Source organism: Rattus norvegicus, chromosome 4 (assembly GCF_021556685.1).
Source record: "Rattus norvegicus strain SHRSP/BbbUtx chromosome 4, alternate assembly SHRSP_T2T, whole genome shotgun sequence".
NCBI classification, from domain to species: Eukaryota; Metazoa; Chordata; class Mammalia; order Rodentia; family Muridae; genus Rattus; species Rattus norvegicus.
In genome coordinates, this window is record NC_141537.1 from 85,274,875 (window position 1) to 85,344,382 (window position 69,508).

The 69,508-nt window shown below is 46.2% G+C and overlaps 1 protein-coding gene and 1 long non-coding RNA gene across 6 annotated transcripts; both read right to left on the reverse strand.

The window, feature by feature from the left end:
* Positions 1 to 7,861: 7,861 nt before the first annotated feature.
* LOC102550746 (uncharacterized) lies at positions 7,862 to 29,454 on the reverse strand. 5 transcript variants are annotated; one of them, XR_015686620.1, is made up of 6 exons: positions 29,092 to 29,454; positions 27,081 to 27,223; positions 18,790 to 19,409; positions 14,396 to 14,546; positions 13,814 to 13,941; positions 7,862 to 9,062 (listed from the first exon to the last, which is right to left on the reverse strand). It is a non-coding gene; the product is annotated as an uncharacterized LOC102550746 (long non-coding RNA). The 5 variants fall into 5 exon arrangements; XR_015686619.1 differs by having other exon boundaries at positions 8,567 to 9,062; positions 14,248 to 14,418; positions 29,254 to 29,454; XR_015686621.1 differs by lacking the exons at positions 14,396 to 14,546; positions 18,790 to 19,409 and having other exon boundaries at positions 29,254 to 29,454.
* A 7,809-nt stretch (positions 29,455 to 37,263) lies between these two features.
* On the reverse strand, positions 37,264 to 41,560 carry Inmt (indolethylamine N-methyltransferase). The gene is made up of 3 exons (NM_001109022.1): positions 41,349 to 41,560; positions 39,930 to 40,137; positions 37,264 to 37,905 (listed from the first exon to the last, which is right to left on the reverse strand). The coding sequence occupies exons 1-3, from the start codon at positions 41,503 to 41,505 to the stop codon at positions 37,476 to 37,478; spliced, it is 795 nt and encodes a 264-aa protein (NP_001102492.1). The 5' UTR covers positions 41,506 to 41,560; the 3' UTR covers positions 37,264 to 37,475.
* Positions 41,561 to 69,508: the final 27,948 nt, after the last annotated feature.

The following is a 69,508-nucleotide window of genomic DNA, read 5'->3' on the forward strand; positions in this document are numbered from 1 at the left end:
AGCAGATCACAGCAAAAGCAAACAAACAACCATGCACCTTCAGGGTTCCCCTGACTCGTCTTAGCCACATTTTTTTCAACTTTCTTAATAAAGCAAAGCAACAAAAATGACCAGACTGGGGGAGGAGGAGTGGAAGGCTGGACTGAGGTCTGCTCTAGAGAGAAAAATGTTAGAATAGGGGGCAGTACTAAAGTCATATGTAAGGTGCAAGGAGGAGCAGGTGGAGAGATGCCATGGTCAGTGCCTGTGAGTGAGCGATGAGTGAGCCCTCATTTTTAAAGAAGACTTCTTGATACTCAGTAGCTCGCACTGGGAGAGCTTGGGGAAGCAGGAAGAAGCACTACACTGTGGACACAGGGTTGGGGGAGGTCAACAGAGGAAGGAAGTAGGAGGCTGGACTCCATACTGTTTTGTCCCAGAGTGGTGCCTTCCTGAAGTTCTCCACAGCAACTCTTCTGGAGATTATTCTTATAAAGATCCTGCTCCAATTTGACTGTAGCCCCATCCCAGCTTCATGTGTGGAGCTTGGTACTAAAGGTGGCGTTGTGGAGACTAGGAGGTGATTGGGTCAGGAAGGCATAGGCCTGTGAATTTGTGGGATGGGATTCCTGGTTAGAGGTGGCTTCATTGTTATGAACTTTCTGACCCGCTTGCAGTCTCACATCGTGTGATGCCCTCTGCCATGTAATGGTGCATCAGGAAGGCCTCACCCGATGTCACTGCCCAGCCCCAGGACTTCCCAGACTCAGGAACTGTTAGTTTTAATAGAGAATGGACCAAGACAGGGCCTTTTTTGGTTTTCCTTTTGTCTTCATCTTCTTTCTTTTCCTCCTCTTTCCCTCTTCCTCCTCACTTTTTCTCCTCCTCCATTTCTCTTCCTCCTCCTCCTCTTCCTCTTCCTCTTCCTCCTTCTTCTCCTCCTCTTCCTCTTGAGACCAAACCTTTCTGCATAAACAACTCAGACTGACCTCAATGTCACAGTCCTCCTCTCTAGGCTTCCAAATGCTGTCTGGTTGCACACTATGCCCAGCTCAGACAGTTGTTTCATTCCTTTTCCCCTGTGATATTTTAACACCACAGACAACACCGTGTATCTGACATGCAGTTGGGTTTTGGAGGAGCATGGCCATTACAAATTCTAAGGGCGTCCCCACCTCCCATGCTCCTCATTGGGAATGTAAATTCTTTTCCAGACATCATCTGACTGTCAGAGGGCTTGCTGTGGTTCTCTCAGAGCACTCACTGGCCAGGATCATCGAGATGGCTTTACTCCACCATCCACAATTGATGAGTAAGAGGATGGACAGCTGATCTGAATTAGCCCAGTAAGGTCCTGCCTTGGGATTCCAAAGAGTGTGCACTTCCCTCCCCTCCCCTCCCACATAGAACCAGAGGCTGTGTTGCTAAGTCAATTCATCAGTGTGGATCTCCACACAGGGTAATAGAGAAGATTGTGAAAGGCAATGTGGCTTTTGAGCCTCTGGTTTCCTGCTTCGCCCCCAGTGAAGAAGCTTTCCAATGAGTTTTCCTGTCTCTTGGGATAGTTTTGTGTATGTTTTAGCTACTTACCCTCCAGGGAATTCTGAGAAATGCAGAGGAATGCTTGGAGAATCCGGTGTAAATGGTTTCCAGGAAGATGCTAAGATACACTGTCCCAAACCAAGCCTTGGAACCTGCACTTTTAGGATATCGTGGGCTTTCTGTTAAGAAGACAGGGACATAGCTTAGTCATTGTATGTGGCTATGAAAGAAAAAGATGGCTTTGAAAACTGGGGGCTTCTGGACTTTGGGTTTCACACATCTTGGAGCAGGGGGTGGGGTGGGGGACAGTATTCAGGACATCTCCTTCGGCTGCAGGGTGGCCTTGGGTTGAACGTAAAGCCTGAATTGAAGGAGGGAGAATGGGCTGGTTGGCATCTCTGGCAAGACATCAGACAGTCTTCCCCATTCAGTGATGAGGCTTAGGAAAGGCAGGACCCGAGATAGTCAGAAGCCCCGACTGCCCTTAAAACACTACACTGGTTCATTCTTCTCTAAGACCAGGCATCAGAGAAGGGGAAGAACCTGAGTTACACAGAAGGAGTCCTCCTCACGTTGCCCCTGCCTGCTGCCAGGTGGCATGCACGACTCTATGAAGTGGTCATGCTAGGAGGAGTGACACAAATTTAACTTCACATGGAGGGGTTTTGCTGTGAAATTTCAGACATACTTCTATAGCACTGGTGACAGAACGGGTGCTGGCTTTGCTCATTTTTATTTTTATCCCCCCTCCCAATATTCCATGGACTATTACTCTCTCTTTCCCCGGACTCTGGTTCGGGAACACTGGCTCTAAACATGATTTATGGTGCAATTCTGCCAACATCTGTCTTTAAGGTAAACCAATCACTGTCTGATTAACAGCAATCGATTCAGCCTTGGCAGAGGTTTTTACCAGCTTACAAAGATGCTTTGGACTTCAGGCCTGGGAACAGCTGCAAAGGCTTGTGTTTTCTGGACTGGTTTGGACTCTAGTCCTAGAGTGGCACTCAAGCCTGACTCCAGTTGTCATGTTTGTGGTTTCACAGTTGTCCCCTTGGCCCATGTGTAGGCTCCTCCCAGGAGCAGTGCCCAAAGGCAGGACTTGGCAGAAGCCTTGGAAGGGATCCCAAGGGCAGTGCAGGACAGGTCATTACTGGCCTCTGGGAGGAGGTGGCCTGTCCAGGGCCTTCAGGATCCTCTCTGTGGGGTCTGCCACTGTCCCTGCTCCACTGGTTGTTGTGGGATACTCAATTTGTTCCTTCCCTCTTTTCTACATCAGTCCCTTCACCTATGCAGTAAGAAAGGAATATGTCTCGTGGAGGGTACCAAGAGGAGCAAGGTGGAACCTGTGCTAAGAAATGTGAAGGAATATAGTTATTCATGCTCACGAGTTACTTCATGGTGGGAGCATACTCAGAGATGCGTGACAAGGTGACTTTATTGTTGTGCAAACCCGATGAGGTATACTAAATTGGCTTCAGTGCTAATAGGGATACATTGGCACGTGGTCCCTTCCTGACTGGAACATTAATATGTGTGTAGGGCTGTCCCTTTCTTTCTTTTCATGACAATAAATACACTCAAGACCTCAAAGGAAGTATGGCCATGGGCACCTAGAACAGAGCATGTATTTAGCACGTGTTTGATGAGTCCTGAATGTACCAGAGTTTCAAGGCAAGAGGCATGGGGTAGTGAGGGACGGCAGGAGCACATCACACAGTAAGCCTCTGGAGGCTCCTACCTTTTCTGAATTCCTGCAGGAGCTTGGACAGTGGGAGACAGCAACCATTCGAATTTTTTTTAAAGATTTATTTATTTTATGTATATGAGCACACACACACACACACACACACACACACACAAATATGTATGTAAGATGTCTTCATGCACTCCAGAAGAGGGCATCAGATCCCATTACAGATGGTTGTGAGCCACCATATGATTGCCAGGAATTGAACTCAGGACCTCTGGAAGAGCAGCCAGTGCTCTTAACTGCTGAACCATCTCTCCAGCCCCTAGCATTGGAATTTAATGCTGGTTTATTTATTGATAACTCTTAAGTGCAGGGTGCAGGGAGAGCAAGAAAATACTGACTGCTGCAGCGTGGTAGGGACAAGTTACCAGACTAAGACCACAAGACAGGGTGAGAGTGATCACCAGGCAGTGGATCAAAAATGGGGAGCAGCTGCATGGATTCTCTCCTGGAAGGTGAGGAAGGGCAGGTGGAGGATGTTGTGATGGAAGAATGGGTCCCTGTGGTCAGTGGGACAGGCCAAGACTGATTTGCCTGAGAAGGTCTCTCCTAGATGGGTGAGTGTAGTTGCCTTTGTCAGTTTGGTTCACTAAATCAAAATGCCACTGTGTGAACCACAGATATTTAGTTTTAGAGCTAAGAAGGTCAAGATGAAGGTTCATACATCTTGATTTGTAGACTGTTTCTCTTGTGTCTTCACATATAGACAAGTCATAAATGCCCATTAAAGGAAGTGAACCTCTCGCGAAGATGCCATCTATGTGATATATTTACCTTCTAGAGAATCTACCTGTAATTCCATTGTGTTGGTAGTTAGGACTTCTAGATGAAGACTGGGGGTGGGGGATGGCACACATCCAATTCAAAATATGGATGAAGTGGGCAGTGGGCAGAGCCAAGTCCATGAGGCATGTAGGTGTGTAAGGCAATCTTGCTCAGGTCTTGGATTTGAAAGGACATGGCCAAACTGGAATCGTAGGAACATGGTGGAGTGTGGCCAGGATGAGATCAGCCAGAGGCATGGAGACTCTTGTGAACCTTGCAAATTAGTATTGCTGGTACCCTGAATCCTTATCCAGATGCAACTCCCCGGGGGGAACGAGCTGGAAGGGGCCTCCACAGCAGTGCAGTCCACTCCCTGGCTTAGGCTCTTGAGCATTTGCAAGCCAGGCCATTTTTGCTGTGTGGTCACTTACTGGGCCTTGGACTTGGGGTCCCCAGAGATCAGGAACCTGGGACATCAGATCAGCAGAAGTGGGAGTTCTGTGTGGCTGCCAGGGCCTCAGTTTAGTCTTCGTTGGGCAAATACCAGGCCCAGTGGCTTGGGAGCACTTCTGAAAGCTGTTGATTAAAAGACTAGAGGCAGGTGGGATCCTCTTGGCAAGGCAGCAGGCTGCCTTTTCTAAAAAAAGTTGCCTGTGTTTAGAAAGCTGCACTCTCCTTGGACTATGGGAAGACAAGAAGAGAGTCATAGGAAACCATGCTGTGGGTTGACTGTACCCCAAAGTTCATGCATTGGAAACTTAATTGTCCTGGCTAGTTTTCATGTCAGCTTGACACAAGCTAGGGTCATCTGGGAACAAGGGATCTTAATTGGGGAAAATGCCTTCATAGGATTGGCCTGCAGGCAAGTCTGCAGGGCATTTTCTTGACCAATGATTGATGTGGGAAGGCTCCGCTCACTGAGAGCGCTACCAGCCCTTGGCAGGGAGGGCTGGTTCTATATGGAAGCAGACTTAGGAAGCCATGATGGACAAGCCAGGAAGTAGCTTTTTCTAAGGCCTTTGGATCAGTTTCTGCCTCCAGGTTCCTTCTTTGACTTGTCGGGATGATGGATATACAAGCTGTAAGGTGAAATAAACCCTTCAGGTGCTTTTGGTCATAGTGTTCTATCACAGATAGAAATACCCACTAAGACAATACACGGATGTATGTGCTAATGTATCTGGAGGGCAGTCTTTGGGAAGTCATTAGACTTAGAGGTCATTAGAGGTCATGAAGATAAGCCTCCATATTGGGACTGGAGGCTTTATGAGAAGAGAGATCTGAGCTTACAAGTTCCCTCACTTTCTCCCATGTAATGCTCTCTGAATGTGAATACAGGAGAAAGTCCCTTAACCTTGGATGTTACCAGTGCCAAGAAATGTCAGTGAACGTCATAAATTGCCCAATCTGATGTTGAGATGATACGAGCTGGCGCAGCACATCAGTGTGCTGTTCTGGTAGCCAGCAAGACTAAGTAGGGGCGGAGCCATAAGGCCAGCAGCTTGGGAGGTTTGTCCCCTGCCCATTCCACTAGGCCTAGAGCTTGGGCATGAACGGAGGATTCCAATTCATTGAATAGCTTATTTTCTGGGAGCCCTTGGAAAAAGATTCCACCCACGAGGGCTTCAAGTTTCTCATCTGTCCAATGCCTGCCTTGTAGTATCCTGGGTCCTGAAGATACTGAAGAATGTGGGGTTCTCAAGACTCCGACCTTCATTCCCAGTGTCCCTGGTTTTCACTTGGCCATGCTGTGGCTAGGGGCAGGCTGATAGTCTCTTAGGTACATGAAGCATCACCGTGCTCCACTGACTGCAGGAAGTCGCACTTCGTTCCCTTGACCTGAGCCACCTGCCAGTAAAGAGGGGAATACCCTTCCTTGCACTCTGCTCCCTCTTCTCCTAGCCCTTAGAACTCTTGAAATGAGACACAGTCCTTAAAAGTACATTTAGGGGATAGGGAGGTTATGAGTGGTGGAGCTAATGTGTCCTGACACACCTTGCCTACCTTCCCAAGACAGGCAAAGGCGTCAACAATACTGAATTCAGCCAAGGACAGAGATCAAAGACAGGTCTGAGCAGACAGAGTACCATGCCTACACTACATCCAGCCATCCAAGAGGTGGCTCATTCAAGGGGACTGTCATTCTTGCTTTATGAAATTTCTTTCTCATGGCTGCTCCCATGTGGATCTCCTGGAATGTAGTAGTAGCTGTCTTTCAGGATTTAACTCACGTTGTTGTGAGCATGCTATCCTGCCTCCCAGGGGACGTCAGACTATCACATATTCCAGGAAGTCTGTGTTCTCATGGTCACCTCTGAGCAGTTTCAGCTTCTTGATCCCACGTGTATCTCTTCTCTGTGGCTTATATAAGCCTGCACATGGAACCCCCACAACCCCTCAGCTCAAACAGGGTGTAGTCACTCCTGCTATGAGAAAACTTAGCCATAAGACTGTCCTCTTCCTGTTGTCTCAGTGTCCCATTTCACTTCACAGGCTGCTCCTGCCTTTGCTGTCTATGGCCTTGCCTCTGCCAGGCACAGGGCTTACTTGCTTTGGCTGGGGGACTGATGCTATATAGGACCAGCCCATTACCCACTATGCAAGTCACAGAGGGCTCTGCAATGTGTTCCGCTGTTAGGGGAGTGCTACAAGGTATGTTTGGTGAGACAGCTATTGCAGTAGAAAGGGGTGCCCCAAAATGATCAGAGTCACTGTGGCACTGGGACAACATGGCCACTTTGTCTTTTCTTTTGACCTTTGCTTCCTCAAAGGATCTCAGAGCAGCCCTGACATTTTGTCTACACAGATTTAGTTTTCCACATTGAATGTTACAGGAGGTTTCCACAGTCCAGAGTTTGTTGATAGACACGTGAGCTTCAGCCACACTTAAAGAAATTAGCCATCCACTTCCAGCTCCAGCTGGTAACACTCAATGTGGAGTCTCGACTCGTAATTCAGATACATAGGTCTATGACGTGGACAGGCACAGAACCTGGACATGGGAAACATTATGTGTCAACTGGGTAAGGATGTGGCATCCTGTTGTTTGTCCAAATACCCGATGAGATGCTGTAGGCCTAGGTGGTTCCTCACCCCAGCTGGAAACTCTGGAGAGTGAGGGTTTCCAGGGAAATTAAGACCAGTGTGTTAATTCTGAACTTGGAGTAGGGAATACCTGGCTTCTCACAAGGCCCAGTGCCTGGCGGGAGAGGGCAGAGCAGGAGCAGGAGGAGGGCTCACACAGGAGTTATGTGCCTGTGGAACCCTGGCAGGTGTCTGACAATGGAGGGGGCCAAGCCTGGGAGCTGGTGTAACCACATGCACCCTAGCGTGTGGGCCCAGCTCAGCCCAGGGGAAGAAGGGGTCATGTAGGATAATGTGCTGGGACAGAAGGACGAGCAAAAGGAGCCAGGCTCTGTTCTCAGAGACGCTGGCTTCCCTGTCATCAGAGAAGCTGGGCCAACTGACAGAGGTTATGGAACACTCAGCCATGGATCCCAGGGGATCCTTAGGATGAATGTGATTGGGAGGAGAGAAGGGAACGTCATCTTGCTGCTTTGTGTCCCCAAAGGCCATCACAACACCATTTTTAGAAACTGGTATATTCAGTGGGGAAGTGAAATCCCACACTGCTCCCTGACTTCTGCATTTGGAACATCCGGCTTTGTGAGTTATCTGAAGTTGGAGTAGTAATGGCTGGTGTTCACAAACCCTTGGCTCTTGCTGGGTATCGTGTCAGTCCCTGTAGCCATGAAGCCACCCATGTCTGTGGGTCCTACCTCCATGGCCTCAACCAGCCTTAGGTCAGTAATATTCACAAAGGGAGCCTCAGCACCAGAAAAACAAAATGACAAAAACTGCATCTGTCCTGAATGTGCACGGACTTCTATTTTTGTTATCATTCCCTCAGAGAACAGCGTGTCAGCTACTTATAGAACATGCAGTGCCCTTCATAAATAATCCGAGGATGAACTGGAGTATACAGCAGGATGTGCACGGGTTATATGTAAATATTATGCCATTTTACGTGAGGCCCCTGGAATCCCATGGAATTTGGCATTCACAGGGATCCTGGATCCAGTCATCCTTGGCACTGGAGGGTAACTGGGCTGAGTGAATTTCTATATTTCTCATACCACCCAGGGAAGAAAGCACAGAGAGATTGGGTGATGGACCTAAGGTCGCAGAGCCCATGTGTAGTGGTCCTAGGAGTTGAACCCCAGAAGTTCTGGGCCAGGAATCGGTGTTCTAAAATAGCATGCTTTGGTGCCCTTAGAAGCAGCAATGTTGCCTCCCAGGGCTTACTTACAAATCAGAGCATAAGCCCTCCCTGTACAGCACTCCTGCTGACCTAACACCACCCCACGCCCCCACCCAACACTGCTTTTACCAAACACTGTGGGTGGAAAATCAGAACCTCATAGCTTTGTCTCTTTTCACTGAGTCCACGGCAGCCGGGTAATGTGCAGGTTTGTAATGGGGCAGGAGGAACCACACCTCACAATAGACCAAAAACCCAATCAGCATGCTTAGGAATCTCAAAGGATCTTTCTTTCTTTCTTTCCTTAAGAAAGACACAATGCTCTTGCCCCAAGCCTGGAGCCATTGATTCAAGCGATAATAGGAGGTATTGTGCCGAGAACAGCTTCTTCTTGTGTGATCGCAGAATGTTCTCTTTGGCAGGTAAAAAGAATATTGACAAAAGAGATTCAAATAGTCCTGTTGCCATTCCCCCCACCCACAACGGCTTCTGAGGAAAAAGAGGAAATTGGCTTTGAAAGTAGCATAAATACCCATCACCCATGGTCCCAAATATTGATTCTATGTGGTGATTTTCGTTGCAAGCACATAGTAGGTCTAAATAGAAGTTCATTGGAACCAAATTGCCCGTGAGCATCCTGGTTGCTTTTTAAAAAGTTCAATCTCAAGTGAGCGACTTCAGTTCTCTGGGTCACAATTCCCCTGTGTAGAGTGGAGTGGGTAATATTGTCTGTCGCAAAACAGTGATCATGTCCAAATAAACCTGTTGCAAGACAAAACGCAAAATCAGTGTGCCTGACCTCGCAGACCTTTCTCAGCAACATGTGCTGTGGTGTAGCTAGTTCCCCGTGTGACTGTGGAGATGGCCGCAACTGCAGTTCCTGCTTCTGCCCGGTGTCCCAATAGCTAGGCTGTGAAAGAGCTTCCCTCAAACATCAAGCCAAGATGTCTGATTACATGTGTGTTTCTTTTGTCATTATGAAGCCTTAGAAGGAGCAGGGACATCCACCGTTGGGTAGGGACTTTGTCGGTTGGCATCGGGGATCCCATGGGTGATTCGGGGTCAGATTGATGCCTGGCCCAGGTATAGCCTCTAACTCTGCTGCCGCAATGGCAGGCTGTCAGTGGGAAAGTGAAGGGAAATGCCTCGGATAGAGGGGGTCACTCTGGGAGGCTGCTCCTGATGGTCTGAGCTACAAAAGGCATTTCCTTAGTGTTTACACAAGTAATGGAAGCCTAGCGATACTTGGCAGAGTACCAGCGTGTGCATGTGGAAATCAGAAGACAACTTCTGGGAGTCATTTCTTTCCTTCCAACATGAGGGCCCTAGGGAGAGAACTCAGACTGTCAGGCATGGCAGTGAGCTCTTTTCCCTGTGGAATCCTCTTGCTAGCCCGTGAGTACCTATTGAAGGCCAGCTTAGGTGTGTCTGACTGGGCAGCCGCACTGCTGTGGTCATTTCTGTAGATTCATTTCTTTCTGCAAGGCTGTGACCTGGGTGCTTCTGGGAAAATCACTTCCATCCCAAGTTAGCAAGCTTGGCTCAGAGGTGCCAGGGTGTGCTGTAAGCGAGAGATGGCAGCCGTCTATATACTAATTAGGCTTCCAACTGGTGCCTGCTTAACCTGGGAGGGGCCTCGAGTTCTCATTATGTCCCCTGACCTACTCATTAGCGCCCCAAGTCCAAGGTCTCATGCATTTGCAGATCTTCAGAAAAGCAATGACGACTCTGTGGGAACGAGGGAGCCTTTCTGCCCTCTTCCCAGAGTGGGAAAGTGGTTTCCAAGAGAAATATTTGCCTCTTGGCTAGTTAGATGTAGATCTAAAATGAGACTACATGCTGACTCACCTCAGAGTCTCTAGTCGGAAACTCGAAGTGATACTTTAAATGTCCCTAATGTCATCTGAGGAGTGCAAGTTTAGGAACTCTTGTCCTAGACAAGTTTTATAAGTCCTGTTTCCTCTCCCAGCATTGGTGTCCTGACCCATTGCTGGTCAGTGCTGGTCAATGCTGGTCAGTGCTGGTCAGTGCTGGTCACTACTGGTCAATCCAGTGAGCATCTAGCAATACACACAACCCCCCAACTGCCTCAATTCTTTGCCCTCTGCATCCTCCCTCCCTTCTCCAGGCAACTGAGCTATCATCAGAGAGACTCTTCCCCTTTCATCCCTGAGAAGACTGCTTCTCCTTTCTTTCTCTGTGAGAGACTCACAAAAGCCTCTAAACTCTAGAGTCTAAAGGTTTGTCCCTACTCACTGCTCATCCATTTTTCCATTATCAGTTGAACTTGGAACACAAAGATGAAGAGAAGGTGCAGATAAAGATGTTGCGGGGAGGGGCACCAGCATCTTCCACATCTCACGCCTGGCTTTGCCTCCTAGCTGGACTCCAGAATAAGTCATGTCTCCACTCCTTTCTCTACAATGGGCAAGGCTTAAACTAGACGAGCTTTTTAGAGCCTTCTAGCCAGAACGACTTTGGCTTGCAAAGAAGAGCTGGTGCTGAGAACCTTAGTGAGCTTAAGTTGTTAGTGGCTGAATACGATGAGTTCTGAAGACAGAATACACACCATGCATCAGATGGATAGGAAGTCTTTTTGTGTGACCAGGAGGGATGAGTGCATGAGCGCGTATAATAACAGACACTCCCCAAGTCCTATATCTCTCATGCCCCATACCTTGACTATCCAGCCTCTTGGGCACAACAAATAGGACATTTCAGCAATTCCAGCCAATAAAGCTTGGGGAGGCCAGCCAGGCCAGAAAGCTCTCTGAAGTCACCTGATCTGTCAGGGCCAGAAGCTCTTGATGCAGCTCCCTAGCTGCTGGACACCCGGCTGGTACTTGTCTGGCTTCTCCTCTTCAGGCAGTCGTGTTCCACAGGCCCTAGGAGGGAGGATGGCTCTTCCACACAGCCTCCTCTAAGGACTGGCGCCCTACAGACCCGCTCACTCCTAAATTGTTCCTGTGTTCTCTTAGTAAGCACGCTCTTCATCTGTCTCCACCAACTTAGAAGACCACAGTGCCTTTTGTAAAAGTATTTTTAACAACACAAGAAACACACACATACACTGTTATTACTAAGAAGTCAAAATAAAAGAAACAAATGTTTCCCTTGGTCCAAACACCCGCTGGCTTACTAGAGAACACTTCCCCTGCCCAAGAAATACACTCTATCACTCTCTGAGGTTGTTTTTTCCCACCATAACATTTGCACTTTCATCTTCCCTTTTGTATTTTCACTTTTGTGGAGCTGTTTACCCAGATAACATACTTTGAAGATGCCCCTTTCACTTAGCAGCACACCTTAGAGACTTCATGGTCTTGTTATGTGTGTCATCTGTGTACACATCCATGTTCTGGACTTAGGACAGCATAGGTGCTGGCTATTCTATCAGCTGTCTTGAACAGCAGGCAGGGAGGTACTGGCTATTCAGGAATTTCTGTGTGACTTATTCATTAAGACAGGCTCTCCCTACTTAGCCCAGGCTAATCCCGAACACTCTATGTAGTTGATGCTGATCTCAAACTTGAGATCTCCTAGTTCATCCTCCAAAGAAACAGAATTAAGGCCTGAGCCACTGAGTCTGGCTTGATTGCTCCTCTTGGGAGATCCGTCGAAAACTTCCTGTGCTATAGGGATTCCACAGAGAATACTTTTGCACACATCTTTTCCTGTATGTACCATGTCTAAATATTTCCTTAGAGCATGCACTCAGAAGTAGAATTGCAGCGTTGATGGACACGCACATTTTCTATTTTCATAGATACTGCTAGTCTTCCTTTCGAATTGCTTGTTGTCTGGCTTCTGAGACCTCAGTGTACCCCGCCCTTGTCTAGGGCCATTGTTATTCACCTTCACTTCCCAATCCGGTGAGCAGGAAGGTGGGTCTGACTCTTGATGATTTTCATTTCCCTGATTACTGGGGAAGTGGAGCGTGTTTTCATGGTTATTAGCCGTTTCGAGGTGAATGTTCACTGCTTAGTAAAGGTACTGACAAGAGGAGAAGAGTAGTGTGTGTCTGTGCAGGTTGTTCCACGAAGTCCCAGTGCTGAGCTAGTTTGTGGGTACAGATGGGGTACAGTTGGGGGGGTTAGTTATAATGCATGGAATGATACAGCGTTCCCAGTAAGAGAGACAAGGTTGGGCCTTGCACCCTGGGTATTTCCTTCACTATCCTACAACTCAGTGGCCGTGTGTAGAGAGGATTGGCCCTCCTTTTGGATTCAGTTTGTTTCACTTATTTACTGTTGCCTAACAAGGTATCCGGGACATAGTGACAAACACAACAGCTCCCTGTTGGTCAGTGTGTCAGCACCCTGCAGTGGGGACAGCTCAACTGCCAATGGGCAACTCTATGAGCTGTCTTCCAGGCTGAGACATTCGAGAAAGAGTGTTATTTCGCATGTTTGGAGCATGGGCTGGGATGCCTGGGCCAGCTGAGGCCTCCAGTAATTCTCCACCTGACTCAGCTCATGCTTTCTCAGAACATGGAAGTCTCAGGGCAGTGACCCTTCTTACATAGCAGCTAGATCCCTTAGAACACAAAGTGAAGTGTATTAGGTCTTCCTGATGTTCAAGCAGAAATCCCACCATGCCTCATGTCACTCTCAGGACCAGTAGAGGGGAAGCAGATTCCATTTTTGGGGGGAAGCGGTTGGGAGGCACTTTTGCAAAAAAAGCCTATGGGGGCTGGAGCTGTAGTCTACATACAGTGGAAATCCCTCCACAAGCAATGGAGCAAAAGAAGAGTGTATTATAAGAATGTGGGTATCTTAGAGAACCATAGGCCAGGAAATGCAGCCATGGAAAGGTCTGGGATAGGAAGATCCATCAGTTGCCCAGTTTGCATCTCACTGGGCCTCTCTTGGTCTTCCTCCTTCTCTCCTTGTTTGATAACAGAAACATTTGGGAGAGCAAAATCTTGAACTGCATTCTGGGAAGTATGTTGAGGGGGGCAGAGACAGAGACAAGGACAGAAACAAAGATAGAGAAAGATAGAGAGACAGACAGACAGACAGACAGACACATGGTTCCCAGAACACTCCAAATACCCAGTATGCTTCCCATAAACCCCACCTGTCTTAGTGGTTCCGCTGCCTCCCAGCGGCATGGTTTGCTGATTTGCTTTTCCAAGAATTCAATGAGTTTGCCCCAGAGAAACACCTTAACTCTCAAACTCTCAACCACTGCAAGTTTTTCTGAATCTAAATTCCAACCCCAGATGGATGCAGGCCCGGACCCAGATGGACCCAGTTGTTCTCCTAGAGAAGAAAAAGAGGCTCAGAGATGTGGAAGGTCTTGCCTAAAGCCCTGCACAGCTGGGGAAGAGAGCCCAGTCTCAAGCTGAGGTGCTCATCAGACTCCAGAGCCAACTTTCTCTCTAGGCTTCCCTAGAGCAGTGACAGGCTCTGCCTTTCTGCCCCAGCTGCTGTCCAGTGCTGATCTGCAGATGCCTTGTCCTGACAAACAGCTTCTTCTACCCAGTGCTGGGAGAAGCAGCGTCATCTCACCTGTGGACTGCGGGTGCACCTGGGAAGATTCCAGCTACCGTCAAGGGCCTCCGTGATGCCCGCTGACTTTCTGTCTCGGAGCTGAGCTCGAGTCGCAGCACATGATGCGAAACTGGGGGTTGTAAGACCTGATATGGAACCAAGCAGGCAGGAACACTTACTTCTGTGCCCCACGATGTGGAACATCGGCCTCACCGTGGCTCTAATACACCCAGTTACACTTGACAGGGCTATGCTGAGTGGCTGGGATGGGTATACCCTGGACTGTCTTTCCATGGGATCCCAGACCTTTTCTCTTCTAAAAGGGCCTTGGGTGACGTCAGCTACAGCCTTGGGTATCCTCTTCCCTCAGTTATACCTAAGAACATCCTCACTCTGTAGGGCTATATTTCTATGACACCATCTTGGAGGGCAGGCCTGCGGACAGGTTTTACCTTTAGTTAGATGCCTTTATTTTGGAGCCAGGGAAGCATGGTCTGGCAGATCACCCAATGCACCATTTATTCATCGCTGATTCTTTGTGGTAGGTCTGCCCTGCTCAGATGCTGTCATAGCACAGAGACCAGAAGCTGTGAAACTCACTGCTGTCCTAGACCGAGGCTTTGCTGTGGGAGGCAGGCAATAAGCAAGACGAGTCAGTCGAGTACACAATGAGTCATTAAAGGCAGGTGCTGCTGGGTGAAAGGATCCAAGGAAGCGAGGTTAGAGTCTGAGGATGTTGTGCTGAAATGTCCTGGCGAAAAGCAACAGGAGAGAATGGGTTTACTTTATTTTATAATTCCATGCCATCATTATGGGGAAGTCAGTGTAAGGAGCTTGAAGCAGCTAATCTCATCATTTCCATAGTCAAGAGCAGCGCAGAACGAGCTCATACACACTCACTTGCTTGTTTGTCTGTGCTCAGATCAGTTTCTCTATTCTAACACAGTCCAGGACCCCTTTCCCAGGGAACAGTGCTGCTTATAGTGGGCTGGATCTTCTCACATCAATTAACTTAATCAAGACCATACCCCACAGACATGCCCTCATGTAAATGCAATGTAGATCTTATTAAGACTACTTTCTCAGGTGATTACAGATTGCATCAGTTTGACAATTAAAGCTAGCTATTACATATTGGATGGTGCAATTTCAGAATTTTAGAGGGGAAGAAGGCCTTTCTTTCTTGAAGGAGACATTCAAGCAAAGATTAACAAATCTTTGTGATAAAGTAAAATGAGGTGTGAAAATGAGATTCTCTGGGGAGAAGCCTGCCAGGGAGTGGGCTCCAAGGGTCCAAGGGCGTGGGTCAAAACAATGTATATCACGTTCAGGCAGAGAGAGACAGAGAGACAGAGAGACAGAGACAGAGACAGACAGAGAGACAGACAGACAGGAAGAGGAGGAGGAGGAGAAAAGGCAGAAGATGGAGGAATAAAGAAACGAGGCCTTAAGGGCCACTATAAGAGCACTGGCTTTTATATTGAGTTGTGGCAACTTAAGAGGAGGAAGTTAACATTGTTATATTACTATTATTAACAAAGAAAACTGTATAGGGAACAACCATGAGATGAAGTTATTACTAGTAACTTTCAATCTTTCTGGTTACTAAGCACTTGCAATTCTATAGCCACCTCTTGAGTTGGTACCTTATTCTCATGAGGATGGTTTAGTAACTTTTACAAGGTCACACAGCTATAGAGTAATTGTGGCAATTTGAATGGAAAATCTCCTCCATAGACTCTGGTGTTTAATACTTGGTCCCCAGTTGGTAGTGCTGTTCAGTGAGCTTACAAAGCCTCTAGAAGAAGCACATCACTGGGCACTGGTGTGTGTGTGTGTGTGTGTGTGTGTGTGTGTGTGTGTGTGTGTGTGTGTGTATTAAGAATTCATAGCCTCACCCTGCTTTTTTCTGTGATTTCTCTGCCTCCTGACTGAAGACTGCCTTCATGCTCCTGCCACCATGCTGTTCTTCCCTGCCTTGCTGGACTCTGTTTCTCTGGAACAGTAAGCCAAAATAAACCCTTTCTTCACAAGGTTTCCTATGGCCATGATATTTTACCACAGCAACAGAAAAATAATGAATAGTGTGATGGTTTATACATTCTTAGCCCAGGGAGTGGCACCATAAGCAGGTGTGGCCTTGTTGGAGTAGCTGTGTCACTGTGAGTGTGGGCTTTAAGACTCTCATTCTAGCTGCTTAGAAGCCAGTCTTCCACTAGCAGCCTTCAGATGAGGATGCAGAACTCTGAGCTCTGCCTGCACCATGCCTGCCTGCCATGTTCCCACCTTGATGATAATGGGCTGAACCTCTGAACCTGTAAGCCAGCCCCAATTAAATGTCCTTTCTAAGATTTAACTTGGTCATGGTGTTTGCTCACAGCAGTAAAACCCTAACTAAGACAAATAGTCATAAAACAAGAATTTGAATAGGAATTCAGCTAGTCTGAATTCTAAGATTGTACTCTAGACCTCCTCTTATGCTATCTTGAATTACTGAATAAGTATTCTCAGTATTCTCATTTAGTCAAAGATATGACAGTATACTGCATGGCCTAGCTTCACTCAGAGATGAGTGCTATACATCTATCCATTTATCCATACTACCTAGTCATCCACCTACCCATCCACTTTTCTCCTAACTATCTAACCACCCATTCACCCATCTTCCTTGTACCCTTCTACTAGTCTTTCATATATCCACCCACCCAACTACCCACACATCCCTCTATTCATGTACCTAAATATCTCCCATGCATCTACCCACTTACCCTTCCATCCATTTTTTTTCCCAGAAATATCAGAAGAGGGCATCAGATCTCATTACAGATGGTTGTGAGCCACCATGTGGTTGCTGAGATTTGAACTCAGGACCTCTGGAAGAGCAGTCAGTTCTCTTAACCGCTGAGCCATCTCTCCAGCCCTTCCATCCACCTACCAAGACACCCACTCTTCATTCCTTCCCTCGTGTCTCTCAGCAACCCATTCACCCACATTCAGCGTTCATGGAGGCCTGCACACTCAGCTATGCGGAGTAAAATATTCAGCTGATTCTGACATTCCTTTCCATTTCTTTCCCATGGCAACAGAAGCCAGAGCAGCCTCTGATTCCAAAGCTCTGCTCTGTCCAGCCCTGCAACTTCTCTGGGCCTCAGTGTCTGTGCTGTCTCTTAGCTTAGTAGCTGCCAGTCTCCTCTGAAGTACCTGGCTCATAAGTTGTCTTGCTGCTTGTAAGTGGGAAAGGTTCCAGCCTCTTGGAAGCTTAGAAAGGAGGTGGCCATCTGTAGTGGTGAATTGTTAATCTGCTCTGAGCTCCTGGCAGGTGATCTCACCTCTTGACACCCGCCAGAGTGCCCTGGATTCTAGAATGAGAAGACATGTACATGCAGCCTTTATATTTTGCTATGCCTTGACTAGCTCAATGGTTGGGCACTTTTAAACCTCCCTGAGGCTAGCACACACTCCCCTCTGATATTCCTGAGTTATGTTTTCTAAATCTGTCTTTTATCTTTGCTGCCCTGTTTCCTTCTGGGCAGCCCTCCCATGGGGCCACTTTCCCTTTGCACCGCCATTGGATCATTTCTCTCCTGCAGCTCTTCAACCTGATCTCTCTGCTTCTACATCATGGTGATTCTGTTCCTTCTGTCCTCTGCAGTTTTTGCCTGGGAATCCTAAAAGTCCTGCCTCTTTCACCCATTGGCTATTGGCTCTTTATTGATTAATCAAAAACCAATTGGGGACACAGATCCTCAGCATCTGGACATGCAGATTCACATGTGATTTTGGGAGCCAAATTGAGACAAAGCATTAGAACCAATCCCCAACAGCCATTTATGTTCAATGAAGAACTCTTGTCCTGCCTTTTGTGTGGGGAACATACTCCTCTTTCTTGCTTAGGGTCCTTGTTTGTGTGACCCTAGATGGGAACTGAGGCCAATACATAAAATTCAGTCCTGGTGAGGAGTCTCCTCAACATTCACTACTTTTTCCCCTCCTGGAGGAAGTTGAGCCTAGCCCGGGCCCATGTGAATGCTGTTTAACTATGCCTGAAAGGGGCAAAATTTATTCCTGGGCCCTCATCTCAGGCCAAACAAGCCCAAGGAAGCTGGCTCTGGGGCAGGAGGTGTTTGCCATGTTCTTTGGGTTCTACTCAATTTTTTTTTTAAAGATTTATTTTATTTATATACGTACACTGGAGCTGTCTTCAGACACACCAGAAGAGGGCATCGGATCTCATTACAGATGGTTGTGAGCCACCATGTGGTTGCTGGGAATTGAACTCAGGACCTGTGGAAGAGTAGTCAGTGCTCTTAACCACTGAGCCATCTCTCCAGCCCAGGGTTCTACTCAATCTTGACACTGCCCTCTGCCCCTTCCCTACTGCTCTCCTGGGTGATAGACTGAGGAAGACTTTGGACAAAAGGAGAAGAAAGAACAAGAGAATACCAAGGAGATGCAAAAGCCAGGCACCAAGGGTTACCTTGGAGTGTCTAAGGCTCATGCTTGTTTTACTGTAGTGCTGGCCCTGAACAACACACAAGGCAAGTATTCTACCACTGAACTACATCCCAACCTCTCTTCTACGTTTTGAATTTTGTTACATATTCACACGCAGCTTATTTAAATTTACTATAATTTAAAAATAATTTCAAGTAGTAGAAAAGCTGGCTCTCACTCAGGCTAATCAATCATTATCATTTTGCCATATTTAAAGTATCAATCATTCTCTCTGTGTATCTCACACTCATATACATTTATATGTCATATATTTTACACCTTGGATACTTTAGTGCTTAAAATAGTTTCTAAAATGTGTGTTTGTGTGTGTGTATGTACGTGCGTATGCAATTTTTAGACAGCTGTTGCTATGTAGCCCAAGTTGTCCTTGAACTCTTATGCTCCTGCCTCTGCCTGCAGAGAGCTGTGCTAACAGGCTTGGCAAGGCTGTTTGCGGCAGTGACTGAAGCCAGTAACTGCAACTACAACATCGACATTACCATTGACTCATCTGTGTGTCCTGTATTCAGCAGTTGTCCCAAGAGTGCACTTTCTGTCCGTTTGTCTCTTGTCTGTGGTCATTTAGTTGTCATGCCATTTTAATCAGGGCTGTTGTCACGTGGCATTCTCTGTTCTGCCATGACCAATGTTCTCGTTCAGCTGCAGGGGTTATTCTGGAGAGAGTCCCACCATTTGGAGCAGTCTGGTACTTCCTTGTCACTGGACTGAGCAAGAATATTATAAGGCCGAGCAAGGTGATGGTGGTGGTGCAGGCCTTTAATTCCAGCACTTTAATTCCAAGCAGGTCTCTGTGAGTTCAAGGCCAGTCTAGTCTTCAGAACAAGCTCTAGGGTGGCCAAGGCTATGTAGAGAAATCCTGTCTCGAACACCTCCCCTCCCCAAAAGAAAGACTATTACAAGGCCCATGTACTCTTGAGGGCAAGGGCTTTAGGAAATGGAGGAGGCTCACACACGAGGACTCGGGTTTGCTGTCTAGTATTGGATCCACTCCATACTCATCTACTCATCCATCTATCCAGGATGTGCTTGTTGGCTGGAGGTGTATTCAGTGGCCAAACATTTGCTTAGCATGGAAGATACCCTAAGTTCAATCTGAATCCTGAAAAAAAGAAAAGTATGTGTTGGGCATTGGCTGTGAATCACACAGTGTTGGTAATTCCTGGTACATGTCCGTGAGATATGAGGAAATCAGACACCCCATCCCTCTTTCCCTGGGCCCTCAGAGGATGGCATTATTTGTCAGTGGGATTTTTTATAAGGCAGAGATATTCTTGCATTATTAGGGTGGATCATGTTAGAGACAGAATATAAGACGGCCGGGGTGGGGCATGTAGGGAGGGCAGGGAAAGTCATGTAGAGGTGGCAAAGAGGCTGAGATAATGACCCTGCCAGCTGGTAGGAGGTGGGCATGTGCCTTCTTAAAATAGGCAGAAAGTGATTATTGCCAGCTGAAATCACTTAAATGTTGATCTTCAGAAATGGCCACTTGCTTGGCTTTCCCATGTGCCGTATGATTCTTCAAGGGGCATTACCTTCATATGCTAATGCCGAAATAACCTTCATTACCAGAACCTGAGAAGTGTGGCTGCCACCATCCCCAACGACAGCCTCTGACATGAACCTTGCCCTCCATCGGCTTCTACAGTCCCCACCATGTCTCAGAAAGTTACTCATGATCCAAGAGCAGATAGCAATCCTTTCTGCCATTCCTTCCCAAAAAGGTTTGCTGCCCCCTTTCTAGTCCACCTGAGAAGTGTGTATCAGCCATCGCATTTTAGAGTCCACTCATAGGGTGAGGAGCCCCATGCGTGTGTCAGGTTTATTAAACTACCTGCTTTTTCATGGTTGCTAAGCTTTGTACTGATTTGGATCCTAGATTCAGCCAAAAGGCTTACATCAGCAGTAAGGGTCACAAGAGACCGGAGCCAAGGCCCTGCAGATGCCTTGACTCTGTAGCCTGCCCATTCTGTAAAGTGATCCAGTTTGGTTTGTTCCAGAGCCTCAAGATACTACACGCAGACGCCCAGCTCCTCACTACTGATGGGAACAGGGCCCTCTCTCATTGGCTCTGTAGCTTTCAGCAAATCTCTGAATCCCCCCAGTGTTTCTTTACTTTCCATGCCATCAAGGTAACTGGTATCTTGCCTAACTCAGGGAGTTAACAAAAATGAAGTCCTTGGTACTTAGTATGGCCTTTCATGATTGGCAGCTGTGACCGCTACAGCCTACTCTTGTTGGCTAATGAGGCTCTGATAGTCTTTCCCAGTCTGGAAGCTGAGTTTTATTATATCTGATCAAAGTATGGGAGTATCAGGTATGGGAGTCTAGAAAGTTCTATGTCTGCAAGCACATAAGAAGGGGATAAATAGCTCTGTAGCACCCTATCTTAGTAGGCCTAAACCAATACTAGTCTATCCCATGCTGACCTGGGGATCCTAGTGGCCCAGTTTGCCTGGGCACTCACTGTCACTGTAAAGCTAGGGTAAAGATGGTTTGGGCTACTAGGTTGGGAGGTCCCAGAAACTAGAGCATTTGTGTTGGCTGTGTCCTTGCCCTGGGACTACACACCACACACACACACACACACACACACACACACACACACACTACTTTTGACTCCATATTTTCATACCTCTGCCAGGACCACTATGGGACACATTGTTGTTGGCAAGGTGTGACCTGTGGTTTCACAGTGGGTTAATCTGTCACTACTAGCCAGCAAGCAGGCAGGCGAGACCAGGGTTCTGCATTCATGCTCCTTGAGGCCCCATTATATCTCCTGGGCTCCTTTTACACATCAGGTAGTGGTGGTGGTGTCCTGTTCATGTGCAGGCCTGGAGAAGAGGGGACATGCCATCCAAGGCCTCTCACAGGTCTTACCGAAAGGATCATTTCAAAAGGGCTCCTAAGAAAAATATTACTAAAGGACAATAAATGTGAGTCTTCGATTACAGTTTCCCTGTTGCCCGGAAGCAGAGCTCAGCTAGAATCTGTGGATATTTTTAGGTTGTATAATGCAGCTCTACCTTGAATTTGCATAGCCATTTTTTCCTATTGAAACCCTGTCATTTCAACCCGTCGAATGCCAGTACATTTTGCTGCGATGCAAATCTGCCAAAATTACCTTCCAATTTCGTAATTGGTAAACTGAGGCTCTGAGAGGTAAATCAGCGGGTCAGGAAAGCTTGAAAGACAGAGGAGTCTCAATAGGCAGGCTCTCCCGGCAGCCTGTATCAGTGGGTGATGGCTGGGGTCTAGTAGATGGCTAATCTTTTTTGCCTCCGCTGCATGGATAAGTTAATGGCTCTGAGAAGAGTGAGCAGGAAGCCTCAGAGCCTGGAGGATGCCCAGGGCAGGGCTGGGCCGCTTTAGCATAACCACAGCACTCACAGTTTTCTGGCAGCTCCTCTGTAGCTTGAGCCATGTAAATTGTTAGATTTGGTTTTAATTTATTTGCTGATGAATATCCCTCTCCAGAGGCCGGGAGGTGGGACAGCAAGTCTCTTTTTAATTATTTGGGGGTATTATTTCTAAAGCCCTTTGAGCCAGGCTGGGACCTGAGGAAGCTTCTGCCTCTCCAGTGAGTACCCAGGTTCCCCTACCCTCGTGTGCCTGGTAAATTACCCAAGGGCCAGGCTGAGCCAAGTGGCTCTCTCCCGCTCTTCCCCTCCTCCTTTTCACCTGCTTCTCTTGCCTCAGATGGGCTGATGGGCCCCTCTGCCTGCAGGCCTGGGTTGGATGGAAATAGGGAGGGGAAGGCCTGATAGTCAGCTGCCCACTGGGGAGCAGTACCCCTGGGAGCACAGCTTTCTAGTCCCCTGCATCAACTTGATAGCATGACCATGTCATCAAAGTGTCTTCAATGGCTCCTAACTTCCCCAGAGTAAGATGATGGGCCTTGCAGGGACACGCAGGGCTGTGAATGAACACATCCTACTCTGCTGCCATTCCCTACCCCCTTCATTCTACTCCCAGGCATTGATCTCCCAGGTGCTATTTCACCTCAGGGCTCTTGCACTAGCCAATGGCCGTCCTCCCAAAGATAACTTCACTTGACACTTCTTGAGCTTATTTTTTTTCTCTCCATCTTCAAAGGTCACTTCACAGAGATACTCTTCAGCCATACTGCCCACTCCTCACACTGCTCTCCTCTGTTCTTATGCATTGTTTCATGGAGGGACAGCTGCTTTGCTGGAAGAGTCCGCTTCCTTCCTGTTCTAGGTCTAGACAGCCCACGGCCACCAGTTGACTAAGAGAAGGCTGTAGAAGCCTTGAGATATGTCCTTTGCTGTGATGTGGTTCTTGTGACACTGAGTAAATTGGTATTCTAATTATGATGAATGACATCATGCTTTGACAGCACCAACTCCATCTTGAACTTCTAACAAAAGCTCCTACTGAGCCAAATGGCTGGCAGGTAGTCAGTCTGATAGCTGGCTGACAGCCACATTGACAACTGTGCATTCATATGTAAATGACACTGTTGGTACCTGGGCCTTTCTTCTGAAGTGGACATCCAAGAGCTCAGATAATACTCTCTATGAGTGTAAATACAAACACCATCAAACTGAGTGTCCACAGTGACCTGAGATCCTGCCCCAGTGAACTTCTTCAGCTGTATCCTTGGCACTGTGGCAACACTCATTCCCATAGGAATCACCTCGAAGGGTGGTCTCTGGGGCCATTTTGACAGTTTCCTTTGTGGGTACAAACTATTACTTTCCTTGCTAGTGCTCTGTTCTCAAGTGACTTTTTACCACCTGTTTTGTCTGATATTTTCACCTATTCCTCCTGTTTTATTTCCGCTTCTTCGGGTTTTGTGAGCAGTGCAATAAACCGGTTCACTTAGAAAGTCTTTGCCTGGCCTGGCTCTCATCCAATTAAGGGGAGAGAGGAGCTGCCTCTCTCAGAGAAAATCATTTTAAGGTGACACTGTTGCTAGATTGGGGAGCAGGCTGTCCCAGTTGGTGCAGTGTGACAGAAGGTTTCAAGGCAGAATATGTGCGTAGCCAATGCCCAGAGCTCCTGAGACCAGGCTGAATAAAGATCGTTTCTCCCATTCCCTTGTCTGTTCAAGGGCAGATCCTCAAAACCTCATCTCTGCTCTGCTTCCAGGAACTGACAAACCCACAGGGCCTGCAGCCACAACGACAGCTTGTCTCACCTCCCACCCCCAATCTACCCTTTGTCTTATTGTATCCCACTTAAGACCTGCCAATTATTTCTTTGGTTTTTGTTTCTATTAAAATAGATGTTTGCCTGGCTTGTTCCTGGCATTCAGTGCCTGCACACAATAGGTCTTCTATAGATAACATTGTTCTGTGACTCACCATTTACCCTTCATGCAGCAGGTATTGCTGTACCATGAGTTTTGCAGGAAGCTCTGGCTGGACTCCAGTTTGGACAGGAGAGAAACAGGAAAGAAGGCTGGTGGGGAGCAGCATCGGGAGAAAACAGAGGACTCTGGGCTGAGAAACAGCTAAGTGGGCAGGGGCCTCAGGTAGGTGATATGCTGAATGTTCCTGAAGCTGTAGAATCTCCCACAAGGGGGGGGGAGGGGTAGTCATGAGTAGATGGCTCATGAACTCTGTGCCCAGGACAGAGAGGCCAGCAAGGTGGACCCCAGGGGCTGCACAATCTTCATCAACAGAAGGACAGACTGACAGGGACCCTGGCTCTGCCTGCAGCATGGGGCCTTGGAATCTGCATCTTTTGTGGTGAACAGGGGAGAGATCCTCTGGGGCTGGGGTGTATATGGGAAAGACTTCTTCTGGGAAGTGTGTGTCCTTACACAGAGCCCTCCAAGGGGCAGGTAGCTTCATTCCTGGGGCCATCAGATCCATTTTGTGGCAAGTTCTTCTTGCTGCAAAAACGGGACAATGTTCAGAAAGGTTGCCACCATGGTACTGGTGGCAACAGCAATTGCAGCTCTCCAAAACAAGGTTCCTACTTCAGAGCTCTGACAGGCCCAGGAATGACGCCATCTGCCCCACTGGGGGCCCTATGCCAGGCCACACACTTCCCAGAAGAAGATTGTTGTGCTATATACACCCCAGCCCCAGGAGAGCTCTCCTCTGCTCATCACTAGAGATGCAGACTTGAGGATCCATGCCGATATCCATGAGACAGAGTCAGGGTCCCTGTCAGTCTGTCCTTCTGTTGATGAAGATTGTGTAAGCCCTGGGATCCACCTTGTTGGCCTCTATGCCCTGGGCACAAAGCACATGGGGCACCTAATTTCACTATCTATCCATTTTCCTTGGCAGCCAGACACAAACAGGATCAAAACCCAGGCTACCACATGCTTACCCAAAGAAGGTCTTTAAGTTCTCTGAGCTCCAGTTTATGCATCTGCAAAATGGAGGGTGTGGTTGATAATCTTGGTTGTCAATTTTACTACATCTGGGATCGACTAAAACCCAAGCAACTGGGCATGCCTGTGAGGTGTTTTCTTTATTGGATCATTTGAAGTGGGAAGAACTATCCTAAATCTGGGCCACAACTTCTGGTGGGAGCCCACATTAAGGATATGAGAGAAGAAGGAAGCTTTTGCTTTTTGCCTGCTTGCTCTCACAGTTACTGGAAAGTTTATCTAGCCTGCTGTTAAGGGATTATTTTTACTAGTATTTATTAGAACCTTCATATTTGGGATTCCAATGAGACTGAAGACTAGCTGAAACATCTAGCCTCATGAACAGGAACAACAACTGAATTATTAGCCTTTCCACTGGGAGACAGCCATCATTGGACGAGCCAGACCACAGCCTGCAAGCCACTGTGGTAAATCCTCAGTCGAGCATGGTGGTGCCTGCCTGTAATCCCAGCACTTGGGAGGCAGAAGCAGGTGGGTCTCTGAGTTTGAGGCCAGCCTGGTCTACTAGAGAGAGTTCTAGGACAGCCAGGGCTACACAGAGAAACCTTGTCTTGAAAAGCCAAAATGAATGAATAAAATAAATAAATAAATCCTCATTTTCACTGTGTGTGTGTGTGTGTGTGTGTGTGTGTATGCTTATATATAGTATAGTGGTTTGAATGAGAAAAAAAAACACATAAGCAAATATATTCAGCCAGTGCTTAGTCACCAGGAAATAGGACTGTTTTAAAGTTTTAGAAGGATTAGGAAGTGTGTCCTTGTTGGAGGAAGTGTATCACTGAGAGTGGACTTTGGGATTTCAAAAACCCATGCAAGGTCCAGTGTTTCTTTCTCTGTTGGCTGCCTTAGCTATTGCTCCAATACCGTGTGTTCTGTTGTGTTCCCTGCTGTGATGGTCGTGGGCTACTCTCTGAAACTGTAATTCAGAAAGCCCCTAATTAAATGCTTTCTTTTGTACGTGTTGCTTTGGTCATGGTGTCTCTTTAAAATAATAGAACAGCGACTAAGACATAATCATTCTGCCAGTTCTTTTCCTTTAGAGAACCCTGACTAATATGGGGATTATCTTAATTACTCTACAATCATTTACCGCAGACCTAGTATGTGTCAGACCCTGTGTTTGGCTCTGGGAGCACAACCTCACACAGCAACTATCTATACACTCATGGAGGCCATGCACAAGCCTTCCAAGCAGCTAATCCCTGCCCTATGCTTCCTGAAGTGCCTGTGGTGAGCCCATAGGGGGACCTTGATGGCTTCTCTTTTGCATACCTGTCCCTTGAAACAGGAAAGCTATCACCAAGAGAGGAATGGCTACAGAGAATGCGGTATAATTGTTTGTAGGAAAATAGTGTAACTGGACATAATAATAGTAAGTAAATTATACCACTCTCAGAAAGACAAAACATCATATGTTTTTTGCTCATAAGCTATGCTGGTTAGTTTTTGTTAGCTTGAAACAAATTAGAGTTACCTAGAAAAGGAAACCTCACTTGGGGAATAGCCTCCAATCATATTGGCCTGTGAGTGTATCTCCTGAACATTGTCTTGACTGCTGACTGAGGTCGGAGGGCAGCCCACCATGGGCGGCATCTTCCTAGGCAGGTTGACCTAGGCTGTATAAGAAAGGTAGATGAATATGAGTCTGGAGGCAGCTTTCCTCCAGCCTCTGCTTCTGTCCCTGTTCTCACTTCCCTCAGTAACCGGCTGTGATCAGGACATGCAAGACAAAGGAAGCTTTTCTTCACCAAGTTGCTTTTGGTCAAAATGTTTATCATAGCAACAGAAACTTAACTGAAACATATGAGGTGTCTAGATTTTATACCAGAATGCTGAATTATGTATGAAGGTAGAAATGAAACTGTTTAGGAGAACAAAGAGGACTAATGAGAGGGAAGGCAAAGAAGGGGGACTTTGCACAGTGTATAATAGGCTTGTGTGGTGATGCCTCACACACTGCAGTCAAATGTACAGAGAATCTACACAGTGAAAGAAAACAGAGAGGTTAGAGTCAAGTAAGGAGGCAGAGACCCTGCTCCAAAGGGAGCCAGAAGACGCAAAATGACAGCACCAGGAAGCAGCACAGCTTGAAGGATGATGTCCTACTCCTTTCTACAGTTTGTTTCTGACAAAGCCCAGATTTCCTAGCCTGCCTGCATGTTTTCTTTCCTTGGTAGAGCTTGGGAAACCGAGACCAACAAGTGTCCAGGCCTAACTTACCACCGTATTGATCCCTGGCCTTCCCAACTTTTGCATTATTGCTGGGTCATGGTTCATGACCCAGATGACTGCAGCTGTCCTTTCCCACCCAGAACCTTAAAATGAGAGTCTAGGCACACCCTTGAGTTCAGAAGAGCTGCTTGAGCCTAGAGCCTGGAATAGGAAAAGGAAACTTACCATGCATCCAAAGCTGGTATGTAGATCCACATTAGACATCTCAGTTGCTGAAGTCAGATTCTAGAACCCACGTTTCCTGGCTGCTGACCAATCCTTTACGTGCCTGTGAAGGACTCTGCTTTTCATGCATGCTCCTGGCACAGCTGAAAACAGTGAGCACTGTCTGTAATCCCTTCCTCCCAAGACTTTGGATTCCCTGCGCACCTGCCTGTCCTTCCAAGGATCTGTGTGTGGGTTCGTTGGCTGCCTGGAAGCCAAATGACTGGACTCTCTAACATCCTCTAGAAAGTGGTTTCTCTGCCCTTGCTGCTTGACTGATCTGTGGTTTTGAAGCAAAGCCATGCCTTCTGAAATAAACAACTAAATTCTAGGGGTGAAACTGAACACAGCAGAATCGGCCACTCACATCCCTCTCTGATCCCAAAGTTATTACAAACTAAAAGGTACAACCTTCTTTCCAACACACAGGGAAGTCAGTTCCCAGTCTAACGACAGTGGGTAAAATACAGTTCCCATTAGTAACAGGAGGGGCTGGCTCTGTTTGCAGCACCGAGACTGAGGCTGTCTCAGTGGGTTGATTATGGCAGTGTGAATCATGATAAGGTTTTCCAGACAATGTTCACCCTAGGAGGTCCCTACCAGTCCTGGCCACTGCACTGTTATCTGCCTACCCAGGCTTGGGCCTCTGCTGCCTCAGAGAACCTCTTCTTCCCATTAGGGTGCCCCGCAGAAGGGTGCCTTACCTTCCGGGGCTTCTGGTTCTTCCCTACCCACCCTCTAAGAGGCGTGAGAGTCCTACCCAGCCAGCCAATCTCCACTTCATCCAACCCTGATTCCCCAGTCCCTCTGCATTGTGCCCAGTCTCCGCTGACAGCCTCAGAAGCTAGCAGGTCAGTAAACAGCAGTCCTACCCACCTCTTCTGCCTTTGACCACAGACCCCTGACAGGGCTGCCTACCCCCTTCCCAGCCTTCAACACCTCACTTAGCTGGTGGCCCTTAATCCCCACCAGCCAATAGGACTCTCCCAGGCTCTTGCAGTAGGTGGAGTCCTTTCTTTTCTCCAGGGGCAGCCCACTACCACACCATTACAGCCCCATTCCCAACACAGGGTGACTGGACTTTAGACCTCAGAGAGGCTCAGAAGTGATCTTTGGACCAGTTCCTATTGAATACTGGCCTGCAGGGGCCCTCATCTTCATCCCAGGTGGGAAGTGACTCATCTTCTGGATGAATAAATACCTCATGGTAGTAGGGGGATGTCTTTAGGACACAACCTTCCCCAGCCTCTCTAGGTATCCTTGCTACTGAAGGTTTCATTTGGTACTGTCCTTCCTTGCACCCTGCCTAGGAATGATTCTTGAGCTTGGGGCCCCTGTGTCTCTCAGAAACCTGATCCTGGTTCTGGTCAGGGAGTGGCTAGTTGTGAGAAGGCTGCTGGCAGGTGGTCTAGCCTTTACTGCCACCTAGGGAAGGGTTCTGAGTGCATCTTTCCCACTGCCCTTTGCTCAGACTCTGCAGCAGCAGATACGCTGAGTCCCAGGGAGCCTGTGCTTCTCCACTGAGTCAGAGCTCAGTGCCTGTGTGGCCCTTAGTGTTTGTCAACTTGACAAATGCTACAGTCACCTGAGAAAAAGACCCCCTCCATGAAAAAATGTCTCCATCAGACTGACCTATGGGCAAGCCTACAGAGCATTTTCTTGACTAATGATTGACATGGCAGGGTTCAGCCCACTATGGGCTGTACCATCCCTGGGCAGGTGGTCCTGAGTGGTACAAGAAAGCGCCCAAGCGAACCAGGGGAGAAAATGCAATAAGCTGCATTCCTCCATGGCTTCTGCTTCAGTCTCTGGCCCCTGCTTTGAGTTCTGGCACTGACTTCCCTTCATGGTAGACTATAAACTGTGAACTGAAACATACCCTTTCCTCCCCAAGTTGCTTTTGGTCCTGGCGCCTTATTGCAATAATAGTAATCAAACTAAGGCACACTGAGAGCAGACAGTTGTTCCTTACCCGGAGAGGTCCAGCATCACCAGGTACCTGGAGAGGAGATACTCTCCCCTCTTCCTCATTCCTGCTGTCCCCAGAAGACTCTGAAAGCAGATTTCTTGCTGGTCTGTTCTACAAAGGTCATAGCTGGAGAATTTAGTGGCATCTGCATTTTCTAAAACTTACCAGGACGCCCGGTTAGCACATCTGTTAGTTGGACTCTCAGAGTCGGCTGCCTGGATTGTCCTTAGTGATCCCTACGTGCTCCCTCTTTCCTTCTCTTGCCTGCAGGCAGAAGGGGAAGAGGAACACAGCACCATAGATACTACATGCTACACGCACCCTCAGAGGAGCCTGTGTCTACTGGAAAGTGTCAATGACCAGTGCAGACACTGAGATAGGAGCCCAAACCCTCCTGCTTGGTGCTGCCCACCTCCAGATGCTCCACCCACAAGCCATCCTGTATTCCCAACCCTACTGGACTTGTCCCAACTCATGTCTCAGCTATCTCTCCTGCCATCTCCAGACCCAGTGGATGCAGTCTGGGACCATGCAGACAGGGAGTAGGTCCTGATTTCAGAGAGACCTTGCCTGTTGAAGGTGGTTTTTCTTTTCTTGTTGTTTGTTTTTGCCCGAGTGGGCAGGAAAATACACTTCAGGATGTCAAAAAGTTGAGCAAACAAGCCTCTCTCCTAAGAACGCCTGGGTTCTGCTGATGCTCTGCCCTGCACTGCCCTCTCATGGCCATATGGAGTCATTGCAGCCTCACATTGCTGTAGCTTTAAGGCAAGGACCAGGGACCAAATTTGGTTTGTCCTTGACATGAGAAGGAGGACTGCCTTGATGGTGGGAGGATTCCCTTGTTATTGCTCTCTAACCTAAGTCTTAGGGTCACCTCTCTCATAGAATGGAAACATTTAAGGAACACTTGCTTTTAGCAGCAGTAGAGGGGCCCTTTCCCAGGCCATGGCTGTTGGCCTGGTCCTTCTCGTCACTTGCTGTTTCTGTTCAGTGTTCAGAAGTGGAGCATGAGTTAGAGAGGGGAAAGGGAGCTCCGTGTAGTGAGGTAATATGGGTAGGTGGCTGTCCTGGTTAGTTTTATTTTGTTTTTTTGTCAACCTGACACAAGCTCGAGTCATTTGAGAAGAGGGAACCTCAACTGAGAAAATGCCTCCACCAGTTTGGACAAGACTTTAGGGACTTCTTGACTGGTAATTTATGTGGAAGGGCCCTGCCCACTGTGGGTGGTGCCACTCCTGGGAAGGTGGAATAGGATGATGTGAGAAAGCAGGCAGAGCAAGCCAAGAAGTTTCCTCCATGGTTTCTGCTTCATTTCCCGTTTCCAGACTTCTGCCCTATTAACTAAGACAGAAATTGGTACTAGGGTGGGGGCATTGTAACAAACCTGACCATGTGTTTCAGGGAGAATTGTGCTCTCATTTGAACTTTGGGCTGGAAAAGCCTTGAGTGCTCAGAACTCAATGGGCTGTTCTCTAGGCTCGTAGAAGTTACAAATGTGGAGAGCAGGGCAGATGGTGGATGCCTGGCTTGTGTTCAGAGCAAAGCAAAGACCTATGGGAGTCATTGAGTGATACTTTGTATTCAGACCAGTGGCTCTAGTCAGCTTGGGCTGAAGAATTAGCTGTGGTTAATGCTAGCTTACAGGCGATTCCCTAGGGACCCAGGATTCCTCAGGGACCTAGCAATGGCTCATACCTGCTATCATCACCTGCTGCCACTGACAGGTGTGCCAAGCATAAAAGGACTGCCTGCTACCCCCCACCTCTCTGTTCTCAGCGGAGTTTTCTCTCCCTTTCTGTCCTTGGAACCCCTCTGTTGTGTTAGAATCACATCTCTCCTCCAGATAGACCATACCAGACCAATACTATTCCATGTAAGAGAGGTTTATTGTGGAGGAAGGGGGCAAAAGGTGACAAGGAAGACAAAGGGGAAAAGAGAGGGTGGAGCTCAAGAGGGTCTGCCTTTTATTTGGGTTTTAATGTAACCAATCCCTGGTAAAGGTTGGAGGTGAGCCAGGTGGACTCTGGGAATGTATGGTGATTGACATGGCAACAGATGCATGGGTCCCTGTGGCCTTTGCAGCTGCTCTTTCACAGAGGGAAAAGCAGGTCTGGCCCCGACCCTTACTTACATCCTGCCAGGGACTCTGCCTGCTGGCCCTCCCACGTGTATGAACTCTCTCTGTCCAGGACTTTGCTCCTGTGCTCACCCGCGACAGCCACGAGAAAAACAGCTTTCACCCTGTCTTTTCCAGCGTGCTCACACAGCAAGAATAGCATACTCATTACTAGAATAGGGATGCTACTTAGGGCTCTCCCCCTCCCACCCTCCTGCCCACCATGGGGCCAGTCAGCCCAAAGCCAGAATCATTGGTTGGGGGGGAGGTTCCAGCTCCGCTCCACCTGCCTGGGCCCTAGCCCGTGTGAGCCACAGAACCACCCATGTGCCTAGTGCCTCAGCTGCATTCACCCATGCCTGTCCCTTGCCCTGCAAATTAGCCCAAGGCTTGCTGTGCTTAGTGTCACAGGCTTGAATCTGCCGGTCACGGTCCTGTGCACGCACAGTTTTCTTATTCCCTTTCTCTATTTAAAAAACCTGTCAGCATTATTTAAGATTTTCATTCCTATCCTGTTGCGACATACGATCCTTACCAATAATTTACTTCCTGAGGAATGCTGGCGAGTTTGGGAGCAGGCGAGAATACGTGCAGACGAGATCCATCAAACAGATGGATCATATCCAGTTGGATCTGAGGCAGTACCTGACCAAGATCCCCGATGGAATTATAATTCCACACGTGGTATTTTAGCCAGATATAGATCAATAACCTGCCTCCTGGCCAGTCTTCACAGGGCAGCCCTAAAACCAGTGGATTTTGAAAAATTCCAAGGGGTCACCCAGGAAAAACAGGAAAATTCATCCCAATTTTTAGAACGCCTCACAAAGGTTTTATTGCAAAATGCTTTATTGCAAAAGGCTTTATTGCAATCCACTAATCTGGAACCTGAAAACCCAGAAGGTAAACAACTTCTGATGACCCATTTCTTTTCCCAGAGCTACCCCAACATAAAAGACAAACTTAAAAAGCTAGAGAGGGGGCCCCTCTCCACAGGCAGAAGTGTTGATGCTGGCCTTCAAAGTACCATGGAAGGGATGAGAAGGCTCTCAGACAAAAGTACCATATGCTAGCAAAGGCTGTCTGACCAGCCTCAGTCACTGCCCTGGACTCCTGGTCTTCAATAGATTCAGAGACCACCAAGTCCTGCTACAGATGTGGCCAACAAGGTCATTGGGCAAAGGCTTGCCCTAAGTCTGCAAGCCAAGGGGCCATGTCCTAGGTGCCATCAGGAGGGACATTGGGCTGTCGATCGCCCTCATGTTGTGCAGGACAGAGGGATATCATTCTCAGGTAACCCTCCAACCAATCTCTAGCCTCCGGTAGCCATCATGGTATGTGGGTGGCCCATCTCCTTCCTCTTGGACACTGGGACCACTTTCTCAGTCCTGACGGAGTTTTGGGGACCCACTTCTCTCTCCCATTCTCCTATTGTTGGGGTAGGAGGACAACCTTACCTTCCTCACCAGACCCCAACACTTAGTTGCATTTTTAGGAGTGTACCTCTCACCCGTTCCTTCTTGGTAGTGCCAACATGCCCGGTTCCCTTATTGGGAAGGGATCTTCTAGCTAAGTTGGCAGCCTCTATTTCCTTTGTTCCACCCATTCGCCTAAACCCAAGCTCGCCAACAGTCCCTCTGCTCCTTCTAGCCAGTCAACCTACTACCGCTAACATGTTGCTTCCTTTACCAGCTTTGCAGGTAGACCTCCAAGTCTGGGAGATCCAGAACCCCTCTTTGCCAAACAAAGTCTTTCCAAATAGGGACCAGAAACTGCTTTCTCTATCCCTCTTTTTGGCATGGCAAAACACACCCAGGACACGTTCTGTAGGAACGTTAGGCTCTGTAGACTGCAATAGAACCACAACCCTCATACCTCATCTCTGCCACAATGCTCTGCAGTCCAAAACACATCCATTCTTCATGGCACTACCTGTATCATCGCCTACCTGTCAGGGGTCAGGAGTTTACACGTTGGTGCTCCTTTCCCCTGAACTGGGAGTAATCTGGGGAACCAAGCCCCTGCCAATCCCATTTGGCAAGGAGGACCCCAGATTTCCAAAGTAGGGTCTGGCCAGTCTGTATGGGATAAAGGGCCTCCTAGCTGACCTTCAAGATGAGACTTTGACAATTGGGTGAGTATTCCCCCGAAAGTGACTTGCGATCCCCTCCCCCTTCTGGGCTCTTGTAGCTGTTTGAAGAAACTCCCAGGCCTGGGTAGAGATGCTTTCTGATGAGTCCATATGGCCTCCAGGGGGTCTGAGTGATGACTTAGACATCTAGCCTGGCAGAAACTTTTATGTGTTGAGATTATTCTCAGGATGCCAGTATGAATAATTCAATACCTCCCCCCATGGGTAACTCATTGTCTTTGAACTCAACTTCTCTTAGCTATGAGGCACGCAGCAGATGACAGTACAACCCTTGATCCAGTTAACGAACTTTCTCAGAGAGAAAGCAGGCTGGGTTCCTATACCTTTAACCCCTCTGCCTTTATCAAAGAGTTTCAGTACATTACTCAGTCTTATAGCTTGACTTTCCACGCTGTACATATGATGTGCTCTATTTAGATGTAACCAATCAATCCTGTCAGAAGTCTGGTAATTATTAATATATTTAAGTTTATGGCAGACAGAATCTCCCAAAAGCCTTTAACAGTTTGTCCCACAAGGTCTCAGAAGATATGAACACAGCTTCAAGAGTCTGCCTGGATTGTGATATGATAACCACTGAGAAACACAGTGGACAAAACTGGATTCCCTCAGAGTACAATGATTTACCTTAATCAAGGTAAGTCATTTCTCACGGCACACGTATCCATTCCACAGAGAAAAAGCTCTGTCTTCTGGGCTCGAAAGCCAGACTGACTCCACCCAAGTTGCCATGAAGACTACAGAGACCACAGGGAACGGCTGGTCAGCTAGAAGGCTCTGTTATTGTTTAAATACTATAGGACTGATAGATTATAGTTTATTCTTCCCCAGATTTCTGACCATTGACGACTAAGGTAACTGTAGCTTAACAACTAAGAAACAGACCTCTGAACTCAGTTTCTAGCAACTAGTTCAGATGTAAACTTTCCAAGATGTAATCCGTTACTTCCTTATCTAAACTTGGTTTTCATGGATTAAGTGCTTCACATTTCCTCTTCTTGCTACACCGCTGTCCTATTCCAGTTCTTATAAATCTGCCTCACTAATGAAACTTCCCACTATACGATCCAACTGTAATCACAAGTTCTTGTTCCTTCTGCTCCACAGAAAGCTTATCTTAAAGAATATTCATGTTGTTAACTCATGTTGTTATCTCATTTGTAAACTTATAAGCTGCAGGAAGCCACTCAGATCTACCTCTCATGGACCATATAGACTCCACCCACAGAAGTACATCTCCTGAAGTTCCCACTTACGACCTATTCCAAAGGGTGGGATTCCCCTGGGTTTCAAATACACATCTAAGAAATTCCTCTGGGTCTCAAATGTACATCTAAGAAAAAATTTTCTTTGTCCCAAACACACTTAATCTTATTCTTTACCTATAGCAAATATATATGTGTGTTTCAGCATCTTGTCAAGTCCAGGCACTTACTACACCCAGGACAGGTCCAGATGTCCAGTCTCCTCTCACAGACTCAGACGCTTCTATTGGACCTGTTCATTCTGACCTATCCTCAGATGGTTCCACAGACCCTGGACAACAAGGAAACAGCCTACTCTAAGACTGGACAAACATCCCATACCCACTTTTCTAGGTTCCCTGGAGACACATCGTTCCAAAACAAGCATGAAGCAGCCAGAGGTCACAATGACCCTATTCCTGCTCCACCATTACCTCTAATTTTTCTTTTTTAATTAAACCAAAACGGGGCAATGTTAACATTCTGTCTAAACTCCATCCCCCAGAGTTACCTGGCAACAGTCAGGTATGTTTCACCCCACAGTTACCTGGCAATTGCCAGGTGCATGGCACTATAAAAGGGGTTACTTGCCCTCTTCTCACTCTCTTGTGCTTTTGCTCTTGCTCTGTTTTGTTTCTCCCTTGCTCTCTTGCTTCCTCTCTTCCCCCTTTCTACTCTCTCTCCCCATTCCCTTCCCCACTTCTCTCCACGTGCTCATGGCCAGCCACTACTCTACTCTTCTCCTCCTCTCCTTCTCTACTCTTCTATTCTACCCTCTCTCCTTCTTTGCCCTACTACCCTCTTAAATTCCCTCCCCATGCCCTAGATAAACTCTATTCTATACTATACTGCCATGTGGCTGGTCCCTCAGGTGGAAGTGATGCCTCAGCACAGGCCTGCTGAGGCACCCCCTTTCCTCAGACCTCCATGAACATATCCCACCCCCTCTCCTTATCCTTTTATAAATACAACAGTATGAAGGGGTCATGGAGAGAAGTTAGGACTTGGCACCATGTGGCAGGGACAGAGTCTCCAAAGAGAGCCCAAGAGAGGCTATTAATGAAGGTACAATCTGTCTGCAGTGGAGGACCCAACATGCTAGTACAAAGGTCCATGATTCACTGAAGAATGACACCCTGGACTCAAATAGTGTTTCATTCTGCAGAAGTCCAGCATGCTAGGGTTTCCCCATTACCAAGATGACAGACAACCAAGTGAGCTTCCTGGCCTGATTTAAAGCACATTAGGGAACTCCAGGGTAGGTGACCTCTATGTTAATCTGTTGGGGCCATCTCTAGGGAGATTCCGTTACCTGGGTGTGGGGCTGGAAACTTGCTGGGGAGGTCTGGAAACTGTTATTGAGGAAGTCTGGAAACTGCTGCTGACCCATTGTCCTTGCCTCGGGCCAGGTAGTGGGGCAGCTTCTGAGGCCGGATGTAGCTAGAATTGCCCAGGTCTTGGAAACAGAGATTTAGGCCTAGTCTCTTTAGCTGCCAGTTTGAAGCCTGTCATGGAATCAGCCTAGCCTTCTCACTAGTACTTCGGGATGACCGCCAAGGCCAACAGCAGCTGTGTACTGGAGCCAGCTACAGCTTAAGAGACAAGCTTGCTGCACATGCATGGATGGCGGGGTACTGTTCTACTGTGGGGCTTTCAAGGATCTTGCTTGAGGTTTAGCTAAGACAGGAAGTAATCACATAATTTAAAGCTGTTAGCTTTTTGCTGGGGCAGCCTCTTAGCTAGTGTTTGGCATCTAACCTAACCTGAATTCTCTGCCATTCTCTTTCTCCATGTAGTTCTTTTTCAGATTTACTTATTTTATGTATGTGAGTACACTGTAGCTGTCTTCAGACACACCAGAAGAGGACATCAGATCTCATTACAGATGGTTGTGGACACTATGTGGTTACTGGGATTTGAACTCAGGACCTCTGGAAGAGCAGTCAGTGCTCTAAACCGCTGAACCATCTCTCCAGCCTTCCACATGGTTCTTATTGCCTCCCTCCAGCTCCAGCCCATCTTCATTCTACTTCCCTCTGCCTTTCCCAAGTCTCTGCCCACCCCTTCTCTCTGCCCCAGCTCCAACTCTTTATTATGGAAAAAGCCACATTTCTTACTCAACTGGTAGGCTGAGGAAAGTCACCTCCCCGGTGGCAGCTTGTACTGGTAGGAAAGTGACATTCTCATAGCTTGCTAACTGGGCATTGCTGGCTTTCAATAACCATTGAAAACACAAGCACACACTTTTTCACAGCCAGAAAATACAATATTTCTGGGTCCCAGGCGCTGTCCTCTCCAGCTAGCACACTGCACACACTGCCATCTCTTTTCTGAACCAGGGCATGGTGACCAGACTAACTGTGGTTGGCAGCTTCAAGTCTACTGAAGCTGCTGAGACAAGAGACCTTTCAGAGCTGCCTCTAGCCACCGTGCGGGAAGCTGGTAGTCACAGCTAGCTCCCTTAGTAGGTAACCTGCAGGCTCCCACATTGACCCCAGCTCCAGCTCCCTCAGTGGAAAGGGCTTGGTGCTACACACAGCACCATTTGCCTTTCTCCTGCTCTCTGTCCTATGCCTGCATGTGTTCACAGCATCTGCTTTTAGATAAACATTTGGCAGTCAAACTCTTGTCTGTTGTTGGGAGAAGACATCCCAAGACAGAATCCAGAGAAACCACTTTATTTTAATGAGCTTTGATCAGGGTACAAAAGGAGTAAGGGGGATGGATTTTGGTGCTGAACCTTGAGTTTTCCCTTGTGAACTGGTGACCAGGTTATAGAGAGAAGCAACATGGTCAGTGTTAGGAGGCTATGGAGCAAGGCTTTACAAATGATTGCTATAACTTCCTCAGGGAAGGCAATTCTCTGCCGGTGGCCTCAGGCACTGGGACCCTTTCGGGCAACCACGAAGTATAAACCATCGTTGACACAGTAGGCCTCTGAGTAGCTGAGGGAGACACAGTTGCACCTTAGCACCTGGAAACCAGCATCTTGAATAGCCTTTTCTACCGTCTCCTTCTCCAGGTAGACCCCAGAGAACTTCTTGGGGCCCACCATATAGTGCTGGAAGCGCAGAGTAACCAAGGTAACCAGATGCCCTCCTGGCTTCAGCAGGCCAGCCAGTCTGCGCAAGGCTGCCCGGTAGGTATCTACATCAGGACAGGCACACTCCATGGCCAGAAAGGTCAGCACGCAGTCGGCCAGAGGCACTTGAGCTGACCCCAGTGGGGGTGTCTTGGTCACATCACACCTCAGTACACGAGTGACTGTCCTTCGGAGCTTGGCCTCCTTCTCCTGCCATCTGCTTCTGTGAGAGGGTCAGAGAGATGCTGTGATGACTACAACGGATAGCATGACCGTAACAAGCACACATAATAAATGATAAAGTTTGTAACTATGAAAAACGGCTTTTGTGGTGCTTATGATTTTCTCCTCTCTAATCTAATTGGCAACTTGCCATGCAGCTGGAAACTGAGGCACAGAGCTGCTCACAGCCCCCAGTGATGGTGGATTGGGCATTTGATTGTGTCCTCCTCCTTTACACCTCTCCTGCCATCTTAAAAACCATTTAATCTTTTTGGTGTATCTCATTATTATTTTTGTCTGTATGTATATGTGTGTGTGTTTGTATGTGTGTGTATGTGTGTGTGTGTAAATGTGTGCACATGTGTGTGGAGGCCAGAGTACAACCTCCGGTGTCATTCCTCTGGAGCTGTCTTCTTTTTCTTCTTTATTGACACAGTGGCTGAGGAGACAGACCCACAGGGTTGCTACAGACTCCAGCATCCCCCAAGCTCCTCCGTGGGATTTCTCTAGTTATTGTTACTGCTAGGGTAGCCCTGCCACCTGCTGCTCTAGCTGGGTTTGACACTCTCCTCAGCTTGGTGTACTGAATAGTTCTTTTAAAGATGCAGGTCCTGAACTAGTGAGGTGACTCAGTGGATAAAGGAGCTTGCTGCCCAGCAAGCCTCATAACTGAGTTCAATCCCTAGGACCCACATGTTGAAAAGAGAGAGCCAGTTCCCACGGTTAACCTCTGACCTCCACACATCCACTGTGGAATGCGTGCCACCACACACACACACACACACACACATACACACACACACTGCACTCATGAATGCACACATTCACATGTGTACATCAGACATACAAGTATGCCTTGTACACACATACGTGCACACACATATACACATATATACATATGCATTTAACATACAGATATATACTCTCATAGACAAAGACATACACACATTCACATACACATATTTATGCTGCATCCACACATAATGCAAACACAAATACACATGTCACACACACGTGCACACATGTCACTCTTATCACACAGCCTTGTGTGTGGTCTTGGTGGCCCTCCTGATGCCTGGCCATGTCTTCTTCATATGTGGATCTGCAGCCCTTGCTGTGTAGCTCATGTCACTTGCATGGCCTTCCTGAGACACATCCCTGTTTCCTCACTTCAACTACAGGAGCTTGATCTCCCAGGAGAGATCACCTCTAGCCTCTCCTCCTGCCTCATATTACCTCTCTCCATCTTCCATGGTGGTAGCTATCTTCCTGTGTAACAGGAGCTCCATGGGGCTCCCTCCTGGCTGTGTGTGCGCTTGACTCATGACACCCAGATGGGACTATCTCCAAGGCTCCTATAATTGTGTCCCTCTAACTATGACCACTGTAGACTGTTCTGGACTGTAACAGTTATGCACTCTGTTTCAATATTACAGGACAGAAATATTAACCTGTTTTTACTCTGCTCTGAGGATGGCTAGAGGACCCTCTCTAAGCCTGGGCCTCAGTTTCCCCATCTGTAGGATAAGGTCAAAATCGCTGATCCTTGCAGCTGCAATTGGAGCATATATCCTCTGTGAACAAAAGTGACCTGCAGAAGGTCACTGCCATTAGTCTCAGTGCTTTGTCACCACGTTGAGGGGACAAGTGTGAAGTACACCCCATAGTCTGTCTTTTCATAACAAGTGTGTTCCCCAATGTCAGAGGAGACACTGAACCAGTTTCCAGAGTAAAGTGGGTGTGGTGTGAGCTGGGTAGTCGGCAGGACTTCCTGGAGGAGGTGGCATAGAAGCTTGAGTCACAGCTGGGTTGAGCAGAGAAAGGGAGAGTAGGGCCAGATGGTTTTGGGAGACATTAGGGCTAGAGTTAGGACTAACCCAGAGGGAATGTTATAGGTTCACGAGGATAAGGTGGGCCAGGAGGAAAGGGAGGTGCGTGGTGGGTTCCTGTGCTGTCCTGAGTACCAGAGGGGCCTTGTCTGAGAAGGACTAGATGGGTGGACAACATGGGACCACTTGCAAATACCTGTCTCCCTCCAGCTCACACACATGTTGTACAATGGAGGACCAGTCATAGGCTCCTGGCTCCTTCTTCAGCCATTTCTGCAGCTCCTGCAGGTTCTGTGGGGTGTAGTCAGTGGCGATGATCTCCCGGAAGACCTCGCATGCTGAAAGCAGCTGGTAGATGGTGGGGCCAGAGCCAATGTCAATCAAGACATCTCCCCCTACACCTCCTGTGGAGATAGACAGCATGGCAGGTCTGGGCACCCTGACTTCACATCCTGCAGAGTGACTCCAAACCACATTAGGATGCGCCTGCTCAGAAGGGCAGCAGCTGCTTGCCTCTGGGCTGTGTGTTGACAGGACTGGGGAGCAATGCTCGGGGTGGGGTAGAGCTGATTTTCTTAACTGCCTCCCCATTACTCCCAGGATACCAGTGGAGGCCTGGGAGGTATGTCTGGCCTTCTTGTTAAATTTAGGATTTCTCTCTCTCTAATCATGGGTTTATCTGGAAGAACATTGGATTTAGAAAACTGGGGGAATTGATGGAGTGGCAGGGTCTGGGATAAAGGCTGAGAAGGATGCCAGCCAGTTCTTAAGCCCTCTGGTTTGCTAGGAAAGGCAGCCACACATAAGAAAGCGAGGCACCCTAGTGTATGCCCTCTCAGCCTGCTCTCTTCTCAGTCTCCTTTTATACCTACTATGCTCCTGCCAAGGACCAATGCCTATACTGTGTCCCAGCTTTCTCCAGGAGCACCAGACTTCCCTTCCTCTACATTCTGAGGTTGCTCACCTGTTCCTTGGCACTGAATGTCTGGTTAAGAAGGCTTTCACGGGCTGGGGCGGGTGGTTTTGCAGAGAGCAATCTCCAGGGTCACACAGAACACACTCCCCATTAGTGCTGGGCCACTCTAAGTATTATGCTTTCTTCTTGCTTCTTGGAACTATTAGTTCCCCAACTTTGACTGGCCACCTCTTTCCCTCCCCACCATGCCCAGCCTTAGTTTCCCCTTAGACGTGGGAGGGGGGCAAATTATGGAAACTTGTATACAGGTATGTGGGGAAGAATTTTCATTAGATTTTTTTTCAGAGAGATTCAAGGTCCCAGAAAGGCTACAGAGCTTTCTGGAAGGCCTCTGGCAGAAAGGGAGGGAGGAGGAGCAGCCTTAGTGCCCAGTTTCATGTCACTTCTCTCAGCACGGGCCTAGTAGCCCCACAAGTCTGGGTGTACCCCTCAAAGTTTACAAGTGAAGCGGCTAAGGATGATCATGGCTGCAAGCCAACTTCTTTGCTCCAGAGGCATGGCTCCTCTGGACCAGCACACACTGCCGTCTGGGCCCTGTGGGCTTCCAGGCTAGTCACTTCTGTAGCGTCTGTATGTACAGGATGAGCTCTTTCTGTTGGCACAGCTCCAGCCCCTCCCTAGGGGACCTCAGCCACTCACCTGTAGAGAAGGTCTGGTAGAGGTTCTGCAGGCTGAATTTTACAATTTCCTGTTCTGCCACCGTGCCAGAGTCGAAGCTGTAGAAGGTGGTCAGGTAGTCTTTGGGAGTGAACTCTTTTTCATAGTCCTCACCTCCCATGTATACCTTGCCTGCCATTCTAGTCAGCCTCCACAGCTGCCTGTATTCCTTTGTCCCTGCAGAATGCTCACTCCTTCCCACCTTACCTTTTATAATCTCTGTGGTAAACTTCCCTTCTCAGGGAGGAGCTAGGGTCCCTGGAGATGGTGTCATAGTGCTGGTGTCAGATTTCTGGCTAGATTTGATTTTTGTGATGAAGCAAGAGGATGCTAGAGGGCCCCCAGTCCTGTCCTGGGTCATTGGGTCCTGAAGCTCTCATCTCTAGTTCTCTAGGGTCACGGTGTGCCAACGACTGGAATCGGGAGAGGGAGAGTATTACAGAGGGATAGAGATGCACAGACAGACAAAGAGGCAGAGACCAAAGAGATGAGGATCTGCTCGGGGATGCTTCACTCCTGGGGTTGAGAGTTGAGGGTGGGGACACAGGGCCAGGCCCCTGGCCAACACATTCAGGGCCCCTGGGCTTCATCTTGGATACAGCAAACAAAACAAGAAGCAGTGCTGAAGTGCTCCTCAGGCTGGGGAAGTAGGAGGATCAGAGATTCTTAAAATCTCTTTGCTATTCTACACTCAGTGAACTTGCCCTTGTAAACAGCTCATCTTTAACTGAGTTAATGATTCTCCAGTGGTTTAAGTCTTGTTTTCTCGTTTGGCTTAATGTTTTCTTTTATGAACTCAGGAGTAAACTTTGACAGCACCTCCCCAAGTCACTAGGCCTGTGCCTTGGCCAAGTCCTGCATTTGGACAAACAATTGAAAACATGTATTGGCACTACATAGAATGCCACACCTCCTCAGACACATGTGTGCACATGTGCGTGTTGTCCTCTACTCGTCCCCAGAATCATCAGCTTACATAGATCTGGTGTGGTCTGGTTTGGTTTCTTTGAAAGATGATGCCCCAGTTTGCTTTGTATTGCAATGGTAAACACCAGGACCAAAAGCAACTTGAGAAGGAAAGGATTTGTTTGTCTTGCACCTCCTGATCACATCTGTCACTGAGGAAGAGCAGGGCAGGAACCTAAGCAGGAGCAGAGGCAGGGACAGGGAAAGAACACTGCTCACTGGCTTACCCTCCATGGCTGGCTTAGCCTGCCTTCTTATATAATCCAGAACCACTGGCTAAAGGGTGGCACCACCCTCAGAACACTGGGCTCGCCCACATCAATCATTAATCAAGAAAACACTCCACAGGCCAGTCTGATGGAGGTCATTCCTCACTTGAGGGTCCCTCTCCCCAGGTGACTCTAGTTTGTGTTAGCTTGGAAGAAACTAACCAGCACAGTCGCTACCACAAAAGGAAAATGGACAGGGTGGACAGAGGCTGTGTAGACTCTTATTCTACTGTAGGAGAGTGTACAATGATCACACACGTGCGTGCACACACATATGCACCCACACGGGAGGGCACATGTGTACAAGCTTGCCTCATCTCTTTCCAAACGTCATTCAAGGTGAGAGCTTCTGGGTAGCAAACTTCAGAATGTGTTCCCAGGGGGGCAAGCATTGGGAGGATGGGTGTCACACTGTGGGGAAAGTTCACGACATTGACTGCCTACAATGTGACAGGGGTCTCCTGTCATTTTCACAACAACCTGCAAGGTGTCTACCCCCTCAACAACAACAAGGAAGTGGGCAATGTGATGTCCCAGGTCGCCCTGTCAGCAGCAGAGGCCTCAGATTCATGTTCAAGGCCCTATGTCCAAAGTGGGAGCACAGACTCACTCCAAGTACCCATCCTGTGGGAACACAGACCTTATTCTGTTCACCATCCCTTTAGTTCTCCGACCTTCAGTTGGGTGGTTCACAGACTTGCTCACATGCTGCCTTACAAGCTCAGGGGATCAATCACTTGGGGACCCAGAGATGTAGATCCTGTCCCTGGATCTCCGTCCTGCCCCCAGACACTGTTTCAAGCTGGAAGAATGAACCTTGTCATCCAGAACGGAAGATGGTCATTTTCTCTCGGGCTTTCTGGAGCTTGGGAAAACATCTCCACAGGATATAAACAAATCGTCATTCTCGTCCTTTCATTGTGGAAGGCACGACTTTCCACATTTCCTGGAACTCACAGAGCCTGAACTCTGCTGTTTTTGCTTCGTCACAATGGTGCTGCACAGTCTTCCATGCAGTTATAAAAAAATACAATTAGTCCCCTACTCAACTTATTTAAAATGCATCGAGGCTGAGATCTGAGGAAACTAGATCCTACTGGGTTAACATGAATGGAGACCCTGAAGGTGTGACATTTATGTAGTTTCCCCCATCTGCCCCTGACACTTGGGAGGAAGCTTCTGTGCAGAGATCCATTCCTCCCTGTGCCTGCAAGGATCTGGGCAGCTACCTGAATATGTTAGTAGCGCCCCCTGGTGCCCAACAATTGAAATTCTTCCAATTGGGTTTTTTGGTATGTGAGTTTCAGTTTTCAAGTCAAGGCTTGAAAACTTTTAGTATGGATAATTTAGGCAAAATATTTCCATGCTGCTTTATTTTTCATCTTTGAAATTTTTTAAGGATAAGTATCTGCATAATTTCCCTCTAAGAAAACATGAAAAAGGTAAGTTTTTCCTTTCTCTTTGGGATGACTTGCTTCTGTCCAGGATTTAGGAAACTGTTCAGGGTGATGGTGTGTGAGAAGATATTGAACCTTGATTTTGGGGTTTGTAATGGAGTGGGGCTTGTTCTTTGGGTTTCCTCTTTCTGACAGGATTTCCTCTCTACAGACACAGGCTCCTCACATGGTGTGACACTCTTTTCTAGGTCACCGAATTTTCACTTGGCCTCATTATCTGCACAGGTAGTGTGGAGTTTGCTCATTTCCTTAAAATTATGGCAGGAGTCTCCCCGAGTGTTATTTTTTTAGCTTTTAAAATGTCGCAATATAGCAACAAGTCTAAGATGACGTCCATGTTCTTAGAAGGGACAGACGCTGTCCCAGTAGGAACAGAAGCCTTGGGACTGGTTCTCAGTGGGCATCGGTTTTGCCTACAAGGCCCGACTGTCGATATCTAGAAACGTTGGTGCTTATCCCAGATGCGCATCCTGTAATGCTGTTAAGTTCAGTGCCAGTGGTTCTGATGTGGAAAAAACACTTTGCTTAAAATGTTTTCGTAAGAGGTCAACTCAGAAGATTTCCCTACCTCTGCGAAGGGTCCCTCTGAATGGGCTGGAGTCAATAGATTCTAGTAGAGACCAAGTCTCAGTAGAGACCAAGACGGCAAAGGTGGTGTGAGAAGGCAGGTGGAAGTCAAAGAGCGAGGCCTCTGAAGAGTCGAGGGGCTAGTTGAAATGTGGACACACACAGAAGACCAGGGAAGTATGTACGAGGACCCCAATGTGTCCCATGCATCCCATGGCACTGGCTCTGGATAGTATAGCCATGTTTACATTCTGTAAATACAAGTGGGATGACGTAACGAACTCAGCTAACTCAGATAGCACTCAGCACTGGCTGGGGAGGTGGGGAATCAGGCCTACAGCTGTTTGCTGCTGGCTGTCCAACATCTCACCATATAGCCATGTGAGTCCAGGGCAATAATGGGGTCCTTTGATACTAGCCCTCATTTTTGTGATGTTCCTTTTATGTGTCAACTTGCCCGGGCCATAGAGTTTGGATGAGATTAAATTTTTAGTGGCAGGGTTTAAGTAAAGCAGGTAACTTTTCTAACATGGTAGGCCTTATCCAGCCCTATGAAGGCATGTATAGGGTAACAGACTGACTTCCTCAAGCAGGAAGAAGTCTGCAGCAGATGGTCTCTTGCCTGGATCTCCAGCCTGCCAGCTCCACACTGAACGTTTGGACTTGCTAGTCTCTGCAATCATGTGAATTAAGAGCTTGAAACAAATCTATTCCTATGTGCAGATCTTGGATCATCTGGAGAACCCCAATTAATACAGGTACCTCAAGACCTCAGTCCATGCCCCTGGTTAGTACTGCCTCTGTCTTAGAGTTCCTAGTGCTGTGATGAAATACCATGAACAAAAGCAACTTGGAGAAGAAAGGGTTTATTTTGTTTAAAATTCCATGCCACTATTCATCACTGAAGGAAGTCAGAGCGGGATCTCAGAGGGCAGGAACCTGGAGGCAGGACCTGATGCGAAGGCCGTGGAGGGTGCTGCTTACTGGCTTGCTCTTCCTAGCTGGTCAGTTTGCTTTCTTATAGAACCCAGGACCGTCAGCAGGGGTGGCCTCACTGCAATTGGCTGGGCCCTCCCCCATTGATCACAATTAAGAAAATGCCTTACAGGCTGCCTACAGCCCCATCTTCCAGAGGCATTATTTTCTACCGAGGCTCTCTCCTCTCAGACGACTTTAGCTTGTGTCAAATTGACATAGCACAATCTCTTTATTAACCCCCCACCTTGCATTATGAAACATGAGCATAGCAGTTTCCTGTCTCCTTGGAAGTCCTGGTCTGGCTCCTTAGAAGCTGCCTTGTAAGTGACTTCTGGGTGACCCTGCCTTAGTGGAGGCCCCAGGCTGTTGGGTTTTACAGAGTCAGAATGGTTTGTTTATATAAACTTGAGCAAAAACATTCCTGTCCTTCAAGGGCAACAGGCCTGAACCTTCGCATGGCTGCTGCATTTCTGCTCCATTTGCGGCCAAGTTTCCTGGCCTAAAGGAAGGCCAACTTTTTCTGACTGTGGGAGGTCATCCACGCTCTCATTTTACAGGGAAGGATACTGAAGTCCATGGTTGACTTAGCCAAAGTCTGTGGCAAACTACTGGCCAGGAAGTCAGGCTGTGGTCGGCATTGATGGTAGGCCTCCACAGTCCTCATTCCTGGAGATGGTGTGGCTAGCTCTGGCCATCCAGTAGCCTGCATAGAATTGCTGGCTCAGCCACCCAGCTCTGTCACCAGGTCTCAACTCTAACCTTAGCCTATTGCCCAGTCTACAGAGAGCCATTTGACCCTAGTGACCAGCAGGGTCCAGATGGGGACATGTCTAGGTACTCAAGCCCGTTATGCCTGTGACCCAAGGATGTGGCTTTAGGTTTCATAGCACATGCAGATGAGGACATTCTTTTTCTATATTAATTAGGCTTGTTTTATTACTTACTTTTCTACTGCTGTGATAAAATTCCATGACCACGACAACGTATAAAAGTGAGTGTTTAATTTGGCTTATGGTTTCACGGGGTTAGAGTCTATGATGACAGTGCTAAGGCATAATGGCAAGAATACCTAAGAGCTCACCTCACAAACTACAAGCAGAAAGCAGAAAGCAGAAAGCATACTAGGAATGGTATAAGTCTTTAGAAACCTAAAAGCCACACACATCCAGTGCCATACCTTCTCCAAAAAGGCAGTACCTCCTAATCCTTCCCCAAAAGCTCCATCAACTGCAGAAACAAGGGCTCAAACATATGATCCTGGGATGTCCTCATCAAATCCCTCCCCTTGGAACTCAGGGAACTACACTGAAGAAGATGCAAAAGATTGTAAGAGCCAGAGTCTTTTTTTTTCTCATCTTTATTAACTTGGGTATTTCTTATTTGTCAGCGCTCTGTCTTTTTAAGGACTAATAATTCTCTACTGAATGGAAATATTATGACTATTTTGTTTGTTCACTCATGCATTGACAGATTCTCGGATATTTCTATCCTTGGAATATTGTGAGTACTGCTGCCATGAAGCCAGTCATATTTAAAAACACGTTAAACTCATTTAATTCTCCCAGTAGCATTATTTCACATTCTTATTATCCAGATCAGTGTGTTTAAAGTCACACAGTTATCAAGGCCTAAACTGGGCTTCGGAACTAGAGCAGTTCGGCTCCCAGGTCTGAGACCATAATGGGTCCCACTGTCCTTTCAAAGCACCTGGAAACTGTCCAGGTGGACCTAAGGAGGACCAGGAATGTGTTAATCCTGAGATTCATCAGAAAAAAAGCAATTCTACCATCTGGGCCAAATTTGAAGCAAGCTTTATTAAATACTAAATACTGACCAAGAGATGAACTTTGGTCAGGACCAGTCCCTGGTATTTCCCAGCTGAGTGGTCCCGAGATGTGTATGTTGCAGGGGTTTATAATCACAAACCTATAGGCCACTATACTTTCCCATAGGGCTTTTGTTATACTCCAAGAACTATAACTCCCAGCATTCTGGAGGGATACTTGATCCTTGGGCAGGCGGGAATACAGATTAAGTCTATGCATTACAAGGCTCCATGGTGCCCATGACTAAATGGTTCACTTGAAGTTGGCCCTTAAAGAAAAGAAGGCTGGCCGTTCCTGCAGTGGCACATCACAGATGGCCGTGTCTAGTAACACTGAGGTCCACTCTGCTTTCCAGTCAAGGCCCCCGTGGGCCTGAAGTACAGAAAATGAGAAAATGCAGGTTAGAGAGCCCTAGTGGGTTGCCATCCCCTCTGCCTACTTCATCGTAGCATGAAGGTAGTACGGGATTCAAAGGAAAACTCACTTCCAATCTCCCAGACTTACCAGAGTGGGACTGTGGGGAGGAAATGTGACTGACTTGTACCCTGTCACTGGTTCCTTTGCCTGAGTAGGTCTATGGTCCTGAGAAGAGGGACACAATGCAGATACACACATCTCAGACACTTCACATCAGCCCTCCTCCCTCCATGGTGGTAAGACTCAGGTGAGGAGATTTTAGGTATTTTAAACTTATTTGTACAGAAAAGGAAAGTTCTGCTCACATCAGGTGGCGTCAGCAGAGAGACAGTGAAGGTATTTTCATAGGACATTGTGCTTCAAGCCCTCCCCTGAAGTGACATTAAGACTTAATGCATAGATTCATCTGGGGATCAGTCTGCAGGATGTGGGTGTGCTGGGAGTGTAACAAGTTTGTCAGAACGAGAAACATCGGACTATGGATTTAACATAGAAGAACTCCAATGTGCCAGAGGTTGCCAGTTGCCCTTCATTCTCCGTTAGATGCATAACTCTATTGGAATAAAGAAAGCTATGTACATGACCAACCTAAAAAAGATTACATTTCCTGGTTCCTTCATAGCTAGGTGCAGTCCTGGAGTGTGTTCTAATCTAAAGAGTGAATGTGGGCATCCTACTGCCAGCTTTTGAGACCTATAAAAGTGACTGCCAGGCAAGATTGCCCACAGACACAACAGTGGCACAGCCATTATAGTGTAATCAACTGCTTTCTGATTGGATTTGAGGCCTGCCCCATGGTGTGAATTATATCTCCTGCTGAAACCGTGATCAAAATCCCATGTCTGAGGAGGTTCTGGGCCTTTATACATATGTATAAAGATTAAACTCCTCCCCTACACCCATTGACTCGCCACCCTTTCCTGCATCCTGTCATCTGGACTACGTCTTGGGTGAGGAGGTCCAAGGCCACCTGAAGAGAAGAAATGACACAGAAGGGAAGTGAACATCTAATCACATAAAGTACCACAAGGCAGACTTCCATCCATGAAAGTCCCTGAAGTCATTATTTTAGCATGAATGACCCAGAGGCAGTGTTCAGTGTTTCAAGTGTCTAAGAAAGTGGGGTACAAGATTCAGATGGCCCCCTTGCTGGCTACCATCGTGAGCTATGAATTATCTCCCAGATAATGTGTTGAATGCTTGGTTCTGACAATTGGCATTGTTTAGTGAGGTGATGGAAGCTTTAGGAGGCGGGACCTAGCTGAAAGAAGTAGGATAGTTGGGGGGCACACTTTGGAAGGTTATACCTGTTCCTAGTCCCTTCCTCACTCTTGGTTTCTGTCACGTGTCACATGCTTTTACTACCAAAATGGTCTATCTCACCACAGGACCAGAACCAATAGAGCCCAGGGCTATGGCCTCAAATTAGGGCCAAAATTAATCCCCCCGGTTCCCACTTAAATTGCTTCTGTAGTGATTTTTAAAATTAAATTTATTCCTTGACAACTTTATATATAAAATTATATAATTATAAATATAATATATTCTGATTATACTCATGTTTACCCTCTCTTATGGCCCTTCCATCTCTGTCAACCCTACCTCCAGTTGCCTGTCCCTTTCCAGATTTTGTGTCATTTTGGTTATGGTTTTATGAATAACTAAGTTTGGATGTGAGCAAGAGCATAGTGTGAAGCTATCCACTAGAACACGGGGAACTTGCCAATGGCTATACCAGTGACGATGACTAATCTCCCTGCTCCAGCCTTCCTCGAAGGCTAATAGTTGCCTGGGGAGAAACAGGTGTTTATGAACCCCTCTACTATCCATAAATGTATGCTGACAGGCCCAATCTTGTGATTGCAGCGCCCATGAGTTCTTCATTCTAACACACATCACTCCCTCTTTCCCCATCATCCAGCTCATATTCTTACGGTTCCCTCGTCTACGATGCTTCCCAAGCCTCCAAGGGATCAGATAGGAGTTTAGTATAGGGCTGACAGCATTAAGCAGTCACTTCATAGCAGTACATGCATTGCCATTTGCTACAAAATGAAACTTCTCTGATTAAGGCTGAGGGCAGCCCTTGTTCATGATGATAAGCACAGATATTTAAAATTTAGTTTAACACCATGTTCATTGGGCAAAACAACAGTAGTTGGTTCCTACCTAGGGCCCAGGACCTTCTCAGCCAGGGGATTTTGATCAAGATTTTAGCATCAGATATTATTCACCCCATGGGGCAGGCCTTGAATCCAATCAGAAAGCAGTTGGTTACTCCGTAACAGCTGTGCCACTGTTGTACCTGGCACTCGGTATTGTAGCAAGCTTGTTTCTGTAAGGTATTTTTTCCCTCCACAGTGGTGTAAGAGTAATTAAAACACTGATGATGGTTGATTCGATCACCTACTTAAAGTGCTGGTTAACTTTACTATCAACTTTCTCCACCACAGGCTAACTATTTTCCACTCTTGGGCAGAAGTATCTTATTCAGAGACACCTTTAGGCTGCCGACGTCACGAATCTACTAGTTTGAGCACTTATTGATTATTTTGCTTGGCTGAATGGTTGTTATTATTAGAGTTGCCAAATATTGATTGACCAGTTACATCACCCTTTCCACATTTATTGGATGACATTCAAGTGTTCCTTCCTTTTCATTTATTATCTTGTATAAACATGAACTCAGAGACTCCTGTTGTTTCAGTGGATCTACCACTCTTCTGATTGACTTTGATGAGCAGATATGGCCAATAAGATCCATTTTCTACCCAAGCAGTGTGTTTATTTCCTTAGTAATTTTCTCCTAGTTGAGATGTCTATCACTTTTAAACTTAATCTTCAACCATAACCCGTCCTGGAGGAATGGAAAAACGCCAGGGCTCTCAGGCTGTCTTCTTCAGCTCTGGTCCCAGAGGTCTAGCCTTCGCCTCCTAAAGGCATTGGTAGTTCATGAAGCAATCGCCCTTTCACCAGAATAAGGATTTGTCCTGGCTCCAGTCAGGAATGCTGGAAGGAGACAAATCCCATGATAATCCTCAAGCACTTCCTTGAAGCTGAACAGATCACATCCTTTAGGAGATTTTAGGAGACCAAAGTAGAAGAAAATTTCCATAAATATCAGCTTGATACTTGGATCTTGAACACTCTGACCACCTTAGGGGAAAAGCACTGCTGGGCATACAGATTTGTCCAGAAGAGGAGACTCAAAGGCCGTAGAGCTGGGTCCTGGGAAGAGTAAGAGGTACAAAATGTAAAGTTGGAAAGAGTGGGGTGCTCGTCAGTAGGCTTCCTGTGCCAGGGCCACATAGGAAGTGCTAGCATCTACACAGCAGCTTGGGGGTACATGAAAGAGATGACTGGGAGTGAATGGATGAACTTGATATGGATATTAATTAAAGTATGGCTTCTTCCTTGCCTTCACATTGTTTTCTTATGAGTCTTGGCAGAGAGGAAAAGTACTGTGTGGTCAACCTGTGACATCTGACTTTGAATCAGATGAGGAGCAAGAGGGGAGTATCTTGTTCACCATTTCTTGGCCCCGAAGGCAACATCTATGAATTAGCAACTCCATCCTATTGTATGAATTTTCTCATTGCTTATGACCAAATACATGGCAACAAGCAATTTAAGTGAGGAAGGGTTTATTTTGGCTCACAATTTAAGAAGGAATATGGTTCATCCTGGTAGGGAAGGCACAGGGGTGGGAGCATGTGGCAGCTGGTAACTCTGTGTCTGCTATCAGGAAGCAGACTGCAAACAGAAAGTGCAACCAGGCTATGAAACCCCAAGGTTCACACATAGTGATGTGGTTTTTTTTTTCCCCTACAAGTTTTCACCTACTAAAGGTTTTACAACCTTTCGAAAACAAAACTGTCATCTAGAACACAAGTATTCTAACCTGTGAGCCTATGGGGTCAGGGAACTGTTATAGTTAGGTCTCTGTTGCTATGATAAAATACCAGCCAACAGCAAGTAGGGGACAAAAGAGTTTATTTTCTTTTCTTTTTTTTTTTTTTTTTATTAACTTGAGTATTTCTTATATACATTTCAAGTGTTATTCCCTTTCCCGGTTTCCGGGCAAAATCCCCCTCCCCCCTCCCCTTCCTTATGGGTGTTCCCCTCCCAACCCTCCCCCCATTGCCGCCCTCCCCCCATAGTCTAGTTCACTGGGGGTTCAGTCTTAGCAGGACCCAGGGCTTCCCCTTCCACTGGTGCTCTTACTAGGATATTCATTGCTACCTATGGGGTCAGAGTCCAGGGTCAGTCCATATATAGTCTTTAGGTAGTGGCTTAGTCCCTGGAAGCTCTGGTTGCTTGACATTGTTGTACTTTTGGGGTCTCGAGCCCCTTCAAGCTCTTCCAGTTCTTTCTCTGATTCCTTCAACGGGGGACCTATTCTCAGCTCAGTGGTTTGCTGCTGGCATTCGCCTCTGTATTTGCTGTATTCTGGCTGTGTCTCTCAGGAGCGATCTACATCCGGCTCCTGTCGGTCTGCACTTCTTTGCTTCATCCATCTTGTCCAATTGGGTGGCTGTATATGTATGGGCCACCTGTGGGGCAGGCTCTGAATGGGTGTTCCTTCAGTCTCTGTTTTAATCTTTGCCTCTCCCTTCCCAGCCAAGGGTATTCTTTTTCCTCATTTAAAGAAGGAGTGAAGCATTCACATTTTGATCATCCGTCTTGAGTTTCGTTTGTTCTAGGGATCTAGGGTAATTCAAGCATTTGGGCTAATAGCCACTTATCAATGAGTGCATACCATGTATGTCTTTCTGTGATTGGGTTAGCTCACTCAGGATGATATTTTCCAGTTCCAACCATTTGCCTACGAATTTCATAGACTCGTTGTTTTTGATAGCTGAGTAATATTCCATTGTGTAGATGTACCACATTTTCTGTATCCATTCCTCTGTTGAAGGGCATCTAGGTTCTTTCCATTTTCTGGCTATTATAAATAAGGCTGCGATGAACATAGTGGAGCACGTGTCTCTTTTATATGTTGAGGCATCTTTTGGGTATATGCCCAACAGAGGTATAGCTGGATCCTCAGGCAGTTCAATGTCCAATTTTCTGAGGAACCTCCAGACTGATTTCCAGAATGGTTTTACCAGTCTGCAATCCCACCAACAATGGAGGAGTGTTCCTCTTTCTCCACATCCTCGCCAGCATCTGCTGTCACCTGAGTTTTTGATCTTAGCCATTCTCACTGGTGTGAGGTGAAATCTCAGGGTTGTTTTGATTTGCATTTCCCTTATGACTAAAGATGTTGAACATTTCTTTAGGTGTTTCTCAGCCATTCGGCATTCCTCAGCTGTGAATTCTTTGTTTAGCTCTGAACCCCATTTTTTAATAGGGTTATTTGTTTCCCTGCGGTCTAACTTCTTGAGTTCTTTGTATATTTTGGATATAAGGCCTCTATCTGTTGTAGGATTGGTAAAGATCTTTTCCCAATCTGTTGGTTGCCGTTTTGTCCTAACCACCGTGTCCTTTGCCTTACAGAAGCTTTGCAGTTTTATGAGATCCCATTTGTCGATTCTTGATCTTAGAGCATAAGCCATTGGTGTTTTGTTCAGGAAATTTTTTCCAGTGCCCATGTGTTCCAGATGCTTCCCTAGTTTTTCTTCTATTAGTTTGAGTGTGTCTGGTTTGATGTGGAGGTCCTTGATCCACTTGGACTTAAGCTTTGTACAGGGTGATAAGCATGGATCGATCTGCATTCTTCTACATGTTGCCCTCCAGTTGAACCAGCACCATTTGCTGAAAATGCTATCTTTTTTCCATTGGATGGTTTTGGCTCCTTTGTCAAAAATCAAGTGACCATAGGTGTGTGGGTTCATTTCTGGGTCTTCAATTCTATTCCATTGGTCTATCTGTCTGTCTCTGTACCAATACCATGCAGTTTTTATCACTATTGCTCTGTAATACTGCTTGAGTTCAGGGATAGTGATTCCCCCTGAAGTCCTTTTATTGTTGAGGATAGCTTTAGCTATCCTGGGTTTTTTGTTATTCCAGATGAATTTGCAAATTGTTCTGTCTAACTCTTTGAAGAATTGGATTGGTATTTTGATGGGGATTGCATTGAATCTGTAGATTGCTTTTGGTAAAATGGCCATTTTTACTATATTAATCCTGCCAATCCATGAGCATGGGAGATCTTTCCATCTTCTGAGGTCTTCTTCAATTTCTTTCCTCAGTGTCTTGAAGTTCTTATTGTACAGATCTTTTACTTGCTTGGTTAAAGTCACACCGAGGTACTTTATATTATTTGGGTCTATTATGAAGGGTGTCGTTTCCCTAATTTCTTTCTCGGCTTATTTCTCTTTTGTATAGAGGAAGGCAACTGATTTATTTGAGTTAATTTTATACCCAGCCACTTTGCTGAAGTTGTTTATCAGCTTTAGTAGTTCTCTGGTGGAACTTTTGGGATCACTTAAATATACTATCATGTCATCTGCAAATAGTGATATTTTGACTTCTTCTTTTCCGATCTGTATCCACTTGATCTCCTTTTGTTGTCTGATTGCTCTGGCTAGAACTTCAAGAACTATATTGAATAAGTAGGGAGAGAGTGGGCAGCCTTGTCTAGTCCCTGATTTTAGTGGGATTGCTTCGAGTTTCTCTCCATTTAGTTTAATGTTAGCAACTGGTTTGCTGTATATGGCTTTTACTATGTTTAGGTATGGGCCTTGAATTCCTATTCTTTCCAGGACTTTTATCATGAAGGGGTGTTGAATTTTGTCAAATGCTTTCTCAGCATCTAATGAAATGATCATGTGGTTTTGTTCTTTCAGTTTGTTTATATGATGGATCACGTTGATGGTTTTCCGTATATTAAACCATCCCTGCATGCCTGGGATGAAGCCTACTTGATCATGGTGGATGATTGTTTTGATGTGCTCTTGAATTCGGTTTGCCAGAATTTTATTGAGTATTTTTGCGTCGATATTCATAAGGGAAATTGGTCTGAAGTTCTCTTTCTTTGTTGTGTCTTTGTGTGGTTTAGGTATAAGAGTAATTGTGGCTTCGTAGAAGGAATTCGGTAGTGCTCCATCTGTTTCAATTTTGTGGAATAGTTTGGATAATATTGGTATGAGGTCTTCTATGAAGGTTTGATAGAATTCTGCACTAAACCCGTCTGGACCTGGGCTCTTTTTGGTTGGAAGACCTTTAATGACTGCTTCTATTTCCTTAGGAGTTATGGGGTTGTTTAACTGGTTTATCTGTTCCTGATTTAACTTCGGTACCTGGTATCTGTCTAGGAAATTGTCCATTTCCTGAAGATTTTCAAATTTTGTTGAATATAGGTTTTTATAGTAAGATCTGATGATTTTTTGAATTTCCTCTGAATCTGTAGTTATGTCTCCCTTTTCATTTCTAATTTTGTTAATTTGGACGCACTCTCTGTGTCCTCTCGTTAGTCTGGCTAAGGGTTTATCTATCTTGCTGATTTTCTCAAAGAACCAACTTTTGGTTCTGTTGATTCTTTCTATGGTCCTTTTTGTTTCTACTTGGTTGATTTCAGCTCTGAGTTTGATTATTTCCTGCCTTCTACTCCTCCTGGGTGTATTTGCTTCTTTTTGTTCTAGAGCTTTTAGGTGTGCTGTCAAGCTGCTGACATATGCTCTTTCCTGTTTCTTTCTGCAGGCACTCAGCGCTATGAGTTTTCCTCTTAGCACAGCTTTCATTGTGTCCCATAAGTTTGGGTATGTTGTATCTTCATTTTCATTAAATTCTAAAAAGTTTTTAATTTCTTTCTTTATTTCTTCCTTGACCAGGTTATCATTGAGTAGAGCATTGTTCAATTTCCACGTATATGTGGGCATTCTTCCCTTATTGTTATTGAAGACCAGTTTTAGGCCGTGGTGGTCCGATAGCATGCATGGGATTATCTCTATCTTTCTGTACCTGTTGAGGCCCGTTTTTTGACCAATTATATGGTCAATTTTGGAGAAAGTACCATGAGGAGCTGAGAAGAAGGTATATCCTTTTGCTTTAGGATAGAATGTTCTATAAATATCCGTTAAGTCCATTTGGCTCATGACTTCTCTTAGTCTGTCGACATCACTGTTTAATTTCTGTTTCCATGATCTGTCCATTGATGAGAGTGGGGTGTTGAAATCTCCCACTATTATTGTGTGAGGTGCAATGTGTGTTTTGAGCTTTAGTAAGGTTTCTTTTACGTATGTAGGTGCCCTTGTATTTGGGGCATAGATATTTAGGATTGAGAGTTCATCTTGGTGGATTTTTCCTTTGATGAATATGAAGTGTCCTTCCTTATCTTTTTTGATGACTTTTAGTTGGAAATTGATTTTATTTGATATTAGAATGGCTACTCCAGCTTGCTTCTTCTGACCATTTGCTTGGAAAGTTGTTTTCCAGCCTTTCACTCTGAGGTAGTGTCTGTCTTTGTCTCTGAGGTGTGTTTCCTGTAGGCAGCAGAATGCAGGGTCCTCATTGCGTATCCAGTTTGTTAATCTATGTCTTTTTATTGGGGAGTTGAGGCCATTGATATTGAGAGATATTAAGGAATAGTGATTATTGCTTCCCTTTATATTCATATTTGGATGTGAGGTTATGTTTGTGTGCTTTCATTCTCTTTGTTTTGTTGCCAAGACGATTAGTTTCTTGCTTCTTCTAGGGTATAGCTTGCCTCCTTATGTTGGGCTTTACCATTTATTATCCTTTGTAGTGCTGGATTTGTAGAAAGATATTGTGTAAATTTGGTTTTGTCATGGAATATCTTGGTTTCTCCATCAATGTTAATTGAGAGTTTTGCTGGATACAGTAACCTGGGCTGGCATTTGTGTTCTCTTAGGGTCTGTATGACATCAGTCCAGGATCTTCTGGCCTTCATAGTTTCTGGCGAGAAGTCTGGTGTGATTCTGATAGGTCTCCCTTTATATGTTACTTGACCTTTTTCCCTTACTGCTTTTAATATTCTTTCTTTATTTTGTGCGTTTGGTGTTTTGACAATTATGTGACGGGAGGTGTTTCTTTTCTGGTCCAATCTATTTGGAGTTCTGTAGGCTTCTTGTATGTCTATGGGTATCTCTTTTTTTAGGTTAGGGAAGTTTTCTTCTATGATTTTGTTGAAGATATTTACTGGTCCTTTGAGCTGGGAGTCTTCACTCTCTTCTATACCTATTATCCTTAGGTTTGATCTTCTCATTGAGTCCTGGATTTCCTGTATGTTTTGGACCAGTAGCTTTTTCCGCTTTACATTATCTTTGACAGTTGAGTCAATGATTTCTATGGAATCTTCTGCTCCTGAGATTCTCTCTTCCATCTCTTGAATTCTGTTGGTGAGGCTTGTATCTACAGCTCCTTGTCTCTTCTTTTGGTTTTCTATATCCAGGGTTGTTTCCATGTGTTCTTTCTTGATTGCTTCTATTTCCATTTTTAATTCCTTCAACTGTTTGATTGTGTTTTCCTGGAATTCTTTCAGGGATTTTTGCAATTCCTCTCTGTAGGCTTTTACTTGTTTATTAATGTTTTCCTGTGCTTCCCTAAGTGTGTTCATGTCTTTCTTGAAGTCCTCCAGCATCATGATCAAATATGATTTTGTAACTAGATCTTGCTTTTCTGGTGTGTTTGGATATTCCATGTTTGTTTTGGTGGGAGAATTGGGCTCCGATGATGGCATGTAGTCTTGGTTTCTGTTGCTTGGGTTCCTGCGCTTGCCTCTCGCCATCAGATTATCTCTAGTGTTACTTTGTTCTGCTATTTCTGACAGTGGCTAGACTGTCCTATAAGCCTGTGTGACAGGAGTGCTGTAGACCTGTTTTCCTCTCTTTCAGTCAGTTATGGGGACAGAGTGTTCTGCTTTCTGGCGTGTAGTTTTTCCTCTCTACAGGTCTTCAGCTGTTCCTGTGGGCCTGTGTCTTGAGTTCACCAGGCAGCTTTCTTGCAGCAGAAAATTTGGTCTTACCTGTGGTCCCGAGGCTCAGGTTCGCTCGTGGGGTGCTGCCCACGGGCTCTCTGCAGCGGCAGCAACCAGGAAGACCTGTGCCGCCCCTTCCGGGAGCTTCAGTGCACCAGGGTTCCAGATGGTCTTTGGCTTTTTCCTCTGGCGTCCGAGATGTGTGTGCAGGGAGCAGTCACTTCTGGTTTCCCAGGCTTGTCTGCCTCTCTGAAGGTTTAGCTCTCCCTCCCACGGGATTTGGGTGCAGAGAACTGTTTATCCAGTCTGTTTCTTTCAGGTTCCGGCGGTGTCTCAGGCACAGGGGTCCTGCCGCTCCTGGGCCCTTCCCCACGGGAGCCCAGAGGCCTTATACAGTTTCCTCTTGGGCCAGGGATGTGGGCAGGGGTGAGCAGAGTTGGTGGTCTCTTCCGCTCTGCAGCCTCAGGAGTGCCCACCTGACCAGGCGGTTGGGTCTCTCTCTCACCGGGTCTCAAGAGTTTATTTTCTTACAGGTTACAGTTCATTGTCAAAGAACGTCAGGAACTCAAGATACGAGGACAAGAGTGACAAGAGAGACACCTGGAAGCAGGGATTGAAGCAGAGACCACAGAGGAATGCTGCTTACTGGCTTGCTCAGCTATTTTTTTTCTTGTACAATGGAGACTCAACATGAACCGAGCCTTCCCATTGCCAATCATTAATCAAAAAATGCCCCACAAGTTTGCTCACAGAACAATAGAGGCAATTCCTCAACTGAGGTTCCCTCTTTTTAAGTGACTCTAGCTTGTGTCAAGTTGACAAAAGTTAACCAGCACCTTTCACACTCATACAGCAAAATTTCACCCTGGGCCCCATAGCCTCATAACCAGTTCATAATTTAAATCACATTTACTCCCACTTCCAATGTTCACATAATCTTTCACGGCCCCAATACTATTCAGAAGTCCAAAGTGTCTTCTGAGACTTAATGCAATCTCTTAACAGTGAGTTTCTAAAAATAAAACTTTAAAACTTGATTATGTCCAACTTACAATGACACAGTGTGAACATTCCTTCTCCAAAGGGGAAGAATGGAGACAAGGAAAGATTGGAACAGGGGAAGACCGAAAGAAGCAAGGCAAACACCAAGTCTTGTAGTTTCACATCTCGAACTCATGATGAAATCATCTGGGTTCCAAAGAGCCTGGGTAACCCCCACACACACCCTGCACGAAGGTTCTACTGCCTGTAGCACATATCCCCTCTCTCTTGGACTGTGCCTACAGACAAATGGACACTGCTGGCCCGAATTCAGAACTTTCAATTTTTAATATCTACACTGATTTAAATAACTCTTTAAGATGTAATAGTAGTGTGGTCTGAGACCCATCCCCCCATAAAACTCCCGGGTTACTTTACTCTTTCTCAGGGTTCTGGTTTACAACCATGCCCAGACCTGAAATACTAGTTTCTGAGTAAAGGTCCCCAAACCTATATTTTTACAATTCCTAGCTGAGATAGCATAAAACTCTTTTACTTTATTCCTTTTTTTTTTTACCTTATGCTTCTGTTTCTGCCTCTCTAAGCCTGGAAACATTCTGCTTGTATCTCTACCATTCCTAAAAAACGTGCTAATCATTTGAGGTTTTCTGCCGTCTTCAGACACACACAGACTGGCTATGGGTATGTGGATCAGTCTTACAAATATCTTTTGGGTGCGATTAATATTAAAAAATAGTTTCATGTTGTTTCACTCTATTAAAAAGTTGTCTTTGGAGAGTGGATTTGGCTTGTCTGGTTACTCCCGACCCAAGTTTGTTTGTTTAACACAAAGTTTTCTCCAAAATCTCCATCCTGGGTCAGGCTGGTTACCTGGCTCTGTGATAGGCAAAGCCCAACAATGTAGGGAAAAGCACAGTGTGGATGAAAGTAGCTAAGAGGCAAGCTATTTCCAACGGAGGTTACCGATGACAAAGTATAACCACGGATGTTCAGCTCTCGGAAGATCCCCCTTTCCCAAGTTTTATTTACCGCCCTTAAAGTGTAAACTTTAACTTTCTGTATTTAGGAATTGGAAGCTTATTGGATGTGGTTTTTAAAAGACCTGTAAAATCTATAATAGAAAAGACAGCTCAAGACTTGTAACAAGGCTGGAGCAGCCTTGATAAAATCAACTCTGTGGTCGGTCATCATCTTCACCATGTGACTTCAGCACCATCGTGCATAGTTGGAACAAATTAACTATCAAAGCACCAATAAAACAACCAGTCTCTCTCTCTCTCTCTCTCTCTCTCTCTCTCTCTCTCTCTCTCTCCTTCTCTCTGTTTATATCAGGGCGGCAGCATGTCTCCAAGATGCTCTGAATAAGGATGGATGTTTGTGTGATGATTTCTGTTCTGAGTGAAATGTAACAGATAAGACAAAACCACAAACACAGTTTCCAGAAAATAGGTCCTGAGGATGACATATGCTTCACGATTAAGATTTATAAATTCCTAAGTTTATAGCGGTCCACTTAGGCTAACGGAAACTGATTTCAAGATGTCTAATTACTTATGTCTTTGCTAACTTTGTTGAAGCAACTGAGTCATAGAAATAGCCATCGCACCTCATAAAACGAGGTTGCTGGTCTCTCCGTGGACTGTATTTATGAATTAAAATTTATTTTGATACCAAAAGATATTTATTTTAAAAAAATCATAGTTTTTAGGCTCAAACTTACAAGGGATAAAATTTTTTTATTTATTTTATGTACAGCATTCTGCCTGCATATGTGGCTGCAGACCAGCAGAGGGCACCAGATCTCATTACAGATGGTTGTGAGTCACGCTGTGGTTGCTGGGAATTGAACTCATGACCTCTAGAAGAGCAGTCAGTGCTCTTAACCACTGAGCCATCTCTCCAGCCCCTCAAGGGATAAAATTTTTAAATAATTCTTAATCTTATAAAAGTTACTTATTTTAAACTCTTAAAGATGATTCAAATCTATAAGTTGACAGTTGGTCATGCTAAATACAAATGTAATTCATTTGTGGAGACAAGCTTGGATGGAGGGACCACTGTGGGTAGTCTACCAGAAATGACCAGTTGGACAGTTTAGAAGCAACCGAAAGTCTTTGTTCCATCAGCTAGAACCACACCCAGGTATCTGGGGACCTAGGTGTACTCCCCAGTGTCTAAAACATGGGGTTTTCAAAGGCAGAGACCGTGGTCTGGTATCTCACTCAGCAGTTGTAGGGAGCACTTTGCAGAAGTACGCAGTTTGAACAGAAGCTAAGTAGTTAGCTGGAGGGCGTCTGTACCAACAGACCACTTAACAAAAGCTAAGAGAAGCTAGCCCGTACTTCCTGGACTTTGGTTCCTAGAACAGAGTTGAGTAATTTTCTATGGGATTCTCTACCAAAGGATATCCACTTCTAGTTAAACTTGAAATGGCCTCAGCAAGAAAACAAGATGGAGCAGGGAATTTTGTCTTGCCCTGTTGCAGCACCAGATTTTACTTCCTATCAGATAGTCCTGTGTCTGTGTTAGCAATATGAAGCCTGAAGCAAAGCCAAACAAGTTTAAAGTAAGTTTAACATTTGTTCAATGCAAAATACTATTTAAAATCAGGTATATTAAAATGGACTATAAGATTGAATGCTTAAATAAAATGAGTTGAACTTATAATACACTTGCATGGCAGGCAGTCCCCAGTCTCAAGGAGTTTCCTCGTATAGAGCACAGATTCCCTTGGGTGGAGCACATCCACCAGCATAAGTTGTATGCTAGCACAGGGATGCATGGGAAGCAAGACCTGGCAGAGTCTGCTGCTTCTGCCTCCAGCTGCGTAGACATGGCCAGCTCTGGATGTGTGGGCCTGAGGAGAAATATGCCTCCTCCTTATACAAAAATGGATGACTTCTCATGTTTCACATGACAAGTGGATTGATTCTCTTGCTCACTAGAGGCTCTTAGAATACACGCCCACATCCTAAATGTCTCAAACAGCAGAGGCAATTACTCCGCCAAGGTCTCTCAAACTGACATGTGGAGATGCTGTGAACAGGGGAACCTTGTCCCTGAGCCCACTCAACTGGGATGGGTCCTGCATGCTAGTTCAGTTGGTCATGCCCCTTACCCTAGCATTCAATTCTTCCTCTTAATAAATCCTATTCCAGGGTCCACATGCTAACCACTCACCTTCCCCTACTAAAGGAGGATGCTAGATTTTCTGCCATCAAACACCCAGCTTTGCAAAGGCATTCAGACTATTCAAGCACTGTCTGCTTCTGTGTCTGCAGAGTCCACAAATGATTCTATTAAGTGATAACCCAAGCCCTCAGGTCCTTCAGAAGGAGGTGACGTAGATGAAGGAGATTCTCTCCTACCTGGGCTCCTCTGCGATGCTTTGAGAATATAATCATCTCTACCCAGATAGAAAGCTTCAAAACTCTCTTTTCACCTTGAAGCCTCTTGGGGTTCAAGAGTTGCCCCACAAACCAGACAAGCACTGATCTCAGTCACACGGGGATGGATGGCTTATTGAACATACACATTAAGACTGATCATCGATCAGGGCCGCAGCTCAGAATTTGGGAGCTCAGCCAAGACGCTGAACATCTTTCATTGTCAGCTTGCACAAGCTAACACCGCAAAAAACACAGTGAGCTGATACGCAGGGGCAGAAGCTGCCACCCAGTGGTTGGCTTTGACTCAAGCCATCTTAGACATACATAACAGTTCATACCGACCTTCAGTTTGATGCATCCTACATAAAGTTTTGTGGAATTTCTTAAGATTAACAAACCTCATACAGAACAGAGCAGGATATGTGATCAGCATGACCTTGCCTTGAGTCAACTTATTTTTTGTGTGTGTGTGTCAATGACTGGCAGGCACATTACAGCAACAATATGAGATAGCTGGCAGGCATGGAATAAAATGGCTGCAGCTATGCTGGGGGCTGCAGTACAGACCTCCTCACAGCCTACAGGAGTGTTGAGATATAGGAATAACAATTTGACGTTTACAAAAATATGTATTAAGTTATGCTTTTAAAATACTAGACGATGTTAAGGTATTCGTCCCAATTTTGTTTTACTTGAGGTATTATGTTTTTCTTAGTTAAATAATGACTGGTGTTATTAATATTTGAAACAAAAATACAAAGCTCATCACTCTTGGAATCGGAATATCACTTAGGGAGTTTGAAGCAGGGAATCGTGCTCGCTGCTCAGAGTCTTCCCTTAGATGCTGAGTTTAACCCACTTTTTTTTTTTTTTAACAGAGCTACCCGCTACCTGTTCCTTGTGCAGGATCAAGCAAGCATCTCATTGCAATCACTTTCCACAGAAGTCCAGTTTGTGCTCCAGTCAATCGGACACGTGTATTTAACCTTATGCTAATGCCATATTTAATCTTAAGTTAACTCATGCTAATTTCGGTGTAAAATTTTTCCTTGTTTACTTTGTATCTTACTGTTCCTCACCACACTGTACAGTTAGTACCTCCTGACTTACCGTTCTGGATCTCTGCCAACTGCTAGATTTTTTTTCAGGGCTGTTTGATGGGTGCTCTTCTGAGGCACTCTAACTAGTGCTCCCTTCATCGGTCTGTTGTAGCTCAAGGAGTCATCTAGAGATTAATGCCCCAGCCCCTTGTCTTAGTTAGGGTTTCCACTGCTGTGAAGAGATACCATGACAAGGCAACTCTTGTAAATGATAACATTTAATTAGGGCTGGCTTACAGGTTCAGAGGTTTCATTAAGGTGGGAACAGCTTCCAGGCAGGCATGGCACGGGAGGAGCTGAGAGTTCTACATCTTGTTCCGAAGGCAAACAGGAGAAATCTGTCTCAAAGGTAGCCAAGAGGAGGGTCTCAAAGCCCACCCCCCCATAGTGACACACTTTCTCTAAGGCCACACCTACTCCAGCAAGGCCTAATAGTGCCACTCCCTGGGCCAAGCATATGCAAACCACCACATACCTAAAAGCAGTTTGGCTAGCCTCTCAAGAGGCCATCCAACTTATCCCTCTTCTAGGCATTATTTCAGGGACTCGGAACTATAACAGCTGGAGAGAAGTAACCTTACAGCAATTAACCTGTCTGAGCAGCCCTCTCCTTAGAGAAATCTCAGATCAGTTTAACGCCCTTCAGGATCCTCTTGACTCCTTGACTGCTACAGTACTCCAAAATTACAAAGGATTCCAAAGTTAGGTGTAGTGGTACGCACCTTTAATCCCAGAGGATTAAAGACAGAGGCAGACAGAACTCTGAGCTCAAGGCTGGCTTGGGGTGGGTGGGTATGGGAAGAGTTCCAGGACAGCCAGGGCTACCAGGCCAACAAATCCTAACCAGTTTCCCATGTTGCTTAGAGACAAGGGCCAGGCAAAAATTCAATCACAAGCTTCCTTCTATTGATGGGCTTCTGGTTCCCTTCCACCTTGACTCCTCCCTCTGACCACCTCATCCCTCCTTACTATCCTCATGCTTACGTTTTTTTCCCATGTCTTTTAAGTGTTTTGCTTACAGAAATTCACTCTGTACCCAAACAAAATGCTGCACGTAAGTTCTCCCAATGGCTCTCACCCTACAACAGCTCTGTTTGTTCCTGACACAAGACCTTAAAATGCTGTGGAGGACCTGGCATCCCTTTTACCCCAGGTCAGATACATTTCTTTACATTAATCCTATATTTTCTCCTGTTCCAGTCTTTTGGCACTCTGTAGCTCCCTCATACTTCTGTTGGCTCATTTTGGCACAGGAGTCCTCTGCGTCCTCACTTTTTCTCACTGGGCCACTCTGACTCTCCTACCTCTGCTGCTCCCCGGCCCACAACCTTCCCAGAAAAACCTCTCAGCTCTACCCTGTAACCAAACAGTCTAACCGTCTAACAATTCTGTTTCAAAAGTCTCTTCAGGAAGTTCAGGGCAACCATGGCAGGATCCATCACAATGAACCAATTCAAACCCCCACCAGCTAAGTGACCAGAGGACTCCATCTTAAGCAGACCCAGAATTACTCCCTCACCACCCGGACAAACTAGATGGTAAGACTCCATCCATTTTGGTTGCAAAACAAAGAAATCAACCTGAACTTGGTAGTGTTTTAGAAATTCCCACATGATATAGTTTTGTAGACAAGGCCCTGCCAGGAAGTGAGGGAGTTTAGCAAGAATGGGAGGGCAATAAGAAAGAGTGAGGGTGAACATTAATCAAAGCGAATTATATATGTGTATGAAATCATCAAGAAATAGACTTAATTACTAAAAAGAAATACTATAGAAAAGGGTAGTCCTGGAAAGTACATTCTTTTAAAAAAAGAGTTATTTATTTAATATATATATATATGTATATATATATATACTCTATCTGCATGTACACCTGCATGCCAGAAGAGGGCATCAGATCACATTATAGATGGTTGTGAGCCACCATGTGGTTGCTGGGAATTGAACTCAGTACCTCTGGAAAAGCAGCCATTGAGCAATTTATGGATTCTTACCAGAAGTTTTATAGCTCATGTAGACTCTCAGGCCCAGCACAACACTCTGTGTGAGAGAGGGAGAATCAACACAAGGAGAGGAGGCAGCAGGGTGGCTGGGAGGAAGGCATTGCCAAGCCTCACGACCTGAGGTGTATCCTTGGGATACATGTGGAAGGAGAGAACTAGCTACTGAAAACTGCCTAGTGGGGGGGGGGGACTGTGAGGAGAGGAGGGAGGGAAACTGTGGTTGGGATGTAAAAATAAGATAAAATAAAAATAAAACTCTCTTCTGACCTCCATAGATGAATCATGAAAAGCACAGTCACACACATGCATGTGTGCATGCACACCACATAACAATAAATAAGATATAAGAGCACAAGAATGAGAGGTGGGGGGGGGAGAGGCAGAGAGAGGGAGGGAGGGAGGGAGGGGGAGAGTTAGAGAGGGAGAGAGGGGGAGAGAGAGAGAGGGAGAAAGGGAGACAGAGAGGGAGGGAGAGAAGGAGACAGAGTATTCTGATCATCTAGCTGTCTTCTCAGTCACCATGCTGGTCCCTCTCTTTGTTTTGATCCACCCTCTGTGATGTACGATTTCTGCAGAACTGAGACATTTTTGTATCTCCCTGCTGGGTAAGGATTCTACACATTAGTGTATCTCCTACCTCATTTACCCTTTCACAGCACCCCCATCCAACTCTCCCTTTCACAAACATTTGAAGAAAAACTAATATTTAGCCCCAAATGAGAACCAAATGAATTGAGCTAGTTTTACTGCCCCTTCATCTCAGAAGCTTGGGACGTGGCCCTGAAGGTCATCTTGGTTGGAAAAAGAGAAGCTCCCCACTGCATGAGACATCAGTTAAGGGCACTCACTCCCTTGGTACAGGTCATATAAAGGCAACTATATGACAGGGATGATATTTTAAAATAGACAGGCCCCAGATTTACTAGCAGCCAACAAAGTCAGGGTCTGCATAGTACTTCAAGAAGAATGTTATGTTAAGGAACCTGGACAGGTACTAGGAAGCCATCAATCATAAGATGTCAATGGGATCTCTGGTAAAATTACTAGAAAAGTATAGATTTAAAGCTTAGAAAGGGAAAAGGCCTTAATCAAACGTTAATCATGTTGTGATCCTTGATTTTCACCTGGCTAAAGGCTCCAACCAGACTCTTAGGAGAAGAGTCTTCTTTTCCTTCTCATGTCTCCATAAACTTCCATGGCTTTCTATCCTGCCCCACACAGACCCTAGACAGCTAGTCCCCATGACTCCTCTGAGTGTTTAAGTGGGTTTCTCTGGGTAAAATGCAAGACTGTAGCTCATCTTTTACTGCCTTTAGGGCTTGTGAGTATCTCAAAGGCACATGTCGATGGCCAAGGGATACAGCTCAAGGATGGAGATTGGGGGACGGCTGCCAGATAGGGCCTTGAGGGAGTGTGTGGATGAGTTGTTTCCCATGCTGCCTGGATGGTTGCTTGGAAGGAACCACTGACCTCTGGAGGGAGTGACCAGACATCTGGGAAATTCTGAAAGTCAAGTCTTCAGAAGGATTTTCACAATGTTCTGCTAACTTGGCTGGGCCAGCTTGTTGACATAGTTAGGTCCCTGTTCCCATCTCCTGGCTCTGGGCATGGTATAGTGATGACGGAATTTGTTTGCTTGCTTCTGAAAACTCTGACTTGGATAGACAGCCAGCTCTACACGGTCCTCAAAGGACTTGAACTGGAAGGGTCTTTTTAATCGGTGTCCCTCCTAAAGCATTATGAAGGAGACAATGCTCTCACAAAACCCCCGTCCTGGTACAGCAAGCCTCACTCACAATCTTGTTTCAAGTCCTAACACACCTGATTCTTCCTATAGTCAGAACCAAACAGGATACCAGACAGGGTTCCTCACATCCCTCCACTAAAGACACATTGACATTAATGCTTTATATATACACTTACTATCTCTCTCTCTCTCCCTCTCCCTCCCCATCTCTCTCTCTCTCTCTCTCTCTCTCTCTCTCTCTCTCTCACACACACACACACACACACACACACACACACACACACACACTTTGTCTCCCTTGTCTTGCCATATTCATTCTAAACGTTTCCCAAATTTCTGTTGTAACTCTTTCCTAGTTTTCCTGCTTCCAGACCTGTTCCTTTGTCGTTCATTGTCAACAAAAGAGAACCTGTTCACCTTATGTTATGTGACAGGATCTGGAGCTCACTGATGAGCCTAGGCTGCTTGGCTACCAAGCCCCAGAGATTTTGTCTCCATCCTCCCATTCCAGGAATACAAGTGTGCATGAACATGCTGGTTCTTGTTTTAATCTTTTTTTTCTCCATCTTTATTAAATTGGGTATTTCTTATTTACATTTCAAATGTTATTCCCGTTCCCGGTTTCTAGAACTACATTCCCCTAACCCCTCTCCCTCCCCTTCTATGTGGGTGTTCCCCTCCCCATCCTCCCCCAATTACTGCCCTCCCCCCAACAATTCCATTCACTGGGGGTTCAGTCTTGGCAGGCCAAGGGCTTCCCCTTCCACTGGTGGCCCTACTAGGCTATTCATTGCTACCTATGAATTTGGAGCCCAGGGTCAGTCCATGTATAGTCTTTGGGTAGTGGTTTAGTCCCTGGAAGCCCTGGTTGGTTGGCATTGTTGTTCATATGGGGTCTCAAGGCCCTTCAGCTTTTTCAGTCCTTTCTCTGATTCCTTCAACAGGGTTCCCTTTCTCAGTTCAGTGGTTTGTTGCTGGCATTCGCCTGTTTATTTGCCATATTCTGGCTGTGTCTCTCAGGAGAGATCTACATCTGGTTCCTGTCAGCCTGCACTTCTTTGCTTCATCCATCATATCTACTTTGGTGGCTGTATATGTATGGGCCACATGTGGGGCAGGCTCTGAATGGGCGTTCCTTCAGCCTCTGTTCTAAACTTTGCCTCTCTCTCTTCCCTGCCAAGGGTATTCTTGTTCCTTTTTTGAAAAAGGAGTGAAGCATCCGCATTTCCGTCAACCTTCTTGAGTTGTATGTGTTCTGTGCATCTTGGGTAATTTGAGCATTTGGGCTAATATCAACTTATCAATGAGTGCATACTATGTATGTTTTTCTGTGATTGAGTTACCTCACTCAGGATATTTTCTAGTTCCATCCATTTGCCTATGAATTCCATGAAGTCATTGTTTTGACAGCTGAGTAGTACTCCATTGTGTAGATGTACCACATTTTCTGTATCCATTCCTCTGTTGAAGGGCATCTGGGTTCATTCCAGCTTCTGGCTACTATAAATAAGGCTGCTATGAACATATTGGAGCATGTGTGTTTGTTATATGTTGTGGCATCTTTTGGGTATATGCCCAAGAGAGATATAGCTGGATCCTCAGGCAGTTCAATGTCCAATTTTCTGAGGAACCTCCAGACTGATTTCCAGAATGGTTGTACCAGTCTGCAATCCCACCAACAACGGAGGAGTGTTCCTTTTTCTCCCCATCGTCACCAGCATCTGCTGTCGCCGGAGTTTTTGATCTTAGCCATTCTGACTGGTGTGAGGTGGAATCTCAGGGTTGTTTTGATTTGCATTTCCCTTATGACTAAAGATGTTGAACATTTCTTTAGGTGCTTCTCAGCCATTTGGCATTCTCCAGCTGTGAATTCTTTGTCTAGCTCTGAACCTCATTTTTTAATAGGGTTATTTGTCTCCCTGCGGTCTAACTTCTTGAGTTCCTTGTATATTTTGGATATAAGCTCTCTATCAGTTGTAGGATTGGTAAAGATCTTTTCCCAATCTGTTGGTTGCTGTTTTGTCCTAACGACAGTGTCCTTTGCCTTACAGAAGCTTTGTAGCTTTATAAGATCCCATTTGTCAATTCTTGATCTTAGAGCATAAGCCATTGATGTTTTGTTCAGGAAATTTTCCCCAGTGCCCATGTGTTTGATATTCTTCCCCACTTTTCTTCTATTAGTTTGAGTGTATCTGGTTTGATGTGGAGGTCCTTAATCTACTTGGACTTAAGCTTTGTACAGGGTGATAAGAATGGATCGATCTGCAATCTTCTACATGCTGACCTCCAATTGAACCAGCACCATTTGCTGAAAATGCTATCTTTTTTCCATTGGATGGTTTTGGCTCCTTTGTCAAAAATCAAGTGACCTTAGGTGTGTGGGTTCATTTCTGGGTCTTCAATTCTATTCCACTGATATAGCTGCCTGTCTCTGTACCAATACTATACTGTTTTTATCACTATTGCTCTGTAATACTACTTGAGTTCAGTGATAGTGATCCCCCTAGAAGACCTTTTATTGTTGAGGAAAGTTTTAGCTACC

Excerpts from the sequence above, each read along its gene's own strand:
- Inmt (NM_001109022.1), bottom strand. The coding sequence starts at position 41,505 with ATGGCAGGCAAGGTATACATGGGAGGTGAGGACTATGAAAAAGAGTTC. Across the intron at positions 40,138-41,348 it reads CTACCAGACCTTCTCTACAG|GAGGTGTAGGGGGAGATGTC; the intron begins GTGAGTGGCTGA and ends CTATCTCCACAG. Across the intron at positions 37,906-39,929 it reads TGTGAGCTGGAGGGAGACAG|AAGCAGATGGCAGGAGAAGG; the intron begins GTATTTGCAAGT and ends ACCCTCTCACAG.